Below are 72089 nucleotides of genomic sequence, written 5' to 3' on the forward strand. Positions count from 1 at the left end.
GGGAGGACATTGAAAATAAAGACTGATACGATATATGGGTCGGGGTGCTTAAGGTAAATGGACCACAGTGGGCCTGCCACTGTGATAGGTGACATGGACATTCTCAGTTCACCCTGCTCAGGTTCCTGGGTGATCAGCAGGGCAGTGCCCAAAGTGGGCCTTGTGTTTCATGCCCTTCCCAAGTCTAAGCCACTCAAGCTCTCAGGTCCTCTGCAAGGGCACTGAACACGATGGGTTATATGCTTTGTTTCCTTCCCAGGTTTAAACTGCTCAGGCAACTGTGTGGCAGGCAAGGTACTGGCCATGCATCTTATGTACCTGTCAGGTCCCAGCCACTTGGTTTGCTATAGGGTAAGGGAGTTAGAGAAGTCAAGGTTCAGAAAAGGAATAAGATTGGCACTTTTCAGAAACAGATCACCTTTAATGAGGCAAGAAATGGCAGCAGTCAGATTAATGAGCTGTTGAACTAACCCAAGAAAATAGTATGCCTATATATAGACATATATGTGGAAAGTCACTGTCTTAAAGGAACCTGTTTTTCTCCAAGGTTGTTTGGAGTAGTTATCTCTTAAATGTCTGGGGCAAGGAATTTTGGAGATCAGGCATAGGCTGGACCCATTGGAAGTTGGGTGTAATCAGCCTTAATATCCATTTTTTTTTCTTCAGGTGAGAGAATTCTTTGCTTAGCATAGAATGGTGGGCAGGACCTGGAGGGAAGTTTTAACTCCAGGCTGTTTTCAGCCATGTAAATTTCCTTCATTGTTGGCTTTGCCAGAAGAACAATTTACAAGAATTCCGTGTGTCTCCAGAGGGGTGCTGAACTCATGTTTTGACCCTCCTGGCTTATGAGATCTGAGCATGAACCCAGGAAAACATAGTTAGCATCTGGAAGCCTGCTCAGAGCTTGATGGGAGATGTGATCTCTGGGGCTGATATAAAAGCAGCCACGTGCCTTCTGTCTCTATCTGATGCAAACATTCCTCTCTGCCTCCGTGGAGGAAAGGGCCATAAATGGCAGCCTGATTGCACATCTTTGATATTTTGTAATCTGCAATCTTTTGTTCTGAGTGTCTGTTTCCACTATGTGGCCATAGAGATTTCTCTCAAGAAAGGTCCTTTTATGCATTTTTGTCTCTGGTGTTCCCATGGTTTAAGTTGCTATATCATCTTAGCTCTGTCAGATCATCCTCAGAGCGTTAATGCTGAGTCCTTATCTTAGGTCATATTATAGAGCCCAGGCATCCCTCCCAGGTCCACCTTAGTGATGGTGGACAGGAGTATCTGAGAAGTTTCTCCACTGGTAATTACAATTAGGCACATTTGCTTTTGTTTTTCTTTCCATTTGTTATGTTGCTCTATGCGATCCCTGAGTTCTCCACTGTCACTGATCTGAGAGGGTTTACAATTGTCTGCAAGCTTCTTCTCATTTACAACTTCCTCTCCAAGACCATCCTCAGCCCTAAATACTTTTGTCTTTGTGTCTTTTATTTTCCCCTAGCTCCTTTTGGAAAAAAAAAGAAACATGTTGACTTCTGGGTATCTTGGAAAGTCAACAGTTTTCCCAGATTGTTTTCTGGAAGTTCTTCCATATGCAGCCGATGCTTAGATGATTGCTGGGGAGAGAGTGGTCTTGTCCTCATATTCCTCTGATAATTTGGGACTAACTGCAAGCCTGCAAGACCCATTTTATTAATTAATTGAAATGCTGTTGTTCGTCAGCCACTAAGCCATGTTTGATTCTTTGTATCCCCTTGGACTCTAGCACAAGACGCCTCTCTGGGCCTCACTGTCTCACATAGTTTTCCCGAGACCATGTTCTTTGCATCACTGATGCTCTGCAAATATCTCATCCTCTCTCACCCACTGATCCTCCTGCTTTCAACATTTTCTAAAGATCAGGGTCTTTTCTAATGAGTCAACTCTTTGACTCAGGTGGATAAAGCTTCGGGGTTTTACTTTCAGCATCAGTCCTCCCAATGAGTCTTCAAAGTCGATTTTCTTTACAATTCATTTGTTTGGTATACCTGCAGTTCAAAAGAATCTCACAGGTCTTCCCCAGCAGAGCAGTTCACAATCAGTAATCCCTTGGTGTTCTCACATCTGTACATACCTTTGGAAAGACCGTAAATATAACTCTATGGGCCTCTGTGGGCCAAGTCACGTTCTAGTTTTTAATGACACTTTCTAGCACCTCATGATTAGCATGTGAGATGAGAGCAATTATGCTGTAGTTTGGGCATTCTTTGGCATTACCTTTCCTAGGGATTGGAATGAAAACTGAACTTTTCCAGTCCTGTGGCCACCGCTGAGTTTTTCAGATTTGCTGACATATCAAGTGTAGAACGTTCACAGCAACATCTTCCAGGATTTGAAATAGCTCAACTGGAATTCCATCACCTACACTAACTTTGTGCATAGTGACGTGAGAGACGTCGGTTCCAGCGGCGCAGACGCGAGAGACGCTGGCTCTGGCACAACCGACCACACGCAGAAGCATGGCCAAGAAGAGCTACCCCATGCCCAAGGTCAGGGCGGTGGCTGAGAGCAGCTGTCCCATGCCCAGGAGGTGGTGGCTGCACAGGAAGGCCGAGAGGAGCTACCACAAATTCAAGGTCAGGAGCGGTGACCTTCAGGAGATACCCCTCGTTCAGTGTAAGGTACAGCAGGGTCACTTTGCTGGAGCAGCTGTGAAGAGATATTCCACGACCAAGGTAAGTGAAAACCAAATAAGACTTAGGTATTGGGAGGGGGCATAAGAGGGCAGACACAATGAAAACATAATCACAAAAAACTAGGTGATCTGATCATATGGACCACAGTCCTGTCTATCTCAATGATATTAAGCCACGCCAGGTGGGGCCACCCACGATGGACGGGTCATGGTGGAGAGGTCTCTGACAGAATGTGGTAAACTGGAGAAGGGAATGGCAAACCACTTCAGTATACTTGCCTTGAGAACCCCATGAACAGTATCAAAAGGCAAAATGATAGGATACAGAATGAGGAATTTCCCAGGTAGGTAGGTGCCCAGTATGCTACTGGTGATCAGTGGAGAAATAACTCCTGAAAGAATGAAGCGATAGAGCCAAAGCGAAACAATACCCAGTTGTGGATGTGACTGATGATAGAAGCAAGGTCACATGCTGCAAAGAGCAATATTTCATAGGAACATGGAATGTTAGGTCCATGAATCAAGACAAAGTGGAAGTGGTGAAACAGGAGATCACAAGAGTGAACGTCGACATTCTAATAATCAGTGAACTAAAATGGACTGGAATGGGTGAATTTAACTCAGATGACCACTATACCTACTACGGGGGGCAGGAATCCCTTAGAAGAAATGGAGTAGCCATCATAATCAACAAAAGAGTCAAAAATGCAGTACTTGGATGCAATCTTAAAAACGACAGAATGATTTCTGTTTGTTTCCAAGGCAAACTATTCAATATTACCATAATCCAAGTCTATTCCCCAACCAGTAATGATGAAGAAACCGAAGTTGAACGATTCTATGAAGACCTACAAGATCTTTTAGAACTAACACCCCAAAAAGATGTCCTTTCATATAGGGGACTGGAATGCAAAAGTAGGAAGTCAAGAAACACCTGAAGTAACAGGCAAATTTGGCCTTGGAGCACGGAATGAAGCAGGGCAAAGTCTAATAGAGTTTTGTCTAGAGAACGCACTGGTCAGAGCAAACAAACGCTTCCAACAGCAGAAAAGAAGACTCTACACATGGACATCATCAGATGGTCAAAACCGAAATCAGATTGATTATATTCTTGGCAGCCAAAGATGGAGAATCTCTATTCAGTTAGCAAAAACAAGATCAGGAGCTGACTGTGGCTCAGATCACTAACTCTTTATTGCCAAATTCAGACTTATATGGAAGAAAGTAGGGCAAACCACTAGACCACTCAGATATGATGTAAGTCAAATCCCTTATGATTATACAGTGGAAGTGAGAAATAGATTTAAGGGACTAAATCTGATAGATAGAGTGCCTGGTGAACTCTGGACGGAGGTTCATGACATTGTACGGGAGACAGGGACAAAGATAATCCCTATGGAAAATAAATGCAAAAAAGAAAAATGACTGTCTGAGGAAGCCTTGCAAATAACTGTGAAAAGAAAAGAAGTGAAAGGCAAGGGAGAAAAGGAAAGATATAAGCATCTGAATGCAGATTTCCAAAGAATAGCAAGGAGAGATAAGAAAGCATTCCTCAGCGATCAATGCAAAGAAATAGAGGAAAACAACAAATTAGGAAAAACAAGATATTTTTTCAAGAAAATTAGAGATATTAAGGGAAAATTTCATGCAAAGATGGGCTCAATAAAGGACAGAATTGGTATGGACCTAACAGAAGCAGAAGATATTAAGAAGAGGTGGCAAAAATACACATAAGAACTGTACATAAAAGATCTTCACGATCAATATAATCACGATGGTGTGATCACTCACCTGGAACCAAACATCTTGGAATGTGAAGTCAAGTGGGCGTTAGAGAGCATCTCTACGAACAAAGCTGGTGGAGGTGATGAAATTCCAATTGAGCTACCTCAAACCCTGAAAGATGATGCTGTAAAAGTGTTGCACTCAATATGCCAGCAAATATGGAAAACTCAGCAGTGGCCACAGGACTGGAAAAGGTCAGTTTTCATTCCAATCCCAAAGTAAAGGAATGCCAAAGAATGCTCAAACGACCGCACAATTGAACTCATCTCACACGCTAGTAAAGTCATGCTCAAAATTCTCCAAGCCAGGCTTCAGCAATGTGTGAACCGTGAACTTCCAGATATTCAAACAGGTTTTCGAAAAGGCAGAGGCACGAGAGATCAAATTGCCAACATCTGCTGGATCATGAATAAAGCAAGAGAGTTCCAGAAAAACATCTATTTCTGCTTCATTGACTATGCCAAAGCCTTTAACTTTGTGGATTACAATAAACTGTGGAACATTCTGAAAGAGATGGGAATACCAGATCACCTGACCTGCGTCTTGAGAAACATGTATGCAGGTCAGGAAGCAACAGTCAGAACTGGACATGGAACAGCAGACTCGTTCCAAATAGGAAAAGGAGTACGTCAAGGCTGTATATTATCACCCTGCTTATTTAACTTATATGCAGAGTACATCATGAGGAACGCTGGACTGGAAGAAGCACAAGCTGGAATCAAGATTGCGGGGAGAAATATCAATAACCTCAGATATTCAGATGACACCACCCTTATGGCAGAAAGTGAAGAGGAACTCAAAAGCCTCTTGATGAAAGTGAAAGAGGAGAGTGAAAAGTTTGGCTTGAAACTCAACATTCAGAAAACGAAGATCATGGCATCTGGTCCCATCACTTCATGGGAAATAGACAGAGAAACAGTGGAAATAGTGTCAGACTTTATTTTCTGGGGCTCCAAAATCACTGCAGATGCTGATTGCAGTCGGTAAATTAAAGGACGCTAACTCCTTGAAAGGAAAGTTATGACCAGCCTAGATAGCATATTAAAAACCAGAGACATTATTTTGCCAACCAACGTCCGTCTAGTCAAGGCTATGCATTTTCCCAGTGGTCATGTATAGATGTGAGCGTTGGACTGTGAAGAAAGCTGATCACCGAAGAATTGATGCTTTTGAACTGTGGTGCTGGGGAAGACTCTTGAGAGTCTCTTGGATGGCAGGGAGATCCAACCAGTCCATTCTAAAGGAGATCAATCATGGGTGTTCATTGGAAGGACTGATGCTAAAGCTGAAACTGCAATAATTTGGCCACCTCATGTGACGAGTTGACTCATTTGAAAAGAGTCTGATGCTGGGAGGGATTGGGGGTGGGAGGAGACGGGGACAACAGAGAATGAGATGGCTGAATGGCATCACCGACTCGATTGACATGAGTTTGGGTGAACTCCAGGAGTTGGTGATGGACATGGAAGCCTGTCATGCTGTGGTTCATGGGGTCGCAAAGAGTCGACATGACTGTGCGACTGAACTGGACTGAACTGAAGTGATGCTACCTAAGGCCCACTTGTCTTCACATTCCAGGATATCTGTCTCTAGGTGAGTGATCACACCATTGTGATATTCTGGGTCCTGAAGATCTTTTATGTACAGTTCTTCTGTGTATTCTTGCCACCACTTCTTAATATCTGCTTCTCTTTGGTTCCTAACATTTGTGTCGTTTATTGAACCCAGCTTTGCATAAAATGTTCCCTCATTATCTCTAATTATCCTGCAGATATCTCTAGTCTTTCCCATTCTATTGCTTTCCTCCGTTTCTTTGCACTGATCACTGAGGATCTCTTTCTTATTTCTCCTTGCTCTTCTTTGAAACTCTACATTCAAATGAGTATAAATGTCCTTTTCTCCCATGCTTTTCACTTCCCTTCTTTTCACAGCTATTTGTAAGGCCTCAGTAAGCTATTTTGCTTTTTTCATTTCTTTTTCTTGGGGATAATCTTGATTCCTGTCTCCTGTACAATATCATGAACCTTCATCCATAGTTTATCAGGCACCCACTCTGTCAGATCTAGTCCCTTAAATCTACTTCTCACTTTCAATGTATAGTCATAAACAATTTGCCTTATGTCATACATGAATGGTATAGGGGTTTTCTCCACTTTATTCAATTTCAGTCTGAGTTTTGCAACAAGGAGTTCTTGATCTGTGTCACAGTCAGCTCCTGGTCTTGTTTTGCTGTCTGTATAGAGATTCTCCATCTTTGACTGAAATAATAAAATAAATCTGATTTCAGTGTCGAAAATTTGGTGATGTCTTCTCTCTGTCATTTGTTTGGCCAGATTAATAAAAAATGGCTTAAATTATATTTTGACCAAAGAAAAAATTGGAAAAATTTCCAATCCTAAAGCCATGTAAATGATATTTACCATAGATTTATAACATATTTTCCTCAAGGATCATAATTTCTGTTACTATGTAAGTTTTTAAAACTACGAATGGAAGGGGATTATTTGATACTATTTACATTTTATGATTAAAGGAATCCATTTTTCTTTGTTTTTCTGATTTATTTTGGTTGAAAGAGTTACGAAATATTATCCCCCCTTTGGTTTTAGTTTAAGTTCTATTATAACCATATTTTGAACGAGGTTATGCTCACATTTACTAAGAATCAAAAGAAGAGTTGATCGTAAACATGTCTCTACAGCATCTTCATTAATCCGAAATAAAAAGAAGCATGTTAAAGCAACGGGTAATATGGATAACCATAACTCTGACTTCCATTCTGAAACTAGAGAACCGAATGTATTTTCAGCCTGCAGAAGTTTAAGTGTGCCATTCATACTAAAGCGTTCTGCCATCCATATAGTTGCTGATACAAGTGCCCTAACTTGGAATTATTTCTCTTCTCCATCATCAATATCAGTTAGACCACAGAAGCCTATTGTGATACATTACCCTGCTGTTTCTCTTACTGTTTTTTAATGGAAGGGTAATTGTTTTACTGAATTTTTCTGTATTCTGTCAGAACTCAAAATAAATCAGGCCTAGATATACATATATCCCCTCCCTTTCGAAACACCCTCCCATCTCCCTCTCCATCCCACAATCAAAGTTGAGCATTTTTCACTGGGTTTCACTTAGCAACTGCTCTAAATCAAATGGCTGCAATGTCTACTTGACATACTTTGGCAGCCATGTCTACTTTTATTTTGCAGTACCACATCGTATCTCCATTAGGCCACAGTGATTTTGGACTGAGGGTGGGAATGTCTACCTTTCCAGGTGTGTAGGGTAATGTGTCAGCCCATGACAAACCTTTTCCTTAACTACAACAGGCAGGACATTCATGTTTCCCAGAATTTTGTAACAATTCCGTGTGTCTCCAGAGGGGTGCTGAACTCATGTTTTGACCCTCCTGACCTATGTGAACTGAGCATGAACCAAGGAAGACATGGTTAGCAACTGGCAGCCTGCTCAGAGCTTGGTGGGAGATGCGGTCTCTGGGGCTGATGTAACAGCAGCCTCTTTCCTTCTGCCTCTATCTGATGCAAACATTCCTCTCTGCTTCCATGGAGAACAGGGCCATAAATGGCAGCCTTGTTGCACATCTTTGATATTTTGTAAAAGACTCTTGAGAGTCCCTTGGACTGCAAGGAGATCCAACCAGTTCATTCTAAAGGAAATCAATCTTGGGTGTTCATTGGAAGGACTGATGCTAAAGCTGAAACTCCAATACTTTGGCCACCTCATGCGAAGTGTTGACTCACTGGAAGACTCTGATGTTGGGAGGGATTGGAGGCAGAAGGAGAAGGGGACGTCAAAGAATGAGATGGCTGGATTTCATCACTAACTCTATGGACATGAGTTTGAGTGAAGTCCGGGAGTTGTCTATGGACAGGGAGGCCTGGTGTGCTGTGATTCATGGGGTCGCAAAAAGTCAGACACAACTGAGCCATTGAAATGAACTGAACTGAACTGAACTGAATGTGCAATCTTTGGTTCTGTGAGTGTTTGTTTTCACTATGTGGACATAGAGAATTCTCTCAAGAAAGGTTTTATTTTTGCATTTTTGTCTCTGGTGTTCCCATGGTTTAGGTTGCTACATCACCTTAGACCAATCAGATCATCCTCAGCGCATTAAGGCTGGGTCCTCATCATAGAGCAGATGATATAGTCTGGGCATCCCTCGCAGGTCCACTTCAATGATGGTGAACAGGAGTATCTGAGTTTTTTCTCTGCTGGAAATTACAGTTAGGCACATTTGCTTTTGTTTTTCTTTCCGTTGGTTATGTTGTTCTAAGCGATACAAGAGTCCTCCACTGTCACTGTCCTGAGAGGATTTACAATTGTCTGCAAGCTTCTCCTCATTTACAACTTCCTCTCCAAGATCAGCCTCAGCCCCTAAATAATTTTTCTCTCTTTGTGTCTCTTTTATTTTTTCCTACCTCCTTTTCAAAGGAAAACATGTTTGACTTCTGGGTATCTTGGGCCATTCAACAGTGTTCACAGTTTGTTTGCTGGAAGTTCTTCCATGTGCAGTCGATGATTAGATAAATTTGTTGGGGAGAGAGTGGTCTTGTCCTCCTATTCCTCTGATATATTGGGACCAACTGCCAACCTACAAGACCCATTTTATAAACTGAAATGCTATTGTTCTCCAGCCACTAAGCCATGTTTGATTCTTTGTAACCCCTTGGACTCTAGCACAAGAGGTCTGTTTGTCCCTCACTGTCTCGCGTAGTTTCCCCGAGACCATGTTCTTTGCATCACTGATGCTCTTCAAATGTCTTATCCTCTCTCACCCACTGATCCTCCTGCTTTCAACATTTTCTAAAGATCAGGGTCTTTTCTAATGAGTCAGCTCTTTGGCTCAGGGGACAAAGCTTCGGGGCTTTATTTTCAGCATCAGTCCTTCCAATGAGTCTTCAAAGTTGATTTTCTTTACAATTCATTTGTTTGGTGTTCCTGCAGTTAAAAAGAATCTCACAAGTCTTCCCCAGCAGAGCAGTTCACAATCAGTAATCCCTTGGTGTTCTCAAATCTGTACATACCTTTGGAAAGACCATAGATATGACTCTATGGGCCTCTGTGGGCCAAGTCTCGATTTAGTTTTTAAAGACATTTTCTAGCACCTCACGATTAGCATGTGAGATGAGAGCAATTATGCTGTAGTTTGGGCATTCTTTGGCATTACCTTTCCTAGGGATTGGAATGACAACTGACCTTTTCCAGTCCTGTGGCCACCGCTGAGTTTTTCAGATTTGCTGACATATTGAGTGTAGCATGTTCACACCATCATCTTCCAGGATTTGAAATAGCTCAACTGGAATTCCATCACCTACAGTAGCTTTGCTTATAATGATGCTTCCTAAGGCCCACTTGTGTTCACATTCCAGGATGTCTGTCTCTAGGTGAGTGAACAAACTATCGTGATTTTTCGGGTCCTGAAGATCTTTTATGTACAGTTCTTCTGTGTATTCTTGCCACCTCTTCTTAATATCTTCTGCTTCTCTTTGGTTCCTAACATTTGTGTCCTTTATTGAGCCCACCTTTGCATGATATGTTCCCTCAGTATCTCTAATTATCCTGAAGATATCTCTAGTCTTTCTCATTCTATTGCTTTCCTCCATTTCTTTGCATTGATCACTGAGGAACTCTTTCTTATTTCTCCTTGCTCTTCTTTGAAACTCTACATTCAAATGGGTATAAATTTCCTTTTCTCCTGTGCTTTACACTTCCTCTCTTTCACAGCCATTTGTAAGGCCTCCTCAGACAGCCATTTTGCTTTTATGCATTTCTTTTTCTTGGGGATGATCTTGATTCCTGTCTCCTGTACAATGTCATGAACTTAAACCCATAATTTATCAGGCACCCTCTCTGTCAGATCTAGTCCCTTAAAACTATTTCTCACTTCCACTGTATAGTCATAAATGAATTGCCTTATGTCATACATGAATGGTATAGGGGTTTTCTCCACTTTCTTCAATTTCAGTCTGAGTTTTGCAACAAGGACTTCATGATATGTGCCACAGTCAGCTCCTAGTGTTGTTTTTGCTGTCTGTATAGAGATTCTCCATCTTTGACTGAAAGAATAAAATCAATCTGATTTCAGTGCTGAGCATTTGGTGATGTCTTCTCTCTGCCATTTTTTTGGCCAGATTAATAAAAATGACCTCTATTTTGACCATTAAAAAAAAAAAATAGGGGTGGCAGTTCAAACCCTAAAGCCGCTTAAATGATATTTACCATAGATTTATAACATATTTTACTTGAGGATCATAATTTCTACGACTATAAGTTTGTAAAATTACTAATGGAAGGGAATTGTTTGATACTATTTACATTTTATGATTAAAGGAATACATTTTTCTTTGTCTTTCTGATTTATCTTGGTTGAAAGAGTTACGAAATATCCCCCCTCTTTGGTTTTCGTTTCAGTTCTATCATAATCATATTTTGAACGAGGTTATCCTCACATTTACTAAGAATCAAAAGAACAGTTGATCATAAACATGTCTCTACAGTATCTTCATTAGTCCGAGACAAGAAGAAGAAGCATGTTAAAGCAACAGGTATTATGGATGGTCATAACTCTGACTTCAAACCTGGAACTAGAGAAGAGAATGTATTTTCAGCCTGCAGAAGTTTAAGTGTGCCATTGATACTAAACCTTTCTACCATCCAGATATTTGCTGATACAAGTGCCTCTCCATCATCAATTTTGGTTAGACCACAGGAGCATATTGTGATACATCACCCTGTTGTTTCTCTTATTATTATTTTTTTTCAATGGAAGGGTAATTGTTTTACCGTATTTTACTGTATTCTGTCAGAACTCAAAATAAAACAGTCATCAGTTCAGTTCAGTTCAGTCACTCAGTCGTGACTGACTCTTTGCGACCCCATGAATCATAGCATGCCAGGCCTCCCTGTCCATCACCAACTCCAGGAGTTCACTCAAACTCATGTCCATTGAGTCGGTGATGCCATCCAGCCGTTTAATTCTCTCTCGTCCCCTCTCCTCCCACCCCCAATCCCTCCCAGAATCAGACTCTAGATATATATATATATATCCCCTCCCTTTTGGAACAGCCTCCCATCTCCCTCTCCATCCCACAATCTAGTTGGAGCATTGTTCACGGGGTTTCACCTAGCAGCTGCTCGAAATCAAATGGCTGCAGTGTCTACTTGTCATACTTTGGCAGCTATGTCTACTTCTTTTTTGCAATAGCAGATTGTATCTCCATTATGCAACAGTGATTTTGGACTGAGGTTGGGTACTTCTACCTTTCCAGGTGTGTACGGTCTTGTGGTAGCCCATGACCAACCTTTTCCTTAACTACAACAGGCAGGCCATTCATGTTTCCCAGTACCGGGTATCTCTGATACATTGTTGCCTGTCATTCTAGGTCAATATATCAACCATCTTCATTATTTAAAAATCATCCTAATACAACTGGTGTACCAAATAGGTGTCAGATTATTCATGATACTGAAGATTAAAATTAAAGTTGGGAGATGTCAACAAATTCCTACAGTTCTCTTATTTGAAGAATAAAGTTATATGTTCATTTTCATAGTGTCAATTTCATTTTTAAATAATTAAGAATAAATGAGTATTTCAGTTCCTGGACATTTTGCTCTGCTTTAATATAAAATTTTCTGTTCAAGGAAACATTCAGCATGCATCCTAGGTAGGTTACACCTAATGAATTGTTTGATAAAATAGAAAATGTAAACAAAATGAAAAGGCAAAATGTAAATAAATTGACTGCTGAAATCATCCTGGCAGAACTGACTGGGTGTCTAAGTTAGGATGGTATGGGAGAAGGAACAGACACAAATCAAATTTAGTAACAGCAAATGAGCATATATATCTTAATTCTTTCTCAGTTTTATTATATTATGTCAGTCATTGCAAAGAAAGCTAAGAGGTTAGACAGAAGCTTTTCTTCATTAAAAAATATATATATATATATATATATATATATATGTGTGTGTGTGTGTGTGTGTGTGTGTTTCCCTTGAAAATGTAGATGTAGCCTACTCGATAATCATGATCATTCTCATATCATGACTCGGATACCAATGATAACATGACATAGTCAAAGATTGCACCACAGTCAGCAAAAGATAGGCATTTTACAAGTTGTATTAAAAAGGGTCATTATTGCTCTGTTCTCCGTATGTCATGCCTTTATTTCCTCCCACCAACACACCACCCTATATTTCCTAATGTATATTTTGATGTTGCTTTGTTATTCCTACAAAGATATACTTAAATCCTTGTGGTGAATGCAGCATCTCAGCAGGGTAATCAGTTCTTGGAAGACATGACATTTCTTTCCCTTACTAGCTTCATTATCTATCTGTTTCACAGAATTTCTAGAGCTACAATCAGGCAACATATTTTCAGTCATAATAAGCCATTTTTCACAACTTTTCCTAAACACTTGCTTGGGAATGGAAAGAACCTGTCTTCCTTCCTACCAAGTTAACCACAAATATCCAATTCTTCTATGTGCTGTATCTGTACTCAAGTTGCCTTATGTATCTTTCACATCAGCTAAGACATAGTGCCTGCAAAATGAAGTATTTTAAGTATTTCCTGAATTAGCAATAAAAGGTGCTAAATAAATTAGCAGTCAAAAGCTATATACATTACTTAACAATATCCCATAGCCTCCAACATTTCCATCATTCAGTTCAGTTCACTTCAGTTCACTTCAGGCCCTCAGTCGTGTCTAAGTCTTTGAAGCCCCATGAATCACAGCATGCCAGGCTTCCCTGTCCATCACCAACTCGCAAAGTTCATTCAAACCCACCTCCTTCGAGTAGGTGATGCCATCCAGCCATCTCATTCTCTGCCGTCCCCTTCTCCTCCTGCCACCAATTCCTCCCAATATCAGAGTCTTTTCCAATGAATCAACTCTTCGCATGAGGTGGCCAAAATATTAGAGCTTCAGCATTGACATCAGTCTTTCCAATGAATATCCAGGACTGATCTCCTTTAGAATGGACTGGTTGGTTTTCCTTGCAGTCCAAAGGACTCTCAAGATCTTATCCAAAACCACAGTTAAAAAACATCAATTCTTCAGCTATCAGCTTTCTTCACAGTCTAACTCTCACATCCGTACATGACCCCTGGAAAAAACATAGCCCTGGCTAGATGGACCTTTGTTGGCAAAGTAATGTCTCTGCTCTTTTATATGGTCTCTAGGTTGATCATAACTTTCCTTCCAAGGAGTAATCTTTAAATTTCATGGCCGCAATCAGCATCTGCAGTGATTTTGAAGGCCAAAAATAAAGTCTAACACTGCTTCGACTGTTTCCCCATCTATTTTCCATGACGTGATGGGACCAGATGCCATGATCTTAGTTTTCTGAATGTGGAGCTTCAAGCCAACTTTTTCACTCTCCTCTTTCAATTTCATCGAGAGGATTTTTAGTTCCTCTTCACTTTCTGCCATAAGCGTGGTGTCATCTGCATATTAGAGGTTATTAATATTTCTCCCAGCAATCTTGATTCCAGCCTGTGCTTACTCCAGACCAGCTTTACTTATGATGTACTCTGCATAGAAGTTAAATAGGCAGGGTGACAATATACAACTTTAACACACTCCTTTTCCTATTTGGAACGAGTCCGTTGTACATTGTCCAGTTCTAACAGTTGCCTCCTGACCTGCATACAGGTTCCTCAAGAGGCAGGTCAGGTGGTCTGGTATTCCCATCTCTTTCAGAATATTCCACAGTTTGTTGTGATCCACACAAAGGTTTGGCATAGTCAATGAAGCAGAAATAGATGTTTTTCTGGAACTCTCTTACTTTTTCCATGATCCAGGTGATGTTGGTAATTTGATCTCTGGTGCCTCTGCCTTTTCTAAAACCAGTTTGATCATCTGGAAATTCATGGTTCACGTATTGCTGAAGCCTGGCTTGGAGAATTTTGAGCATATTTTACTAGTGTGTGAGATGAGTGCAATTGAGCAGTCATTTGAATATTCTTTGGCGTGGCCTTTCTTTAGGATTGGAATGAAAAATGACCTTTTCCAGTCCTGTGGCCACTGCTGAGTTTTCCAAATTTGCTGGCATATTGAGTGCAGCACTTTCACAGTATCACCTTTCCGGATTTGAAGTAGCTCAAATGGAATTCTGTCACGTCCACTAGCTTTGTTCGTAGTGATGCTTTCAGCCGACTTGACTTCACATTCCAAGATGTCTGGCTCTAGGTCAGTGATCACACCATCGTGACTATCTTGGTTGTGAAGACCATTTTTTTGTACAGTTCTTCTATGTATTATTGTCACCTCTTCTTAATATCTCCTGCTTCTCTTAGGTCCATACTATTTCTCTCCTTTTTCGAGTCCACCTTGGCATGAAACGTTCCCTTGGTATCTCTAATTTTCTTGAAGAGATCTCTTGTCTTTTCTATTCTGTTGTTTTCCTTTATTTCTTTGCATTGATCGCTGAGGAAGGCTTTCTTATCTCTCCTTGCTATTCTTTGGAACTCTGCATTCAGATGCTACATCTTTCCCTTTCCCCTTTGCTTTTTGCTTTTCTTCTTTTCACATATATTTGTAAGGCCTCCTCAGACAGCCATTTTGCTTTTTTGTATTTCTTTTCCATGGGGATGATCTTGGTCCCTGTCTCCTTTACAATGTCACGAACCTCTGTCCATAGATCATCAGGCACTCTATCTCTCAGATATAGCCCCTTAAATCTATTTCTCACTTCCACTATATAATCATAAGGGATTTGGTTTGGTCATACCTGAATGGTCTTGAGGTTTTCCCTAATTTCTTCATTTTAAGTCTGAATTTGGTAACAAGGAGTTCATGATCTGAGCCACAGTCTGTCCCTGGTCTTATTTTTGCTAACTGTATAGAATTTCTCCATCTTTGGATGCAAAGAATATAATCAATCTGATTTCGGTGTTGACGATCTGGTGATGTCCATGTGTAGAGTCTTGATTGTTGTTGTTGAAAAGGTTGTTTGCTATGACCAGTGCGTTCTCTTGGCAAAACTCTATTAGCCATTGTCCTTCTTCATTCTGTGCTCCAAGGCCAAGTTTGCCTGTTACTCCAGGTGTTTCTTCACTTCCTACTTTTTCATTCCAGTGTTCTATAATGAAAAGGACATCTTTTTAGGGTATTAGTTCTAAAAGGTCCTGTAGGTCTTCAAAGAACGTTTCAACTTCGGCTTCTTCAGCGTTACTGGTTGGTGCATAGGTTTGGATTACTGTAATAGTAAATGGTTTTTATTGGAAATGAACAGAGATCATTCTGTCGTTTTGGAGACTGCATTCATGTACAGGATTTCGGACTCTTTTGTTGACCATAATAGCTCCTGCCTTTCTTCTAAGGGATTCCTACCCACAGTAGTAGGTATAATGGTCTTCTGAATTAAATTCATCCATTCCAGCCCATTTTAGTTCACTGATTCCTAGAATGTCTATATTTACCTTTGCCATCTTCTCTTTGACCACTTCCAATTTACCTTGATTCATAGACCTCACATTCCAGGTTCCTATGCAATGTTGCTCTTTGCAGCTTCGGATCTTGCTTAATCACCAGTAACATACACAACTGGGTACTGTTTTTGCTTTGGCTCCATCCCTTCACTCTTTCTGGAGTTTTTTCTCCAGTGATCAACAGGAGCATACTGGGCACATACCACCCTGGGGAATTCCTCATTCAGTATCCTATTATTTTGTCTTTTCATACTGTTCATGGAGTTCTCAAGACAAGTATACTGAAGTGGTTTGCCACTCCCTTCTCCAGTGGTCCACATTCTGTCAGACCTCTCCACCATTCCCTCCCATCTTGGGTGGCCCCACATGGCATGGCTTAGATTCTTTGAGTTAGACAAGGCTAACCATCATTGACTTTTATTTTTTACTGAGAATTTAGTAAGGTGTTGTGTCTTCATTTTAATGCAATGTATAGGTTTGTCATAGCTTTTACATCCAAAAGCAAGTGACATTATTTTGATGACTGCAATCACTTTTCTTAGTTATTTTCGAGCCAAAGAAAATGAAGCCTGTCACTGTTTCCACATATTTCACTTGAGTTCAGTACAGTCTCAGTCGTGTCCTACTCTTTGCTACCCCATTAATTACACCACGTCAGACCTCCCTGTCCATCACCAACTCCTGGGGTTCACTCAAACTCATGTCCATTGAGTCGGTGATGCCATCCAGCCATCTCATCCTCTGCCATCCCCTTCTCCTCCTGCCCCCAATTCTCCGAGCATCAGAAGCTTTTCCAATGAGTCAGCTCTTCACATCACATGGCCAAAATACTGGAGTTTGAGCCTCAGCCTCAGTCCTTCCAATGAACTCCTAGAACTGATCTCCTATAGAATGAATTTGCTGGATCTCCTTACAGGGACTCTAAATAATCTTCTCCAGAACCAGAGTTCAAATGCATCCGTTCTTCTGCGCTTCTTCTTTATTTTCTGCTGTAAGGGTGATGTCATCTACATATCTGAGGTTATTGATATTTTTCCCAGAAATCTTGATTCCAACCTGTACTTCTTCCAGTCCAGCGTTACTCATGATGTACTCTGCATAGAAGTTAAATAGGCAGGGTGACAATATACAACCTTGATGTACTCCGTTTCCTATTTGGAACCTGTCTGTTGTTCCATGTCCAGTTTTAACTGTTGCTTCCTGTTCTGAATACAGGTTTCTCAAGAGGCAGGGCAGGTGGTCTGGTATTCCCATCTCTTTCAGAATTTTCCAGATTTTATTGTGATCCACACAGTCAAAGGCTTTGGCATAGTCAATGAAGCAGAAATAGATGTTACTCTGAAACTCTCTTGCTTTTTTCATGATTCAGAGGATGTTGGCAATTAGATCTCTGGTTCCTCTGCCTTTTCTAAAACCAGCTTGACCATCTGGAGGTTCACATATTGCTGAAGCCTGGCTTGGAGAATTTTGAGCATGACTTTACTAGCGTGTGGTGTGTGTGCAATTGTGTGGTAGTTTGAGCCTTCTTTGGCATTGCCTTTCTTTGGGATTGGGATGAAGAGTGACATTTTCCAGTCCTGTGGTCATTGCCGAGTTTCTCAAATTTGCTCCAAATTGAGTGCAACTCTTTCACAGCATCATATTTCAGCATTTGAAAAAGCTTAACAGGAATTCCATCATCTCCACTAGCTTTGTTTTTTGTGATGCTTTCTAAGGCCCACTTGGCTTCACATTCCAAGATGACTAGCTCTAGGTCAGTGATCACAGCATCGTCATTATCTTGTTTGTGAAGATGTTTTTTCTACAGTTCTTCTGTGTTTTCTTGCCACCTCTTTAATTTCTTCCGCTTCTCTTAGGTCCATACACCATTTCTGTCCTTTATGGAGCCCATTTTGCATGAAATTTTCCCTTGTTATCTCTAATTTTCTCTCCTCTTTCACACTCTGTTGTTTTCCTCTATTTCTTTGCATTGATCACTGAGAAACATTTTCTTATCTCTCGTTGCTATTCTTTGGAAGTCTGCATTCAGATTCTTATATCTTTTTTCTCCTCAGCTTTTCCCTTCTCTTCTTGTCACAACTATTTGTAAGGCCTCCTCCGACAGCCATTTTGCTTTTTTGCATTTGTTTTCCATGGGGATTGTCTTGGTCCCTGTCTCCTGTACAAGGTCTTGAAACTTCATCCATAGTTCATCAGTCACTCTATCAGATCTAGTCCCTTAAATCTATTTCTCATTTCCACTGTATAATCATAAGGGATTTGATTTAGGTCATATTTGAATGGTTTAGTGATTTTCCCTACTTTCTTCAATTTAAGTCTGAATTTGGTAATAAGGAATTCATGATCTGAAACACACTCAGCTCTGGTCTTGTTTTTGCTAACTTTATAGAATTTCTTCACTTTGGCTGCAAAGAATATAATCAATCTGTTTTTGGTGTTGACCATCTGGTGATGTCCATGTGTAGAGTCTTCTGTTGTTGAAAGAGGTTGTTTGATATGACCAGTGTGATCTCTCTGCAAAATTCTATTAGTCTTTGCCCTGCTGCATTCCGTGCTCCAAGGCCAAATTTGGCTGTAACTCCGGGTGTTTTTTAAATTCCTACATTTGCATTCCAGTCCCCTATAATGCCAAGGACATCATCTTTAAGTGTTAATTCTAAACGGTCTTGTAGGTCTTCATAGAACCATTAAACCTCGGCTTTTTAAGTATTACTGGTTGGGGCATAGGCTTGGATTACTGTTGTCTTGAAATGAACAGAGATCATTCTGTTCGTTTGGAGATTGCATCCAAGTACAGCATTTCAGACTCTTCTGTTGACCATGATAACTACTCCATTTCTTCTATGGGATTCCTGCCCACAGTAGTAGATATAATGGTCATCGGAGTTAAATTTACCCATCCAGTATATTTAGTTCATTGATTCCTAGAATGTCTACGTTCACTCTTGCCATCTCCTATTTGACCACTTCCAATTTGCGTTGATTCATGGACCTCACATTCCAGGTTCCTATGCATTATTGTTCTTTGCAGCATCGGACCTTGCTTCTATCACCAGTCACATCCACAACTTGGTACTGTTTCTGCTTTGGCTCCATCCCTTCATTTTTTCTGAAGTTATTTGTCAACTGATCTCCAGTAGCATATTGGGCACCTAGTGACGCGGGGATTTCTTAATTCAGTATCCAATATTTTGCCTTTTCATACTGTTCTTGGGGTTCTTGAGGAAAGTATACTGAAGTGGTTTGCCATTCCCTTCTCCAGTGGACCACATACTGTCAGACCTCTTCACCATGACCTGCCATTTTTGGGTGGCCCCACACAGCATGGCTTAGTTTCATTGAGTTAGACAAGGCTGTGGTCCGTGTGATCAGATTGACTGTTTTTCTGTGATCACGATTTTAATGTGTTTGCCCTCTGACACCCTCTCACAATACGTATCATTTTATTTGGGTTTCTCTTAAATTGGTTGTGGGGTATCACTTCATTTCTGCTCCAGCAAAGCACAGCCATTGCACCTTAACTTGGATGAGGGGTGTCTCCTCACGGCTGCCCCCTCCTGATTTTGAACGTGGAGAAGATCCTCTCAGCCTTCCTGTGCCCGCACTGCCAGTGCCACTTTGACATGTGATAGCTCCTTTCGGCCGACACTCCTGGCCTCAGGAGTGGGTAACTCATCTCAACCACCGCCGAGAAACACTTTTATTTCAGAAACCAAATAGATTTACCGATGTGATTTATCTACATAAAAATTCATTAGGAATGAGATTTTGCAGGCTTATGGTTTTGGTTGCTATTTATGTAAGGAGACTGTATTTTAAGATTATGCTGAAGTAAACACTGGTTGAACATTATGCTTCATTTGCTAGGAGACCAGTAACTTTGTGATGTAACAGGCACCCGTCCATCGCTAGGAGACCAGTGACTTTTTGAACCACTCTGATGGTCTAGGGAGTTTCTCTCTGTAGGACAGCCAAGCAGCATTTGAATTTGCAGTGTGTAAAATCAAAAAAGTGAGAAACGTGTCTGAATAACGATTTTTCTGAGATGGCACTTATTTCTTCAGAAATTCAAGATGTGCCTCCTAACGATGAATGCCCTGGTTCAGAAACCTCCATGAGACCTTTGTAGGATTATGCACTTGCTGGGGATTCGGTTTTGTGATCTCTTATTGAAGAATATGCTTTTCAGGCTTTGTCTGATGAAGTTCTGATGAAAAGGCCATGTTACACATTTTCTGTCTCTGAAACACGTGAGCTGAATGATTTTCTTTCACTCACTTTTCCACAAAAATTGTATAATATTGTTGCAAGTGTTCAATTTGAATCTATTTGGTGGGATGAGAGTGGCACTTGTATTTTGATCAATGAAGAACTTTTCAGGAAAGATTTCTTGGAAAGAAAGGCACCTTTCAGAATACTTGAAACCAATAAAATGAAAAGTTAAGTTCGACAGCTTAACCTTTATGGGTTCAGTAAAAAGCGACAACTTCTTCAAAGTTCTGCTTCACTATCTGACTTTCTGGAAGAAGAAAACAACATCTCTCTTTCGAGCAAGGTATTCCAAAATTTTCACTTATTAGCAATATGTAAGGTTAAATCATGTGACCTAGAAAGCATGTTACCATATGTAGCTAAAACAGAATTTAAAATTGAGATAGCAAATTGTTGAAAAAGCTTTATCTTTTGAAGTTGAGAACAGGTAGAGGATATAGTATTTGATGTTTAACAAATTTTCCAGTCAACTTGAAACAAGATATGAGTCTTCAAGAAATTTAAAGTGGCATTTACTCTATATATACAAAATATTTTTCGTTTAAAAGCATAATTGTTCTACCATGTTAGTTGTTAAAACTAATCTGGAGGCGTTTTATTTGATGCAATTTAATTGGTATCATTAAAGGAATATTTTTTTTCTTTTTTAAATTTATTTAATTAGAGGCTGATTACTTTACAATATTGTATTGGTTTTGCCATACATTGACATGAATCTGCTCTGGGTGTACATGTGTTCCCCATCTAGAACCCCTTCCAACCTCCCTCCCCATCCCATCACTCTGGTTCATCCCATGACACCAGCCCCGTGCATCCTGTATCATGCATCAAACCTGGACTTGTGATTCGTTGCACATATGATAATATACATGTTTCAATGCCATTCTCCCAAATCATCCCACCCTCGCCCTCTCATACAGAGTGCAAAAGATTGTTCTATACATCTGTGTCTCTCTTGCTTTCTCGTGTACAGGGCTATCGTTATCATCTTTCTAATTTCCATATATATGTGTTAGTATAATATATTGGTGTTTTTCTTTCTGCCTTACTTCATTCTGTAAAATAGGCTTCAGTTTCATCCACATCATTGGAACTGATTCAAATGTATCCTTTTTAATATACACCTTTGTTTATATGCACCATAGCTTTTTTATCCATTCAGCTGCAGATTACATCTAGGTTACCTCCATGTCCTGGCTATTATAAACAATGCTGCGATAAATTTTGGAGTACATGTATTTCTTTCAATTCTGGTTTCCTCTGTGTGTATGCCCAAGAATGTGTATGCTGGGTCGTATGGTAGCTCTATTTCTAGATTTTTAAGGAATCTCCACACTGTTTTCCATAGTGGTTGTGCTGTTTGCTTTCCCACCAACAGTGTAAGAGTGTTCTCTTTTCTCCACACCCTCTCCAGCATTTATTGCTTGTAGATTTTGGATAAAAGCCATTCTGACTGGAGTGAAATAGTACCTCACTGTGGTTTTGATTTGCATTTCTCTGATTATGAGTGATGTCGAGCATCTTTTCATGTGTTTGTTAGCCATCTGTATGAAGGAATAAACTTTTATAGTTTAGCTTTTATGGCAGTTTTACCTTGGCTTATAAAGAAACTAAATAATTGTATGCTTTGACTTTAGTTACAGATCTACTATAATCCAAATTTCAAAAGAGGCTATCCTCAACTTTTAGTAAGAATAAAAAGAAGAGTTGGGATTAACAATGCGTCTGCAATATCTTCATTAGTTCGAGATTGCAAGAAGCATGTTAAGGCAAGTGTCAACATAGATGGTCGTAACTCTGATTTTCTTCCTGAAACTAGTGGAGAGAGTACATTTTCAGCCTCCACCAGTTTAAGTGTGCGTTTCATAGAAAAGCCTCACACCAGCCAGATGGTCGCTAATAAAAGAGATTTAGCTCTGTGTGACTTACAGTCCCCATAATCAATATCAGTTAACCAAACAGAACAGATTTTGGAAGATCAACCTGCTGTTTTAAATCAGTTGAGCATTTTTAAGTGGCACTCATATAGCAGCTACACTCAGGTAAATGGACACGTTGAGGATTTGCCTACTATAACTACATCTGCTTCTCAGAACCACATTGTATCTCCATTACAGAGCAGCTTTTATGAACTGAGGGTGAAGTATTCTAAGTTTCCAGATTAGATATTTTGATATGTCAGCATATGATAGTATTTTTCGTAATCTTCATAAGAGAGGAAACTCATGGCCCTCAGTGCCAACGATCACTTGTAAATCTGCCTCCTCTCTTTCAAGTCAACTCATCAAGAATCATCATTATGTGAAAACCATGCTAATTAAAACGGACCTATCTAATAAATGTCAGATTGTGGAGCCTAATGAAGAACTAAAAAGCCTCTTGTTGAAAGTGAAAGAGGAGAGTGAAACGGTTGTCTTGAAGCTCAACATTCAGAAAGCAAAGGTCATGGCATTTGGTCCCATCACTTCGTGGGAAATAGATGGGAAAACAGTGGAAGCAGTGTCAGACTTATTTTGGGGGGCTCCAAAATCACTGCAGATGCTGATTGCAGACATGATTGAAAGACGCTTGCTCCTTGGAAGGAAGGTTGTGATCGGCCTAGATAACACTGAAAAGCAGAGATATGGCTTTGTCAACCAGGGTCCATCTAGTCAAGGCTATGGTTATTCCCGTGGTCATGTATGGATGTGAGAGCTGGACTGTGAAGAAAGCTGATCACCAAAGAATTGATGCTTTTGAAGTGTGGTGCTGGAGAAGACTCTTGAGAGTCCCTTGGACTGCAAGGAGATCCAACCAGTCCATTCTAAAGGAGATTAGTCCTGGGTGTTCTTTGGAAGGACTAATGCTAAAACTGAAACTCCAGTACTTTGGCCACTTCATGCGATGAGTTGACTCACTGGAAAAGACTCTGATGTTGGGAACGATTGTGGGCAGAAGGAGAAGGGGACAACCAAGAATGAGATAGATGGATGGCATCACCGACTGGATGGACATGAGTTTGAGTGAACTCCGGGAGTTGGTGATGGACAGGAAGACCTGGCGTGCTGTGATTCATGGGGTCACAAAGAGTCGGACACGACTGAGAGACTGACCTGAACTGAATGAACATTGAAATTTTGGGGGGAGATGTCAACAAATACCTACAATTCTTGTATTTGAACAGTAAAGTTATATGTTCATCTTTATAGTTTCATTTTCTTTTTACAAACGATGAAGAGAAAAATGAGGCTTTAATAAAATGTCTGACTATTTTACTGCACTGTTTTATAAACTCTTCAGAACAAGAAAACATTTGTTATGCATCCTAGGTCAATGACACCTGATCCAATATTTGTAAGCAAGAAAACGAGAACAAAGATAAAAGAGGTAATGGATGTAAAGGGATTTCTGAAATCATCCCTGCTGAAATGAATGGGTATGTACATATGGAGTGTATGGGTGAAGGAAGAGATACAAATAAAATTAAAGCAATGGAAATGCACGGCATGTACCTTAGTGCATTCATAGTTACATTATATTCTATTAGATACTGGTATAAGCTTAAAAGAGTAGACAGCTTCAGTATAGAATTTCATTATGTAATTGAAAATATAAAATCTTGATCATCAAAATCATGATCACCACTGTACTGTCACTGTGATACAAAGATAGCATGACATAATAAGTGACTGGCACATGGTCAGCACAAGATATGTATATTACAAGTGATATTGTATAAAGTCATTTTTGCTCTACTGTCCTTAAATGAAAGTGAAAGTGAAGTAGCTCAGTCGTGTCCGACTCTTTGCGACCCCCATGGACTGTAGCCTACCATGCTCCTCTGTTCATGGGATTCTCCAGGCAAGGATACTGGAGTGGGTTGCCATTTCCTTCTGCAGGGATCTTCCCGACCCAGGGATTGACCCCAGGTCTCCCACATTGCAGGCAGACACTTCACTGTCTGAGCCACCAGGGAAGATGCTATCCTTAAGGCACACTTTTATTTGCTGACACCAAGATTCCACCCTATATTTCCTAATGCATGTTTAGATGTTGCTTATCGGTTCCCACAGAGACAGAATAAATTCCTGGTGGTGACTGAAGCACATCAGTGTGATTAACAAATTCTGTGAAGACATGGTATCTTTTTTCCTTAATAATTTCATTATCTTTCTCTTATACTGTGCTTCCGGAGCTACAATCACTCAACCTAATTTCAGTCATGCTAAGCCCCTTCTCACAATTTTGTCTCAACTCATTTTTTGGGTTGGAAGGAACTGTCATTTGCCCTCCTAGCAAGTTGAGCCCAGATATCAGATCCTCAGTGTCTTTTGGGTCTACTCTCTGTATCTTTCATATCAGCTAAAATTAAAGCTTACAACTGATACATTTTAAGTACTTACTAGTTATCAATAAAGAAATGTCATAACCAATCAAATTCTATATACATAACTCAACATATTCCTATAGCCTTCGTTATTACCATAATTGGTCCTTTCCTCCTTACTGATAAATTTTTCCAAGTTGATAAATATTTGTTATATTTGCACGAATGTTAAATGTGGGAATTCATATCATAAAATGACTGCGCTCTCGTGAAGTTTATAAGACCCCATTCTAAGCATGTAGTTTCAGGCCCCAGTGCCCTAACATTCAAGAGTAGTTGTGGAGACATGTATGAAAAAAAAGAAGCATTAATTTTAATAATCTAGAAAAGTCATGGAGTAAGCAGGGATTAATAGCAATGGTTGTTCTCTAATATATTTCACAATGAAATACTCTAAACAAAGTGTCTGCTTGTTGGACTATCCAGATATCATGAACACTACTTAGAAATCTTTGCAATCTCAAATTTGGGGTCATTCCTTTAGATGATGGTGGCAACATCAAGCCAGATCCCTGTTTTAGGATGGTTACCGACATAGGACATCACCAAGTTAAGTTCACCGCTCTCATTCTTGCAACTAATGAACAGTGAAATCCGTGGAATATCTGTGTAAATAAGGGAGTGATCCACAAACACACTTTTTCTTTCAATGAAAAATTACAGTCAATGTAGGTGAGAATGTCATGTTTAGAGAGGTGAGCATTTTGAAGCAATGGTAAGTGTTATTGAAACTGGTGTCCTTAGTTATGATTTCAGCCCAAAGTTCAATGCTCTTGTTTTAGATTTCAGGATTTTTATGAAACTAAAAGACTCTTACTCCTTGGAAGGAAAGTTATGATGAACCTAGATAGCATATAAAAAGCGGAGACATTACTTTGCCAACCAAAGTCTAGCTAGTCAAGGCTATGGTTTTTCCAGTGGTCATGTATGGATGTGAGAGTTGGACTGTGAAGAAAAGCATCAAAGAATTGATGCTTTGGACTGTGGTGTTGGAGAAGACTCTTGAGAGTCCCTTGGATTGCAAGGAGATCCAACCAGTTCATTCTGAAGGAAATCAGTTCTTGCTGTTCATTGGAATAACTGGTGTTAAAGCTGAAACTGCAGTACTTTGGCCACCTCAGGCGAAGAGCTGACTCACTGGAAAAGACTCTGATGCTGGGAGGGATTTGGGGCAAGAGCAGAAGGGGAAGACAGAGAATGAGGTGGCTGAATGGCATCACCGACTCGATGGGCATGAGTTTGGTTGAACTCCGGGAGTTGGTGATGGACAGAGAGGCCTGGCATGTTCGCACATTCATGGGGTCGCAAAGAGTCAGACAAGAATGAGCGACTCAACTGCCTAACTGACTGACGATGTAGTCAAATTTGCTTCCTTTGTATCAGTTCAGTTCAGTTCAGTCGCTCAGTCGTGTCCGACTCTCCACGACCCCATGAATCATGAATTCAATTTTCTTTCCTTTATTGTATTTACTTTATAATTGGTGCCTAAAATTGTAAAACTGAAAACAAAAAATTTAAGTGAGATAAATACAGAAGATTGGAGCAAAAAGTAGAAAAACTGATGGGACAAGGTCAGTGGATGAAATTGGATGCTTAAAATATAAAAAGCAAATGTGTCACTGAAGGGCCTAAAGAGGTCAATATGACTTCAATATTGTTACACTACAACATTATTTTCATTTTATTAAATCACAGAATATTTTTTGATGCAAAATACTCTAAGATCCCATGGAATGTAGAACAAAGTTCTATCGTTTGAAACATTTTGATTTAAAATGTCACTAGAGGGAAATCATTTAACTACAAAATAGCTTCCAACATTAGGCCTAGAAACAGATAACAGAGAACTCTGCATTTCATAGGTGTCCTTCATGAGCCTTGTTTTCTTTTCCTTTCATAATTGTGTTTGGGGCATGTAAGATTGTGACTCTGCTTGTGTGTGTGTGTGTGTATTTGTATCAGATTAAGAATGTGATTGTGAGTGTACGTCTGGGTTCTCTTTTGGACTTTTATGTTAGAGATTTTGGCTGAAGAAACGGCTAATTCATTACCATAAAGAAGTACAAATTAAAATGCCCGTTCATCCACCTCATTAGAACTGGTTCAAATGCATTCATTTTAATGGCTGAGTAATACTCTGTTGTGTATATGTACCAAGGCTTTCTTATCTATTCATCTGCAGATGGACATCTAGCTTGCTTCCATGTCAAGTCTGCTGTAGTATTTCAAAGTACAAGACAAATGGATGAGTCTCAAAAATTGAAAGTATTTCGATAATAACCAAGCTACTTCTCCCTAACATACTTAAAATCTATGGCACTGTCACAATCAGCCCAGCAAAAGTTGAGAGGGGCCTTAGAAGTCTGTGATGTCTGGCAACAACAAAAACATCCACCCAATAATTTGGCAATACCAGAGAAGCTAAGTATATGCGTGGAGTTTCAACCAGGCCTTCCTATAATAGGATACTACTTTGCTATAGGAAGTGGCACACTCACCAATATGAATAACATTCTTAGGGATCAAAGAAACTAATGATGGTAGAAGTGGCCTTACCCCTTCAAAAGGGTATCAGTTAAAGAAGACAATTAAATAGAAGGAAGTGATAACATGGCCCACATACTTCTTAGATAAAATCTTAAATATCCAAACCCTACCACACTGATAAGATGATGATTATACAGGAATTCTGGTTTCAGCTCTGTGTGGCAATCATCATATAATGGTATTGAAATATGTATATTATTATATGTGCAAAGAATCACCAATCCATGTTTGATGCATGATATAAGATGCTCAGGCTGGTGTACTGGGATGAACCAGAGGTATGCAATGGGGAGGGAGGTGGGAGCTGGGTTCAAGATGGGGAACCCATGTACACCCGGGGCAGATTCAGGTCAATGTATGAAAAAATGAATACAATAGTGCAAAGTAATTAGCCTCCAATTAAAATAAATTTAAAAAATATGTATACATGAGAGTCACTGATAGTGCAAATCTGTTAAGGCAAAAGTCTCGAGATCTGATTCAAAGAGGAAGACTGTGTATTCCCTGTCTTCAGTTTTATAGTACTTCACATGCATTCACACAGTTCCACAATTCTTAAATTCATCTGAAGACAAAAAATGTGACATTAAGAGAAGAGGAATGGTCTATTTACAGAGAACGGAAGTGGAAAAATTTAAATAGATAAAGTCTCCTACATACATCCATGCTTCTTAATGTAACCCCATGTAAACCTTCCTAAGGGCAACTAGGATACACAAGTCAAAGATGCTTCTCCCAGGATTACAGAGTTTGGTTGAGAAGATATAAGTTTGCTTAACTCTCACCTCATCCTTAAAATCAAATATCAGCCTTTAACACATCAGAAGATGGGAAGCTCTAGCAGATACTTTTACAGACAATACCTCCTTCTGCCTAAGACCAAGATGTAGATCCAAGTGGCAATTGGAATGAGGTTTCCATCTTAAGATACCACATGACTCCGCAGGAGTTCTTTTCTGGGAAGCTCTCCAAAAACATTGTGAGAAGTACAATGTGAGGGAGGAAAAGAAGGAAACTGACAAGAGCTTTGTTCTTTCTAAATGTCCTGAATATCACTTATCATCCCAGGTACAATGGCAGGCTTAACATGTTATCTAAACTATCTCTCAGCCCTGCCAAGACTAATTTTTTGATGTAGTTCAGTCACTCCGTCTTGTCTGACTCTTTCTGACTACATGTACAGCAAGAACCCTGGGCTCACCTGCCCTTCAAGTCTCCTAGAGCTTTCTGAAATCCTTGACATTTGAGTCAGTGATGCTTTGAGGCCATCTCATCCTATGCCGTTCCCTTTTTCTCCTGTGCCCACTCTTTCCCAGCATCGGTTTCTTCCCAGTGATTTTGCTCTAGGACTCATGTGGCCGATATATTGGCTCTTCATGTTCAGCATTGGTCCTTCTGAGACAGTCAGAGATGGCTTCCTTCACGCTTTTCCAGTTTGAACTCCACGCTCACCACAGAACTCTCACACATCTTCTCCAGGCGTTGTTGCAAAGCATCAATATTATGGCACTCAGTTCTTATGGTTCTGTTCAGTCCTACACTCATTTCTCCTGAAAATCAACTTTGACTAGTCAGGTCTTTTTCAGTAATCTCTCAGCTTTTTAACGTGGTGTCTAGGTTGGTCACAGCTTTTCATCAAAGTGCAAGTTCCTTTAAATTTCATGGCTGCAGTCAATTCAGTAGTGTTATCCGAGGTCAAGAAAGGGAAACCCGTCACTAATTCAATCGAATCCCATCAATATATCTCAAAATGATGGGACCAAATTCCATGAGCTTATTTTTTGGGAGTGTTTGTTTTTTATATTGAGTTTTAATCCAGCTTTTCCATTCTCTCCTTTCACCTTCATCAGAAGGCTCTTTACTTCATGCTTTATTTCAGCCATTTGTGTGTTGTCATCTTCTAAATCAGGTTATTCATTCTTCTCACAGTAATTTTGTTTCCAGCTTCAGATTCTTTCAGCAAATTACTTTCCATGATGCACTCTGCACAGAAGTCAAATGAGCTGGGTGACGATATATAGCCTTGATGTATTTTCTTCCCTATTATGTACCAGTTCATGGTTCCTTTTGCAATTCCCACTGCTGTGTCTTCACCTGCCTGCACTTTCCCAGGAAACAGGTAAGATCGTCCCGTATTCTTCTCTCTTGAAGAATGTTCCACAATTTGTTATGACCCACACAGTCGAAGGGCTTCCCTCGTGGCTCAGATGCTAATCATCCGCCTGCAATGGGGCAGACCCAGTTTTGATCTCTGGGTCTAGAAGATCCCCAGGAAAAGGAAATGGTAGTCTACAGTCCATGGGGTCACATAGAGTCAGACAGCACTGAATGACCTTATTTTGACATGCAGTCTATGCCAGTAAAAGAGACAATAAAGTAAATGTAGATAACTTTATGAAATCCCCTTGCTTCTAAGATCCAAACTCCAATTAAGGTTTACCTTCAGATTAAATGACTAACTTCACCTGCCTGTTTTGCTTTGTTTTGTTTTACACCTTTTTTTTCTCTGTGTCTCCATTTCAAGCTATCATCTACCAGTTGTTACATTCCTGGGCCCTTGCATCTACCTATACAAGAATTAAATTATGCCCAAGCCACTCTCTGACCTTTGACACTCACTTAAAACTGTTGTTTCCAGAGCTGAAATAATGAATCTCTGTTCTGGGAAAATGTCAGGACAGTTTGGCAAATAGCTAGATATTTTCAGGGAGTGAATTTTTGAGCTGAATTACTGTAGCACCTCTTCTCTGGTAAAGAACTATAGTTCCTCAAGCTGATGACAATTCTTATTTAGCAGAAATTTCAGGAAACATAAATGTGCTTATTTGCATGTCCACAATCAATGAAGTACCAATTACGTATGTATGTATGTAACCTATCCCATCAAGCTGATTAATTCATGTCAACTAAAGTTTGTTCCTTCACCGGCATGCTTAAAGGAATTATAGAGCTAGCCTAGAAATAAGAACAGAAGTTTTGATCTCGAAAAAGTAAGAGGACATTGAGTGCAAATATCTTCGTAGAGGCATTACAAATAATCCTTCTATAAAGACAATACTTCCTCCAGAGTATCAAATGAATATTAACAGAAGACCTTGCTCAACAGTGAGGTCTATATGGAAACTAGACATAACTGGGAAGAATGGAGGGAAGATGGGAAGAGGATGAGATGAATAAAACCAAGTCTGTGTTTTGGGGTGTGAGATGGAGAAGCAGGGAATAGATTGAAGATTCAGGCAAGTTATCTCACTAAACTTAAATTAATTTTGACTGAAAGGAAGCAAGGTGAAGAAGCTGATGAAATATAGTTTTCCTAGAGTGAAAATCGAACAGAGAATGTGTGGTGTGGTCCTGCATGCCCCATATGGCAGTGCAGGTCAACTAGTGTAAAAGGGCCTGGACGATCAAACATGGGGTTAGAAAGACAACCTGGGAGGGAAGTGCTTTTGACTGTGGAGATGGAGGTATGCATCTGGGATGACAAATTTTGTAGAAAGGAATGCATTTTGAAAAATCCCAAACTGACAAAAAAGTGGGAACTTAGAACTCAGTCACACAGAGGAGGTGGTGACAGCATTAAATTTCGCCCTCGTGCCACATGCTAAGACTTACTATCAGGCAAGAGAAAAAGACTAGCTAGAACTATCATGCATGCTTCTGCCACCACAGGCTAGAAACCTATTCCTTTAGGGCCATGATTTTATTGCCCATGGTCTCTGGCTTCTCCGAAAAACTGATACCACCAGGGTTTCTAAAGTCCCAGCAGCTGTACCTCTTGCTCCTGTGCTCACCAAGGCAGGCCCAAGTGTTCCACAAGGGTTTTGGGGGTAGCCTTCCCTGGTGACCACACGGAGAGGTTGTTATCAAACTACATCTGAGACTCAGGATCAGGGAAATGAAGGAAAAGGATTGAAAACTTTCCCACTAGCTGAGCAAGCCGCAGATTAAATACATGCAATCAACTCTGCAGATGCTTTCTCTATGGGATAAAAAAGGACAATAGATTTCCAACGAATGAAAATGCCCAGGCTCTTGCAGCTCTCAGAACCAATAGGAGTTATCCCAGTTTAGAGTCTGACCTGTCCTTACTGAAGATCCAGAGTTAAGTTCTGCCCACATTTGGGCGAGTTTTCTAGAGAGGTGGATTTGTGCTGTGGCTCACGTTCAGGACCAGAACCCTTACAGCAGGGACCCGAGGTAAAATTCATTGTACTTATGATGTTCTGCTATGCCAATTGGTCATTCACTCTTTGTCTCACTTAAAAGCATTCTTATTATTCCTGCTTACTTGGTGTTTTAAGATTGTTTATATCCTATATATTTTTTGTATGTCTATATTGTCTAACTTTGTTTCCTGCTTTCTGTGCCTTTTGTTGATGTTGTTTCTTCTCATTTTTGTGTTAATAAATATATAGTTCCATATTAACTGTGATTTTCTCTTGTTCTGTGGGAAAGCTCTTATCATTTTGTCAGAGTTTTTTTTTTTCCTTTATTCTTCAGATGTCACTCAACTCTGGTGTTGATTTATGTCTTACAAGTTATTTATTTAGTTCTATTGTTGATTCTCTGTTCTTCCCTATTGTCATTACTGCTTCTGTTATATTACCTGTGGTTTGATTTTTATTTCTTACCATTTGCCTGTCTTCATTTGTTCCCTCAGTCTAATCTTTTACTATGTGATCTTGGTTCTCTGACCGGAAGTTGGGCCTGATCATCAAGGGCATCAGCATTGTATCATAGACCACCAGAAAATTTCCAGCTCAAATTAATATTAATTAGTGAGAGTCTCTAAGAAGACCTCCATCTGAAACGAAGAACCATTCCACCCAAAAGCCTATACTATCCAGAGCTGCTGGCTCACACCACACAAAATGCAAGACAGAAGCACAACCCAAATCATTCTCAGATGGACTGTCTAAAGTACACTAAACCCATACACACCTGCAAAAGACCCCTCTGACACGGTCCCACCATGAAAGAGAGAGAAACATCATCAGCGGCAAATGTAATTGCCAGTCCTTCCTCCTCCAAGGACACACAAACCACTTGACCAAGCTATCCACTCACGGTACAGACTGGAAGCAAGTACTACCATCCTGCACCCTAGGAAGAAAAGACCAGTTACATAGTAAGATAAACAAACCTGAAAACAGTAAAGTATTTTGCAGGCAATGAAACAAGGTAAAAACACATAAGACATAATTAAAGAGGAAATAGAAATTTTTGCAGAAAAATAATTGAGAGTAACGATATTAAAGATGATCAAACCTCTCAGGAAATAAATGGAGATCATGCAAGAAATATTTAAGAAGGGCATGGAACAACTAAACAACAAGAAATAGATGATAGCACAATAACTGCCATATATCTACTGTAGGCTGTTCCATTCCTTTGGAAAGCAGAAGCCAGAACAACATCGGAAAATAATTATCTTCCAATTTTTAAATGAAGTATTAAAAGAAAACAAACTTTAAATAGCAAGCAGACCTGACAATTCAACTGATACTAAAATAGATTTCACCCAAAACCAGAAGAATGCAGTATCTTCGCAAGGTTAAATGAAATATTTCTGAATAAATCACAAACTGCATCACTAATCAGGACTTGGTAAATTTAAGATAATCAAAATTGTGTCAAACATTTTTCTTTTTAACCACAGTGTTATGATTTATATGTCATTCATAGGTGCGGGAGAAAAACAAAATCAAATAAACATGACATAAATAACAAAATAAAAACTGAAAAGCATGAATACATTGAGGTTCATGTATACACCTCTTCATTACCAAAAAATTAATGAAGAAATCAAGGAGAAAAATATATATGTGTGTGTGTGTGTGTATGTGTGTGTGTGTGTGTATCAGTACAGTTCAGTTTACTCACTCAGCTGTGTCCGAATAATTGCGACCTATGAATCACAGCACACCAGGCCTCCCTGTCCATTACCAGCTCCCAGAGATCACTCAAACCCACCACCATCGAGTCAGTGATGCCATCCAGCCATCGCATTCTCTGCCGTCCCCCTCTCCTCCTGTCCCCAATTCCCAGCATCAGAGTCTTTTCAGTGTGTCAACTCTTTGCATGAGGTGGCCAAAGTATTGGAGTTTCAGCTTTTACACCAGTCCTTCCAATGGACACCCAGGACTTACCACCTTTAGACTGGACTGGTTGGATCTCCTTGCAGTCCAAAGGACTCTCAAGAATCTTCTCCAACACCACAGTTCTAAAGCATCAATTCTTCGGCGATCAGGTTTCCTCACAGTCCAACACTCACATCTGTACATGATCACTGGAAAACCATATTCTTGACTAGATGGACTTTTGTTGGCAAAGTAATGTCTCTGCTTTTTATTATGCTATCTAGGTTGGTCATAACTTTCCTTCCAAGGAGTAAGCGTCTTTTAATTTCATGGCTGCAATCAGCATCTGCAGTGATTTCCGAGCCCCAAAAAATAGTCTGGCACTGTTTCCACATCTGTTTTCCATGAAGTATATATTCATACAAACTAATGACAATGAAAATGTGATTGCATAAAACCCATGAAACAGGGTAAAGGACTAACTAAACTTACAACTAAAGCAATTAGAGAAAGAATAAACAAAATGCCAAAATTAGGTTTTGGAAAAAAAATAAAAACCTAGAGAATAGAACGGGAAAAATAAAAGATGAAAATAATAGCAAAGATCAATAATACTAATAGTGGGCTCTTTGAGAGAATAAAGAAAATACATAAATCATGAGGCAGACTCATCAACAAAAAATGGAGAACACTCAAATCAATACAGTTATACATGAGAAAGGAGACAGTATAACCAAAAGCACAGAAATATCAAAGGATCATGATAGACTACAACAACCAACTTTAAACCAATAAAATGGAGAATTTGAAAGCCACAGACTAATTCTTAGAAACTCAACTAAAAGGAAACAGAAAATATGAACCCAACATTACAACCACTAATATTGACACTGCTATGAAAAATTTGCCAACTGACAACATTAAAGTTCCAGATGATGTCACAGGTGTTTTATGAACCATTAAATTAAATGTTAACATATGCGCTTCTAAAACTTTTCCAAAATACTACAACAGTAGGAAAACCCACAAACTCATCCTACAAGTACAGCATCACCTGATAGCAAAGACAAAGTTTACACCGAAAAGTTAACTAGTATCACATAGACAAACATAGAGGCAAACATCCTCAACAAATTAATCCCAAGAAAAATCCAAAAACACATTAAAAGTATCAAACAGATTTAATATGTGTGGTTTTCCCCAGATATACATACATTCTCTGATAGCTGTGTATCAATCCATGAGATACATCATAACAATTTTCAGGATTAAGACCATATGATCACCTCAGTTCAGTTGAGTTCAGTTCAGTTCAGTCTCTCAGTCTGTCTGACTATTTGCAACCCCATGAATCACAGCATGCCAGGCCTCCCTCTCCATCACCAACTCCCAGAGTTCACTCAACTCATATTCATCGAGTCGGTGATGCCATCCAGCCATCTCATCCTCTGTCATCCCCTTCTCCTACTGCCCCAAATGCCTCCCAGCATCAAAGTCTTTTCCATTCAGTCAACTCTTCGCATGAGATGGCCAAAGTATTGGAGTTTCAGCTTTAGCATCTGTCCTTCCAGTGAACAGCCAGGACTGATCTCCTTTAGAATAGACTGGTTGGATCACCTTGCAGTCCAAGGGACTCTCATGAGTCTTCTCCAACATCACAGTTCAAAAGCATCAAATCCTCAGCCCTCAGCTTTCTTCACAGTCCAACTCTCATATCTGTACATGACCACTGGGAAAACCATAGCCTTGATTAGATGGACCTTGTTGGCACAGTAATGTCTCTACCCTTTTAATATGCTATCTAGTTTGGTAGTAACTTTCATCCCAAGGAGTCAGTTCAGTTCAGTTCAGTCGCTCAGTCGTGTCCGGTTCTTTGCGACCCCATGATTCACAGCACGCCAGGCCTCCCTGTCCATCACCAACTCCCGGAGTTAACTCAAACTCATGTCCATCGAGTTGGTGGTGCCATCCAGCCATCTCATTCTCTTTCGTCCCCTTCTCCTCCTGTACCTAATTCCTCCCATCATCAGAGTATTTTCCAGTAAGTCAACTCGTCACATGAGGTGGCCAAAATATTGGAGTTTCAGCTTTAGCATCTGTCCTTCCAATGAACACCCAGGATTGATCTCCTTTAGAATGGACTGGTTGAGTAAGTGTCCTTTAATTTCATGGCTGCAATCAGCATCCACAGTGATTCTGTAGCCCAAAAAAAATAAAGTCTGACAATGTTTCCACTGTTTCCCCATCAATTTGCCATGCAGTGTTGGGAGCAGTGTCCATGATCTTGGTTTTCTGACTGTTTAGCTTTAAGACAACTTTTTCACTCTCCTATTACACGTTCATCAAGGGGCTTTATAGTTCCTCTTCACTTTCTGACATAAGGGTGGTGTCATATGAGTATCTGAGGTTATTAATACTTCTTCGAGCAATCTTGATTCCCATTTGTACTTCTACAGCCCAACGTCCCACATGATTTATTTTGCATATATGTTAAATAAGCAGGGTGACAATATATAGCCTTGATGTACTCCTTTTCCTATTTAGAACCAGTCTGTTTTTCCATGTCCAGTTCTCACTGCTGCTTCCTGACCTGCATACAGGTTTCTCAAGAGGAAAATCAGGTGGTCTGGGGTTCCCATCTCTTTCAGAATTTTCCACAGTTTATTGTGATCCACACAGTCAAAGACTGTCATAGTCAATAAAGCAGAAATAGATGTTTTTCTGGAACTCTCTTACTTTTTCCATGATCCAGAGGATTTTGGCAATTTGACCTCTGGTTACTCTGTTTTTTCTAAAACCAGCTTGAACATCTGGAAATTCAGGGTTCACGGATGCTGGAGACTGGCTTGGAGAATTTTGAGCATGTCTTTATTAGCGTGTGAGATGAATGCAATTGTGCATTAGTTTGAGCATTCCTTGGCGTTGTTTTTCTTTGAGATTGGAGTGAAAAACTGATCTTTTCCAGTCCTGTGGCCACTGCTGAGTTTTCCAAATTTGCTGGTATATTGAGTGCAGCACTTTCAAAGCACGATCTTTCAGGATTTGAAATAGCTTCACTGGAATGTCATCACCTCCACTAGCTATGTTCATAGCGATGCTTGACTGCAGATTCGAAGAAATCTGCCTCTATGTGATTGATCACACCATCGTGATTATCTTGGTCTTGAAGATAGATTTTGTACAGTTCTTCTGTGTATCCTTGCCACCCCTTTTAATCATCACCTCAATAGGTGCCAAAAAAAAAAAAAAACAACACAACTTTGATAAAACTCAACAAGCATGTGTGATAAACAATCTTTCCAGAAACTGAGCCTAGCAAACATTACCTCAACATAGTAAAGGCATGCAAATCCAAACTACAATGAGGTATAATTTCACACTATTCTGTGTGGTGATCATCATAGAAATAGACAGTAAGGCTCTTCCTTGGTGATCCAGTGTCTAAGACACCATGATTCCAAATCAGGGGTTCCATGTTTGATTACTGGTCAGGGAATTAAACTCCATATGCAGCATTTAAGGCTTAATGTAACTAAATAATGAAGCAAATGTGTGTGTGTATATGTGTACATATATATAATACAATTTTAAAATATAATTAAAATATATAAATAAAATAAAATATATAAAATATGATTAAAATAAAATACAAATTTATAGTATAAATATAATATATCAACATTTATATTATAAATTAACAAATATTATATATATGTATATATATTATATATGTATATTATATATATATACACTCACACACATATAAACCTTAAAGCAATGAATGAAGGAGATGATGTGGAGGAAAGGGAACATTCTCTAGTGTTTTGCAGTTCAGTTCAGTTCAGTTGTTCAGCCGTGTCCTACTCTTTGAGACCCAATGAATCACAGCACGCCACGCTACCCTGTACGTCACCAACTCCCACCGAGATAGAGCAGAGTATGAATGTTCTTTAGAAAAGTATTAATAAAACTACCATATGTCCAAATTCCACTATTTGACATATACACAGATGAAACCACCATTAGGACAAAAAAAGAAAAAGCATGTGTATCCCAGCATCCACTGCAATACCATTTACATTAAATAAGTTATGTAACAATCTAGGTGTCCTCTACTGATGAATGGATAAAGAAGCTGTGGTACATCCTTAGGATGGAAAATTTCTCATCCAGAAAAAGGAAAACCTTGGATTATTTCTTGAGATATGAATGTATCTAGAGCCTATTATATAGAATGAAGTAATTTAGAGAGAAACTCCAATATTGTAGTTTAATGCATATATGTGGAGTCTAGAATCCTGGTTCTGAAGAATCTGTCTGAAAGATGGGAAAAGAAATGCAGAGGTAAAGAACAGATTTGGACACAGAAGGGTAAGTAGAGAGTGGCACGATTTGAGCAAGACACCCTGACATATGTACAATACCAAGTATGAAGTAGTTAGCTGATGAGAAGCTCCTCCTCAGGGCTCTGGTGTGCCCTAGACGAGTGGACTGTGGGGTAACAGAGGAGGCTCAAGAGCAGGTGAGAGGGCTGCTCAAAAGGGAATCTCATGTATATATACTGATAGCCGATTTACATTGTGGTACAGCAGAAAGTAACAAACATTGTAAAGCTATTATTCTCCAATTTCAAATTGTTTCTTAAACTGAAAAATGATAGTCACTCCTTGGCCAATTTGGGGAAATAACAACAAATGCATCACAGTGCATATGTCAAGTAAAATATATACTGGTGCGTTTGTCAAGTAAAATCTGCACCAAGGACTGCTTTAGTATGTATAGACAAACCATAAAGCAAAAACTTCAAATTCAGAGCTAAAATAGCCAGAATCAATTCAGTCTCTAGACATAAGTATTCCTCACTTCATTTGATTGCCATTTTTTTTCTTTTTTGTTATTTAATATTTAAAAAATTTATTCATTTTAATTGGAGGCTAATTACTTTACATATTTTATTGGTTTTGCCATACATTGACATGAATCTGCCCCGGGTGCACATGTGTTCCCCATCTTGAACCCCCTCCCACATCCCTCCCAATGCCATCCCTCTGGTTCATCCCAATACACTAGCCCCGAATATACTACATCATGCATCGAACGTGGACTGGGAATTCATTTCACATATGATAATATATATGTTTAAATGTTATTCTCAGAAATCATTCCACCCTCACCCTCTCCCACAGAGGCGCTGGGTTGGATGCACATCCCTGGTCTGAGCCACTCAGGTTCAGGTACTCAGGTACTCCACAAAGACACAGACTTGTTTGGGCCTTCGTTTTGTGCCCTTCCTCGGTCTAAGCAGCTCAGGTGACCAGGTGTTTGGCCAGCAGGGTCGCTGTGACTTATCGCCTCCCCAGTCCCTGCTGCTTGGTTTTCTGGGCATACAACCAGAGCACCTTCTCAGGCAGATGTCAACTGGCCAGAAACATAAGAAGTCTTGGCCAGCAAAGAAGTCTGCCTGCATTTTGGTATCGGATGACTTTCTGGGGCCGTGATTGCCCCCTACTGGCCCTGCCTGACCTCCCCTGTCTGTCTCTGTGGGGGATGGGCCTTTGCAGCTGGCTAGTTCTGCTCAGTCCTTTTTTCTGTGAGCCAGTCTCGCAAAGTCTTAGGTTAGGGCTTTTTGCCTTTTGGCAGGATAGCTATCCCATAGTCTGCTTTGCTATCTTCAGTTAGCTCTTTCAGATTGCCCTCGAGGAATTCAGGCTGGGTGCTCAATGAAGCCTGCACTTCCCTGCCCAGCCCCAACTTGCTAATGGTGGATGCGGGTGTCTGCGCTGCTTCTCTGCTGGGAGTTACCATTGGGAGAGTAATCTGTGGGTTTTGATTATTTTTCTCATTTTCTTCCCACTTATGTTGCCCTCTGAGGTCAAAACTCGCCATGAACTCACAAGTGAGAATGTTTCCTGGTGTTCGGAACTTTTTAAACTTCTTCCTTTTTTATGCCTCCCTTTCCAGGACAGAGTTCCATCCCTACCTCTTTTGTCTCTCTTTGTATCTTTTATGTTTTTTCCTACCTCCTTTTGAAGCCAATGGGCTGCTTTTCTGGGTGCCTGATGTCCTCAGCCGGCATTCAGTTGTTTCGTGGAATTTACTCAGTGTTCAAATGTTCTTTTGATGAATTTAAGGGAGAGAAAGTGGTCTCCCCATCATTTTCCTCCACCATCTCCTTCCCTACCTCCATTTTTTTATTTCTAAAAGTAAAGAAGGATTATCAGTTGATGTCACCGATTTATAGAAACATGAATTCGTTCATATTTTAGTACCTAATAGTAAGCCTCTGATATTCAGAAGTATCCTAAGTAGGAAATTATAAATGTAGTTTGAAAGCTGAAGTCTGTAAAAGGATCATTTATTTTAAAATCCTGGAATTTGTGCTGCTGCTGCTGCTGCTGCTGCTAAGTCACTTCAGTCGTGTCCGACTCTGTGTGACCCCATAGACAGAAGCCCACCAGGCTCCCCCGTCCCTGGGATTCTCCAGGCAAGAACAATGGAGTGGGTTGCCATTTCCTTTTTCCAATGTGTGAAAGTGAAAAGTGAAAGTGAAGTCGCTCCGTCGTGTCCGACCCTTAGCGACCCCACAGACTGCAGCCTATCCGGCTCCTCCATCCATGGGATTTTCTAGGCAAGAGTACTGGAGTGGTTTGCCGTTGCCTTCTCCGGGAATTTGTGCTACTGACTGGGAAAAATGCACAGCAAAAATTTTGAGAATTGTATTTTCTTCAGCCAGACTTTAATCCTGAGGGGAGAGCAGCATGGGGAACACATGTAAACCCATGGCTTATTCATAGCAATGAATGGCAAAAACCACTACAATACTGTAATTATTTAACTGCTCCAGCTAAAATAAATAAATGTTAAAAATATTGTACAATCATAATGGATGTGATTTGTCTCAAAACATTTTTGATTAAAAGACTTGTCTACTATTAGTATAGAAACTAGGGTTCCTTTATTGTTTATTGCTTGGATGAAATTTTACTTGCACACTAATTCTATTTTTTTATTTTTAATTATTATTTTTTATTGGTGGCTAATTACTTTACAATATTATATTGGTTTTGCAATACATTGACATTAATCCTCCCCAGGTGCACACGTGCTCCCCTTCTTGAACCCCCCTCCCACATCCCTCCTCCCTTTATCCTACTCCTGGGTCATCCATGTGTACCATCCCCAAACATCCTGCATCATTTGTCGAACCTGGACTGGTGATTCGCTTCATATGTGATAATATACATGTTTCAATGCCATTCTCCTAAATCATCCCTCTCCCACAGAGTCCAAAAGACTGTTCTATACACCTGTCTCTCATTTGCTGTCTCATATACAGGGTCATCGTTACCATCTTTCAAAATTGTTTGCGTTAGTGTATTGTATTGTTGTTTTTCTTCCTGGCTTACTTCACTCTGTATAATAGGCTCCAGTTTCATCCACCTCATTAGAAATGGTTCAAATGTATTCTTTTTAATGGCTGAGTAAAACTACATTGTGTATAGGTACCAAAGCTTCCTTATCAATTCATCTGCAGATGGACATATAGGTTGCTTCCATGTTCTTGCTATTATAAACAGTGCTGCAATGAACAATCGAGTATACGTGTTTCTTTCAAATCTGGTTTCTTCAGTGTTTATGCCAGGAGTGCGACTGCTGGTTCGTATGGCAGTTCTATTTCCAGTTTTTTAAAGGAATTTCCACACTGTTCTCCATAGTGGCTGTAGTAGTTTTCATTCCCACCAACAGTGTAACAGGGTTCCCTTTTCTCCAAACCCTCTCCAGCATTTATTGCTTGTAGGCTTTTGGATAGCAGCCATTCTGACTTGTGTGAAATGGTACCTCTTTGTCATCTTGATTTGAATTTCTCTGATTATGCGGGATATTGAGCATTTTTTCATGTGCTTGTTAGCCATCTGTATGTCTTCTTTGGATAAATGTCTGTTTAGATCTTTGGCCCATTTTTTGATTGGGTCGTTTATTTTTCTGGAATTGAGCTGCAGGAGCTGCTTGTATATTTTGGAGAATAATTCTTTGTCAGTTGCTTCAGTGGCTATTATTTTCTCCCATTCTGAAAGCTGTCTTTTCACCTTGTTTATAGTTTCCTTTGCTGTGCAGAAGCTTTTAATTTTCATTTGGTCCCATTTGTTTATTTATTTATTTATTTTTTGGTAATTAATTTATTTTTTATTGGAGGCAAATAATTTTACAATATTATATTGGTTGGTTTTGCCATACATTGACATGAATTCGCCCCGGGTTTACATAAGTTCCCCATTTGTTTATTTTGCTTTTAGTTCCAATATTCTGGGAGGTGGCTCATGGAGGATCCTGCTGTGATTTATGTCAGAGAGTATTTTGCCTATGTTCTCCTCTAGGAGTTTTATAGTTTCTGGTCTTACATTTATATCTTTAATCCATCTTGAGATTGTTTTGGGGTATGATGTTAGGGAGTGTTCTAGTTTCATTCATTTACCAGTTTCCCCAACACCACTTATTAAAGAATTTGTCTTTTCTCCATTTTATATTCTTGCCTCCTTTGTCAAAGTGAAGGTGTCCATAGTTGCATGGATATATCTCTGGACTCCTATTTTGTTTCATTGATCTATATATCTGTCTTTATGCCAGTACCATACTGTCTTGATGATTGTGGCTTTGTAGTAGAGCCTGAAGTTCAGCAGGTTGATTCCCTCAGTTCCATTCTTCTTCAAGATTGCTTTGGCTATTCGGGTTTTTTTTTATTTCCATACAAACTGTGAGATTACTTATTGTAGCTCTGTGAAAAATGCTGTTGGTAGCTTGATACGGATTGCATTGAATGTATGTTACTTTAGGTAGTATACGCATTTTCACAATTATCGGGGACCAGCCTCGATATGGCCCAGGATATCCTCGGGATGAACGGCGTCGGCGTCAGTGAGAGAAAGAGAGAAAACCCAAGCATGGGGTTTGCTCTGTTTAGGTAGGCCGCAGGAACCCTCTTGAATCACTGGAGGCACCTCACAAGGGCACCACCTCGAGTGGGTCTTAGAAGCCCAGGCAGATAAATAAAAGCAGAGGGCCAAGCACTCCAAGGATCTCAACCAGAAAAAGGAGAATAGAGAAAAGGACGGAAAAAAAGAAAGAACGACATGGGGAGACCAAGCTTCAGTGAGCAAGGCCGAAAACTTTATTTTCCAGTGCTGCTTTTATACCCTAAGTTGTGCACATAAAAACTAGAGAAAGGGAGGTATAGAGTCACGCCAAAATCACGCGGGGTCTGCAGTCTTGACTTTTATCAGGATCAGGGCTTATTTTTGTATATCTCATGATACACAAAAGTTTTAGGTGATTTACATCATCTTCTGGCCAGGAGGCCTGCTGACAGTTTATGGCCCTCTCTCCTAACAAAGGTTAGTTAGCTAAGAAAAGTCTTATATTCTTTTATAGTGATTTTCGTAAAGTCAGGTGCTAGACACATGACAAAGTTACATTCCTATAAGGCAAAAGTGTAGTGAGCTACAAGAAAGGAATTTATTAACTTAAGATCTGATGTGGTTAAATCAAAGGCTACTACTTATATTCTCTACATGTGATTAATATATTTCCAAGGATACAATAGATAAACTTTGCAGCAAGCATTGATTCAACAATGAAATCTTTTTTTAGTACTATTTTAATGATTTTTACTTCTTCAACAAATTCCTGTATTTTAGAATATTAGGCTTTCTGTCCTTGCATGGCTGGGAGGCTGTAAACAGTCACATTCATAGTTGTAAAAGCCCGGACAAACTTGTCATGCAAGTTAGAAAGCTATCAGAGGGGCTTGGATTGGAACACTCCTATTAAGCCGAGGAGAACTTTTAACTGCAGCTCTGAATTAATGTTTTCAGAGATAGGTGGTTGGGCGGAAGCCCCCGTAAGTATTAGAGGACTTGATAAGAGTTGTAAGATAGTAATGCAGTCAGACTCCGATTTTCTTTGGGTTAGATGCTCGGGTAAGTCCAGGGGGTTCCTCGAGTCCTGATCAGCCTTTGCCCATCAGGCCTCTTCCCCAATTGACCATTGCCACGGGTAGGATTTCCCTCGCTGGCTCCCGGCACACAATATTTATTCTTCTAATCCATGAACACGGTATATTTCTCCATCTATTAGTGTCCTATTTGATTTCTTTCACCAGTGTCTTATAGTTTTCTATAGAAGTCTTTTGTTCCTTTCCTCCTCCCAGCCCAACCCCTCCCTATCCCAGTTTTAGCACGGCACTGGCCTCAGTCTTGACAGGAAGGGGACGGGCCCAAGATGGCAGCAGCCGACGGCAACCACTCGTTCTACCCCATCACGGTGCTCATAGACAAGCTCCGCAACAAGGATATTCAGCTTTGCCCCAACAGCATCTAGAAGCTTTCCACCATTGCTTTGACCCTTGGGGTCGAAAGGGCCCAGAGTAAACTTCTGCCCTTCCTTACAGACACAGTCTACGATGAGGACGAGGTCCTTTTGGACCTGGCAGAGCAGCTGGGCACATTTACCACTCTGGTGGGTGGCCTCGAGTACATGCACTGCCTGCTGCTGCCCCTGAAGTTGCTGCCCACGGTGGAGGAGAAGGTGGTGCTGGATAAGGCAATGGAATCCCTGCGGGACATCTCGCATGAGCACTCCCCCTCCGACCTTGAGGTCCACTTCGTGCCCCTGGTGAAGTGGCTGGCGGGTGGAGCCTGGTTCACCTCCCACACTTCAGCCTGCCGCCTCTTCTCTGTCTGCTACCCCCATGTGTCCAGTGCCATCAAGGCAGAGCTTCAACAGTACTTCCAGAACCTATGCTCAGATGACACCCCCATGGTGCGGTGACCCACAGCCTCCAAGGTTGGGGAGTTCGCCAAGGTGCTGAAGCTGGACAACATCAAGAGCGAGATCATCCCCATGTTCTTCAACCTGGCCTCTGACGAGCAGGACTCGGTGCGGCTGCTAGCAGTGGAGGCATGCGTGAACATCGCCCAACTCCTGCCACAGGAGGCCCTGGAGGACCTGGTGATGCCCACCCTGTGCCAGGCTGCTGAGAACGAGTCCTGGCGCGTCCGTTATATGGTGGCCGACAAGTTCACAGGGCTCCAGAAAGCAGTGGGGCCTGAAATCACCCAGAAGAACCTGGGTCCTTCCTTCCAGAACCTGATGAAAGACTGTGAGGCTCACTGAGGTGTGGGCTGCCGCCTCCGACAATGTCAAAGAATTCTGTGAAAATCTCTCAGCTGACTGTCGGGAGAATGTGATCACCAGATCTTGCCCTGCATCAAGGATCTGGTGTCTGATGCCAACCAGCACGTCAAGTCAGCCCTGGCCTCCATCATCATGGGCCTCTTTCCGATCCTGGGCAAAGACAGCATGATCAAGCACTTCCTGCACCTCTTCCTGGCTCAGTTGAAGGACGAGTGCCCGGAGGTGCGGATGAACATCATCTCCAACCTGGACTGCATGAACGAGGTGATCGGCATCAGGCAGCTGTTGAAGTCCCTACTCCCTGCCATCGTGGAGCTTGCGGAGGATGCCAAGTGGCGGGTGCGGCTGGCCATCATCGAGTATATCCCTCTACTGGCAGGACAACTGTGGGTGGAGTTCTTTGATGAGAAATTCAACTGCTTGTTCATGGCCTGGCTTGTGGATTATGTCTATGCCATCCGCGAGGCGGCCACCAGAAACCTCAAGAAGCTGGTGGAGAGGTTCGGGAAGGAGTGGGCCCATGCGACTATCATCTCCAAGGTCTTGGCCATGCCTGGGGACCCCAACTACCTACACCGCATGACCACACTCATCTGTATCAATGTGCTGTCTGAGATCTGCGGGCAGGACATCACCACCAAGCACATGCTGCCCACCGTGCTGAACATGGCCGGGGACCCTGTTGCCAACTTCCGCTTCAACGTGGCCAAGTCCCTGTAGAAGATCGGGCCCATCCTGGACAACAGCACGCTGCAGAGCGAGGTCACGCCCGTCCTTGAGAAGCTGACCCAGGGCCAGGACGTGGACGTCAAGTACTTCGCCCAGGAGGCTCTGACTGTTCTGTCTCTCGCCTGATGCTGGAAGAGGACCCACCGCCGGCCTACGGTGTCCACCTTCTCCAGCCAGGCCCCTCCCTGGGGGGACAGTGGGGGTTCTTTAGCTGTCACTCCCCGTGCATGGTCTGACCCCAGGTCCCTCCCCCGGCATGGTTCCTCCCTCAGACCGGGACTCCGACTACTCACATCCACCCCTCACGGGGCTGGGGTCGCACAGGGTGGGATGGAGCAGAGCCCTGGGAGGACGGGGCCGCTCCTGCCAGGTGGGGAGTGGCGCAAGCACCCCGGTCGCCAGCCAGTGCTGCTGCATGGGGGCCCCTCCCCCATCTCCTCTGCCTCCCTCCCTTCCTCCTGGTGGTTTTTTGTGTCAGTTGTGCCGTTTTTATTTTATTCCCTTTCCCCCCTTTTCACAGAGAAATAAATGTCTAGAAATTTAAAAAAAGAAGCCTTTTGTTGCTTTAGGTAGATATATCTCTAAGTATTTTATGATTTTCGTTGCAACAGTGAATGGAATAGTTTCCTTAATTTCTATTTCTATTTTCTCATTATTAATATATAGGAATGCAAGGGATTTCTGTGTGTTGATTTTATATCCTACAACTTTACTGTATTCATTGATTAGCTCTAGTAGTTTTCTGGTAGAGTCTTTAGGGTTTTCTGAGTAGAGGATCATGTCATTTGCAAACAGTGAGGGTTTTACCTCTTTTCCAGTTTGGATTCCTTTTATGTCTTTTTCTGCTCTGATTGTTGTGCCCAAAACTTCCAGAACTATGTTGAACAGTAGTGGTAAGAGTGGCCACCATTGTCTTGTTTCTGACTTTAGGGGAAATGCTTTCAATCTTTCACCGTTGAGGATAATGTTTGCTGTGGGTTTGTCATATTAGCATAGGCTTAATGAAGGACAAGTCTAATGAAGCCTCCCATAGGAATACTGAAAAGCCCACAAGCATGACAAAATTAGAGCCTCTTTAGCTTACTACTCCCATACCAGAAATAATATATAAGAAACTGAGCGATTAGGTACCAAAATACTCACCAAAATACTGGGATATATTTAGTATCATGTAGATTTAAATCCCTAGGAATTAAGAACAGCATTGTAAACCATATGAGGTTTCTTCCTGTCAGTTCAATTCAGTTCAGTTAAGTCGCTCAGTCATGTCATATCACAAGTAAGACCAGTTAATACGCAATTTTTAATATTTTAAAGGTTAAGATGACATATACTGCCTGTTAACTTGTGGTGATTTGTCAGATCATACATTGCCCTTGTTTGAAATGCTTTACACAGGCCTTCACGAATGGGATTTTGCAGAGGGAAGTGGAGAAGGAAATGGCAATCCACTCCAGTGTTCTTGCCTGCAGAATCCAAGGGAAGGGGGAGCCTGGGGGGCTTCCGTCTATGGGGTCACACAGAGGCGGACACGACTGACGTGACTTAGCAGCAGCAGCAGCAGCAGCAGCATTGGGTTTGTCATATATAGCTTCTATTATGTTGAGGTATGTTCCTTCTATTCCTATCTTCTGGAGGGTTTTTATCATAAATCCATGTTGAATTTTCTCAAAGGCTTTTTCTGCATCTATTGAGATATTCATTTTTTTCAGTTTGTTAATGTTCTGTATTACATTGATTGATATACTGATATTGAAGAATCATTGCATTCCTGGGATAAAGCCCACTTGGTCATCATGTATGGTCTTCTTAATGTGTTGTTGGATTCTGATTGTCAGGATTTTGTGAAGGAATTTTGCATCTATGTTCATCAGTGATATTGGGCTGTAGTTTTCTGTTTTTGTGAGATCTTTGACAGGTTTTGTGATTAGGGTGATGGTGGCCTCATAGAATGAGTTTGGAAGTTTCCCTTCCTCAGCAATTTTCTGGAATAGTTTGAGTAGAATAGATGTTACCTTTTCTCTAAATTTTTGGTAGAATTCAGCTGTTATGCTTTCTGGCCCTGGGCTTTTGTTTGCTGGGAGATTTCTGATTACAGCTTCGATTTCCGTGCTTGTGATGGGTCTGTTAAGATTTTGTATGTCTTCCTGGTTCAGTTTTGAAAAGTTGTATTTTTCTAAGAATTTCTCCATTTCTTCCAAGTTGTCAATTTTATAGCCATATAATTTCTGATAGCAGTCTCTTATGATCCTTTATATTTCTGTGTTGTCTATTGTGATCTCTCCTTTTTCTTTTCTGGTTTTATTGATTTGGATTTTCTCCCTTTGTTTCATGATGAGTCTGGATAGTGGTTTGTAAATTTTATTTACCCTCTCAAAGAGCCAGCTTTTGGTTTTGCTGTTTTTTGCTATGGTCTCTTTTATTTCTTTTGCATTTATTTCTGCCTTAATTTTAAGATTTCTTTTCTTCTGCTAAACCTGGGGTTCTTCATTTCTTCCTTTTCTAGTTTCTTTAGATGTAGAGTTAGGTTATTTAGTTGACTATTTTCTTGTTTCTTGAGGTACGCGTATATTTCTATGAACTTTCCCCTTAGCATGGCTTTCACAGTGTTCCATAAGATTTGGTTTGTTATGTTTCCATTTTCATTCATTTCTATGCACATTTTGATTTCTCTTTTGATTTCTTCTATGATTTGTTGGCTATTCAGCAGCGTGTTGTTCAGCTTCCATATGCTGGCATTTTTAATAGTTTTTCTCCTGTAGTTGAGATCAAATCTTTCTGCACTGTGGGCAGGAAAGATGCTTGAAATTTTTCAATTTTTTTTGTATTTTCCAAGTCAAAATTTATGGCCCAGGATGTGATCTATCCTGGAAAAGGTTTTGTGTGCACTTTAGAAAAAGAAGAAATTCTTTGTTTTGCAGTGAAATGCCCTATAGATATCTATTAGGTCTATCTGGTCTATTGTATCATTTAAAGTTTGTGTTTCGTTGTTAATTTTCTGTTTAGTTGATCTATACATAGGTGTGAGTGGGGTATTAAAGTCTTCCACTATTATTGCGCTGTTGTTAATTTAGCCTTTCATACTTGTTAGTAACTGTTTTACATATTGCGGTGCTCCTATGTTGGGTGTATATGTTTATAATTGCTATATCTTCTTCTTGGATTGATCCTTTGATCAATATGTACTTTCCTTCTTTGTCTCTTTTCACATCCTTTGTTTTAAAGTCTATTTTTATCTGATATGAATATTGCTACTCCTGCTTTCTTTTGGTCTCTATTTGCATGGAATATCTTTTTCCAGCACGTCACTTTCAGTTTGTATGTGTCCCTTGTTTTGAGATGGGTTTCTTGCAGACAACATGATAAAGGTCTTGTTTTTGTATCTATTCAGCCACTCTTTGTCTTCTGGTTGGGACATTCAACCCATTTACATTTAAGGTAAATATTGATAGGTATGATCCCGTTGCCATTTTCTTTACTGTTTTGGGTTCAAGTTTATGTACACTTTCTGTGTTTCCTGTCAAGAGAAGATCCTTTAGCATTTTTTGGAGAGCTGGTTTGGTGATGCTGAATTCTCTCAGCTTTTGCTTGTTTGTAAGGCTTTTGATTTTTCCTTCATATTTGAATGAAATCCATGCTGGGTACAATCATCTGGGCTGTAGGTTATTTTCTTTCATCACTTTAAGTATGTCGTGTCATTGCCTCCGGCCTGAAAAGTTTCTGGTGAAAGATCACTTGTTATCTTTCTGGGAATCTCCATGTGTTTTATTTGTTGGTTTTCCCTTGCTCCTTTTAATATTTGTTCTTTGTGTTTGATTATTGTTAGTTTGATTCATGTTTGTCTTGGAGAATTTGGCCTTGGGTTTATCCTGTTAGGGACTCTCTGTGTTTCTTGGACTTGATTATTTCCTTCCCCATTTTAGGGAAGTTTTCAACTTTTATCTCCTCAAGTATTCTCTCATGGTCTTTCTTTTTGTCTTTTCTTCTGGGACTTCTATGATTCGAATGTTGGGGCATTTAACATTGTCCCAGAGGTCTCAGAGATTGTCCTCATTTCATTGAATTCATTTTTCTTTTTTCCTCTCTGTTTCATTTATGTCTACAATTCTATCTTCTAACTCGCTTATCCTATCTTCTGTCTCCATTATTCTACTATTGGTTCCCTCTAGAGTGTTTCTGATTTCATCTATTGCATTATTCATTGTATGGTCACTCTTTCTTATTTCCCCTAGATCCTTATTAAATGTTTTTTGCATCTTCTCGATCATTGTCTCCAGGTTATTTTTCTGTAACTCCAGTTTGTTTTCAAGATTTTGAATCATTTTCATTATCAATATTCATAATTATTTATCAGGTAGATTCCCTAAAACTTACTCTTTTTTTTTTTTTGGCTGGGCCTTTGTTCTTTTCCTTTACTTGCTAAGCATTTCTCTACCTCTTCATCTTGCTTATATTGCTCTGTTTGTAGTGGCCTTTCGGTCTTCTGGCACTTTGTGGAATTTTCTTTATTGTGTAGTTTTATTGCTGTGTGTGACCTTGGATGTGTGGCTTTTTAAGGTTCCCTAGTTAGCGAAGCTGCTGTCGGTGTTCTGGTGGGTGGAGCTGGATTTCTTCTTTCTGGAGTGCAATGAAGTGTCCAGTAATGAGTTTTCAGATATCAGTGGGTTTGGAGTGACTTTGGGAAGCCTATATATTGAAACTCAGTGCTGTTCTTCTGTGTTGCTGGAGAATTTGTGTGGAAAGTCTTTCTCTGAAACTTGTTGACCCTTTGGTATTGCCTGGTTTCAGTGTAGGTATGGAAGCATTTGATGAGCTCCTATCAATTAATGTTCCCTGGAACAGCAGTTCTCTGGTGTTCTCAGGATTTGGACTTAAGCCTCTGGCTCTGGTTTTCAGTCTTATTTTTGCAGTAGGCTCAAGACTTCTCCATCTGTCTCTTCCAACGCAGTTCCTTCTGTTTAAGCTTCTTCTGTTTGCTTGTCTCTTCATGTTAATTCCCTTCCTGACACAAGGCGGCAGTGGTAGACATTTTTTTCAGGCACACCTGTTCAGTCGTGCTGTGGGGAGGGAGACAAATACCAGTGGCATCTGTGGGGAGTGCTTGCAATGTCTCAGCCACACTGGGTTTACCCCCGCTCACGGCATGTGTACTGTCCCAGTCTACACCGCACAGGCTCTAGATTGCTCTGCTTGGAACAATCGGAGGCTGTCGCTGGGTTGGATGTACATCCACGGTCTAAGCCGCTCAGCTTCTGATTCTCGGGTACTCCACAGATGTGTAGACTCAGCTAGGCCTGTATTTTTTCCCTTTCTGGTCTGAGCAGCTCAGGTGAGCAGGTGTTTGGCCAGCAGAGTCACTGCGACTTATTGCCTCCCCAATCCCTGCTCCTCAGTTTTCTGGACGTACCACCAGCAGATCTTCTCAGGCAGATATTGACCGGCCAGAACCCAAGAAGTCTTGGTTAGCAACAAGGCCTGCTTGAAGTTTGGTATCAGATGCCTCTCTGGTGCCACGATCGCCTGCTTCCTGCTCTGGCTGTCCTCCCCTGCTCTCTCGGCTGGGGATGGTGGATGGGCTGACCACAGCTGGCTAGCACTGCTCAGTCCTTTGTTCTCTGAGTGGGCCTGGAGGTGTCTTAGCTTGGGGTTTTTCCCCATTTCACGAGGTAACTATCACACAGTCTATTTATCTATCTTAAGTTAGCTCCCTCAGATTGCCCTCAGGGCATTCAAGCCCGGTCCTTACTCTAAGGGATGCAGCCCGAACCTCCCTGCCCAGTCCCAGCTTGCTGGGGGGGGGGGGTGTGGGCGGCTACACTGCTTCTCCCATGGAGCTACTACTGGGCACATAGTCTGTAGGTTTTAATTATTTATTTATTGTTTCTCCTGGTTATGTTGCCCTCTCAGGTTCCAAGGGTTCCCACAGATTCACCAGTGAGTGTTTCCAGTGTCTGGAAACTTCTCTCTTTTTTTAAGCCTCCCTGTCCGGGACAAACCTCCATCCCTCCCTCTTTTCTCTCACTTTTTATCTTTTATGTTATTTCCTACCTCCTTTTGAAGACAATGTCTTGCTTTTATGGGTGCCTGATGTCCTCTGCCGACCTTCAGAATTTGTTTTGTGGGATTTACTCAGCACTCAAATATTCTTTTGATAAATTTGTGGGGGAGAAAGTTGTCTCCCGTGCTATTCCTCCTCCATCTTCCTGTCTCTTCCTTCACACTAATACTTAAAATTTATTCAATTCAAAGATTTGTTTCTTTTAGAGCCTACAGTTCCCATATTTTCTTCAAAAATGCATTACACCATCTTCTATTAACCACCTTAGTTGATATTTGTTACTACTTTCATTAAATATATGTTAGAGTGATTTGAAGACATTGAGACATTGAGTGTCGTTGCTCAGTCAACAAGTTGTCTTCAAATCTTTTGTGACACATGTGCAACAGGTCTCTCTATCGTTCACTATCTCCCAGAGTTTGTTCAAATACATGCCCATTGTATTTCAGATATGGTCCTACCATATCATCCTCTATTACTCCCTTCTTTTCCTGTCATCAATCTTTAAAAGCATCATGGACATTTACAGTGAATTGACACTTTGAATCAGCTGGCCAAAACTGAAGTTTCAACTTCATCATTAGTCCTTCGATTGAATACGTAGGGTTGGTTTCCTTTAGGATCAATTGGCTTAATCTCCTTGCAATCCAAGGGACCCTTAAGAGTCTTTATTTTTTGGAGATTCAAAATCACTACAGATGGTGATTGCAGCCATCAAATTAAAAGATGCTTTCTCCTTGGAAGGAAAGTTATAACCAACCTAGATAGCATATTAAAAAGGAGGGACATTCGTTTGTCAACCAAGGTCCATCTAGTCAAGGCTATGGTTTATACAGTGGTCATGTATGAATGGGTGCGTTGGACTGTAAGAAAAACTGAGGGCCAATAAATTGATGCTTTTGAACTGTGGTTTTGGAGAAGACTCTTGAGAGCCCCTTGGACTTCTAGGAGATCCAACCAGTCCATCCTAAAGGAGATGAGCCCTGGGTATGCGTTGGAATGTAACACGGTAAAGCTGAAACTCCAATAGTTTGGACACCTGATGCGAAGAGCTGACTCATTGGAAAAGACCCTGATGCTGGGTAAAATTGAGGGCAGGAGGAGAAGGGGATGGTAGAGGATGAGATACTTGGATGGCATTTCTGATCAATGGACATGAGTTGGGGTGGTCTCTGGGAGTTGGTGTTGGAAAGGGAGGCGTGCCATGTTGATGGGGTCACAAAGAGTTGGACATGACTGAGCTACTGAACTGAACTGAAGTGTCTTCGGTAACAGCACAGTTGAAAGCCATCGAATCTCCTTCTCTTAGTCTTCTTTATATTCCAGCTCCAACATCTTCACATGACTACTGGATAAACAGCAGGGACTTGTGAAGTGGAGGCCTTTGTTACCAAGGTGACTGTCTCTTCTAAATACAATGTCTAGGTTTGCAATAGAGTTTTCTCCAAGAAGAAATTGTCTTTTACCTGATGACAGCCCTTCACCAAAGTTGAAAGAATGTGGTCCACTAGAAAAGGGAAAGGCAAACCACTTCAGTATTCTTGCCTTGAAAACCACATGAAGACCATGAAAACAAAAAGATAGGACATTGGAAGATGAACCCTTGGTAGGTTCACGATATGCTTCTAGAGATCCGTGGAGAAATAACTCCAGAAATAATAAAGCAATTGAGCCAAAGCAAAATCAACAACCAGTTGTGAATGGGATGGTGATGGAATCAGGGTTTGATGCTGTAAAGAGCAATATAGCATAGGAACCTGGCATGTTAAGTCCTTGAATTAAGACAAATTGGAAGTGGCCACACAGGAGATGGCAAGAGTGAGCATTGACATTCTAGGAATCAGTGAACTAAGGTGGACTGGAATGGGAGAATTTAACTTACATGACCATTATATCTGTAACTGTGGGCAAGAATCCATTTGAAGTGGAGTAGCCCCTCCAGTGTTCTTGCCTGGAGAATCCCAGGGATGGGGGAGCCTAGTGGGCTTCCGTCTATGGGGTCACACAGAGTCGGACACGACTGAAGTGACTTAGCAGCAGCAGCAGCCATCATATGCAACAAAAGAGTCCAAAATGCAGTACTTGGGTACAATCTCAAAAATGACAAAATGATCTCTGTTCTTTTCCAAGGCAAATGATTCAATAAACGGTAATCAAAAACTTTTCTCTGATCAGTAACGTTGAAGAAGCTGAAGTTGAAAGTTCTGTAAAGACCTACAAGACCTTCTAAAACTAACATTCAAAAAAGATGTCCTTTTCATTATAGGGGACTGGAAGGCAGAAGTAGGAAGTCAAGAAGCACCTAGAGTACCAGGCAAATTGACCTTGGAGTACAAAATGAAGCAGGGCAAAGTCTAATAGTGTTCTGCCAAGAGATCGCACTGATCATGCAAACACCCTCTTCCAGCAACACAAGAGAAGACTCTACACATGGACATCACCAGATGGTAGACACTGAAATCAGATTGATTATACTCTTTGTAGCCAAATTAGAGAAGCTCTATACAGTCAGCAAAAACAGGACTGGAAGCTGACTGTGGCTCAGATCATCAGCTCCTTATTGTCAAATTCAGACAGAAGTTGACGAAAGTGGAGGAAACCACTAGACCATTCAGATATGACCTAAATCAAATCGCTTATGACTATACACTGGAAGTGCAAAATACATGTAAGGGACTAGATTCGATTGACAGAGTGCCTGATGATCTATGAATGGAGGTACCTTCCATTGTACAGGAAATGGGGATCATGACCATCCCCAGGTAAAGAAAGGTGAAAAATGATTGGCTGACTGAGGAGGCCTTACAAATAGCTTTGAAAAAAAGGGAAACAAAAACTAAAGGAGAAAATGAAAGATATATCTATTTGAATGCAGATTTCTAAAGAAAAGTAAGGAGAGAAAGGAAAGCCTTCCTCAGGGATCAGTGCAAAAAAAAAAAAAAAAAAAAAAAAGAATGGAAACAATAGAATGGAAAATATTAGAGATCTCTTCAAGAACATTGGCGATCCCAAGAGAACATCTCATGCAATGATGGGCTCAATAAAGCACAGAAACGGTAGGGATCTAACCGAAGCAGAAACTATTAAGAAGAGGTCGTAAGAATACACAGAAGAACTGTAGAAAAAAGATCTTCACAACGCAGATAATCACGATGGTGTGGTCACTCACCTAGAGCAAAACATGTTGGAATATGAAGTCAAGGGGGCCTTAGTCAACTAAGCTAGTGTAGGTGTTGGAATTTCAGTTGAGCTTTTTCAAATCCTGAAAGATGATGTTTTAGAAGTGCTGCACTCAATATGCCAGCTAAATTGGAAAATTCCACAGTTGCCACAGGACTCGAAAAGGGCAATATTCTTTTCAATCCCAAAGAAAGGCAATGCCATAGAATGTGCAAACTGCGGCACAATTGCACCCATCTCATATGCTAGTAAAATAATGCTTTTTATTCTCCAAGCCAAGCTTCAGCGATACGTGAACTATGAAATTCCAGATGTTCAAGCTGGTTTTAAAAACGGCAGAGGAACTGGAGATCAAATTGCCAACATCCGATGGATCATTGAGAAAGGATGTTCAGTTCATTTCAGTCCCTCAGTCATGTCCGACTCTTTGCGACCCCATGATTCACAGCATGCCAGGCCTCCCTGTCCATCACCAACTCCCGGAGTTCACTCAAACTCATGGCTATCGAGTCGATGATGCAATCCAGCCATGTCTTTCTCTGTCATCCCCATCTTCTCCCACCCCCAATCCCTCCCAGCATCAGACTCTTTTCAAGTGAAACAACTCGTCGCATGAGGTGGCCAAAGTATTGCAGTTTCAGCTTTAGCATCAGTCCTTCCAGTGAACAGCCAGTATTGATCTATTTTGGAATGGACTGGTTGGATCTCTTTGCAGTCCAAGGGACTCTCAAGAGTCTTCTCCAGTACCACAGTTCAAAAGCATCAATTCTTCGGCGATCAGCTTTCTTCACAGTCCAACACTCTCATCCATACATGACCAGGGGAAAACTCTAGCCTTGACTAGATGGACCTTGGTTGGCAAAGTAATGTCTCTGCTTTTTAATATGCTATCTAGGTTGGTCATAACTTTCCTTCCAAGGAGTAAGCGTCTTCTAATTTCCTGCCTGCAATCAGCATCTGCAGTGATTTTGGAGCCTCCCAAAAATACAGTCTGACACTGTTTCCACTGTTTCCCCATCTATTTCCCATGAAGTGTTGGGACCAGAAGCCATGATCTTAGTTTTCTGAATTTTAGCTTAAAGCCAAGTTTTCCACTCTCCTCTTTCACTTTCATCAGAGCCTTTTTAGTTACACTTTGATTTCTGTCATAAGAATGATGTCATCTGCATATCTGAGGTTATTGATATTTCTCGAGGCAATCTTGATTCCAGCCTCTGCTTCTTCCAGCCAACGATCCTCATGATGTACTCTGCAAAGAAGTTAAATAAAAAGGGTGATATTATACAACTTTGACGTACTCCTTTTCCTATTTGGAACCTGTCTGTCGTTCCATGTCCAGTTTTAACTGTTGCTACCTGATCTGCACACAGGTTTCTCAAGAGGCAGGGCAGATGGTATGAAAGGTCCCACCTCTTTCAGAATTTTCCAGATTTTATTGTGATCCACACAGTCAAAGGATTTGCCATAGTCAATGAAGCAGAAATAGATGTTTCTCTACAACTCTCTTACTTTTTCCATGATCCAGAGGATGTTGGCAATTTGATCTCTGGTTACTCTGCCTTTCCTAAAACCAGCTTGAACATCTGGAAGTTCACGGTTCACGTATTGCTGAAGTCTGGCTTGGAGAATTTTGAGCATGACTTTACTAGTGTGTGAGATGATTGAAGTTGTGCGGTCGTTTAAATCATTCTTTGGTATTGCCTTTCATTGGGATTGGAATGAAGACTGACATTTACCAGTCCTGTGGCCACTGATAAGTTTTCCAAATTTGCTGGCATATTGAGTGCAGCTCTTTCACAGCATCATCTTTCAGGATTTGAAATAGATCAACTGGAATTCTGTCACGTCCACTATCTTTGTTCGTAGTGATGCTTTCTAAGGCCCACTTGACTTCATATTCACTTGACTTCACTTTCCAAGATGTCTGGCTCTAGGTCTTTGATCACACCATCACGATTATCTTGGTTGTGAAGATCTGTTTTGTACAGTTCTTCTGTGTTTTCTTGCCACCTTTTCTTAATATATGCTGCTTCTCTTAGGTCCATATCATTTCTGTCCTTTATCGAGGTCATCTTTTCATAAAATGTTCCCTTGGTATCTCTAATTTTCTTGAAGAGATTTCTTGTCTTTCCCATTCTGTTGTTTTCCTCTATTTCTTTGCATTGATCGCTGAGCAAGGCTTTCTTATCTCTCCTTGATATTCTTTGGAATTCTGCGTTCAGATGCTTATATATATTTTTTTTTCTCCTTTGTTTTTCGCTTCTTTTCTTTTCACAGCTATTTGTAAGGCCCCCCAGACAGCCATTTTCCTTTTTTTTCATTTCTTTTCCGTGGGGATGGTCTTGGTCCCTGTCTCCTGTACAATGTCATGAACTTTCGTCAATAGTTCATCAGGCATTCTATCTATCAGATATAATCCCTTAAATCTATTTCTCATTTCCACAGTATAATCATAAGGGATTTGATTTAGGTCATATCTGAAAGGTTTAGTGGTTTTCCCTACTTTCTTAAATTTAAGTCTGGATTTGGCAATAATGAGTTTATGATCTGGGTCACAGTCAGCTCTCGTCTTGTTTTTGCTAACTTTATAGAATTTCTCCATCTTTGGCTGCAAAGAATACAATCAATCTGATTTTGGTGTTGACCATCTGGTGATGTCCATATGTGGAGTCTTCTCTTCTGTTCCTGAAAGGGGTTGTTTGGTATGACCAGTGTGTTCTCTCTGCAAAATTCTACCAGTCTTTGCCCTGCTGCATTCCATGCTCCAAAGACAAATTTGGCTGTTACTCCAGGTGATTTTTGAATTCCTACATTTGCATTCCAGTCCCCTATAATGAAAAGGACATCATCTTTAGGTGTTAATTCTAAATGGTCTTGTAGGTCATCATAGAACCATTCACTCTCTGCTTTTTAAGTGTTACTGGTTGGGGCATAGGCTTGGATTACTGTAATATTGAATGGTTTGTCTTGGAAATGAACAGGGATCATTCTGATCGTTTGGCGATTGCATCCAAGTACAACATTTCGGACTCTTTTGTTCTCCATGATAGCTACTCCATTTCTTCTAAGGGATTCCTGCACACAGCGGTATATATAATGGTCATCTGAGTTAAATTCACCCATTCTAGTCCATTTGAATTCACTGATTCCTAGAAGGTCTATGTTCACTCTTGTCATCTCCTGTTTGACCACTTCCGGTTTGTCTTGTCATGGACCTAACATTCCAGGTTCGTATGCAATATTGCTCTTTGCAGCATCGGACCTTGCTTCCATCTCCAGTCCCATCCACAACTGGGTACTGGTTTTGCTTTGGCTCCATCCCTTCATTTTTGCCTGAAGTTATTTCACCACTGATCTCCAGTATCTTATTGGGTACCTACCCACCTGGGGAGCTCCTCATTCAGTATCCTATTTTTTTGTCTTTTAATACTGTTCTTGGGGTTCTCGATGCAAGTATACTGAAGTGGTTTGCCATTCCCTTTTCCAGTAGACCACATTCTGTCAGACCTCTCCAACATGACCCGCCCATCCTGGGTGGCCCCACACAGCATTGCTTAGTTTCACTGAGTTAGAGAAGGCTGTGGTCCATGTGAAGAGCTCTACTAGTTTTCTATCATCACGATTTCAGTGTGTCTGCCCTCTGATACCCTCTCTCAATACCTACCATCATATTTGGGTTTCTGTTACCTTGGTTGTGGGGTATCTCTTCACGGTTGCTCCAGCAAAGCGTAGCCACTGCACCTTACCTTGGATGAGGGGTATCTTCTCACAGGTAACCCTCCTGATCTTGAATGTGGAGTAGTTCCTCTCAGCCCTCCTATGCCCATGCAGCCAGGGCCACTTGGACGTAGGGTAGCTCTTTTCGCCCGCTGGCCATGGTCTCAGGCCTGGCAGCTCCTCTCGGCCACAACACTGGCCTCGGGCGTGGGGTAGCTCCTCTTGGCCGCCGCCGAGAGTCACTTTTATATCAGAAACCAAATAGATTTACTGATATGATTTATCCGTATAAAAATTCTTTAGGAATGAGGTTTTGCAGGCTTATGGTTTTGGTTGCTATTTAGGTAAGCAGCCTGTATTTTAAGTTGATGCTGAAGTAAAAGCTTGTTGAAAATTACCCTTCAATTTCTAGGAGACCAGTGACGTTGTGATGTCACAGCTACCCTTCACTTGCTAGGAGACCTGTGAATTTGTGATGTCACATCTACCCTTCCACTGCTAGGAGAACAGAACCTTTTGGAACCACTGTGATGGTCTAGGGAGTTTCCCCTTAGGCCAGCCAAGGAGCATTTGAATTTGCTTTGTGTAAAATCAGAAAAATGAGAAAAGTATCTGAAGAAAGATTTTTCTGAGATGGCACATATTTCTTCAGAAGTTCAAGATGTGACTCAAAATGATGAATCCACTGGTTTAGAAACCTCCATCAGATCTTTGTATGGTTATACACTTGCTGGGGATTCGGTTTTGCGATCTCTTATTGAAGAATATGCTTTTCAGGCTTTGTCTGCTTGGAAAGAAAGGCACCTTTCAGAATAATTGAAATCAATAATATGAAAAGTTTAGTTCGATAGCTGAACCTTTATGGGTTTAGTAAAAAGGGACAACCTGTTCAAAGATCTGCTTCACTATCTGACTTTCTGGAATAAGAAAACAGCATCTCTCTTTTGAGCAAGTTATCCCAAAATTTTCACTTATTAGCAATATGTAAGATTAAATCATGTGACCTAGAAAGCATGTTACCATATGTAGTTAAAACGGAATTCAAATTTGAGATAGCAATTTGTTGAAAAAGCTTTATTTTTTGAAGCTGAGAACAGCTGGAGGATATAATATTTGATGTTTAACAAATGGTTTTTCCCGTGGTCATGTAATGATATGATAGTTGGACTGTGAAGAAAGCTGATCACCGAAGAATCAATACTTTTGAACTGTGGTGTTGGAGAAGATTCTTGAGAGTCCCTTATACTGCCAGAAGACCCAACCAGTCCATTCTAAAGGAAATCAATCCTGGATGTTCATTGGAGGGACTGATACTAAACCAGAAACTGCAATATTTTGGCCACCTCATGCGACGAGTTGACTCACTGGAAAAGACTCTGATGCTGGGAAAGGTTGGGGTCGGGAGGAGAAGGGGACGACGGAGAATGAGATTGCTGGATGGCATCACCGACTCTGTGGACATGAGTTTGAGTGTACTCCGGGAGTTGGAGATGGACAGGGAGGCCTGGGGTGCTCTGGTTCATGTGGTCGCGGAGAGTCGGACACGACTGAGCGGCTGAACTGAACTGAACTGAACTAAATAAACTTTCCAATAAACTTGAAACAAGATACGAGTCTTGAAGCTACTTATGGTATTTACTATATATATACAACATATTTTTAGTTGAGGAGCACATTTGTTTCTAACATGTTAGCTGTTAAAACTACTCTGGAGGCGTTTGGTTTGATGGAATTTAATTGGTCTCATTCAAGGAATTATTTTTTTTTTCTAATTTTATTTATTGTAATTGGAGGCTAATTACTTTATATTATTGTATTGGTTTTGCCATACATATACATGAATATGCCCCAGGTGTACATGTGTCCCCATCTTGAATCCCCTTCCACCTCCCTCCCCATCCCATTTCTCTGGTTCATCCCAGTACACCAGCCCCACACATGCTGTATCTTGCATCGAACCTGAACTTGTGATTTGTTGCACATATGATAATATACATGTTTCAATGCCATTCTCCCAAATCATCCCACCCTAGCCCTCTCCCACAGAGTCCAAAAGACTGTTCTATACATCTGTGTCTCTCTTGCTGTCTCATTTACAGGATTATCATTATCACCATTCAAATTCCATATATATGTGTTAGTATACTCTATTGGTCCTTTTCTATCTGCCTTAATTCACTTTGTATAATAGGCTCCAGTTTCATCCACCTGATTGGAACTGATTCAAATGAATTTTTAATGGCTGAGTAATACTCCATTGTATTTATGCACCATAGCTTACTTATCCATTCGTCTGCAGACGGACATATAGGTTACCTCCATGTCCTGGCTGCGATAAATATTGGAGTACATGTGTCTCTTTCAATTCTGGTTTCTTCGGTGTGTATGCCCAAGAGTGTGATTGCTGGGTCGTATGGCAGGTCTATTTTCAGTTTTTGAAGGAATCTCCACACTGTTATCCATAGTGGTTGTGCTGTTTGCATTCCCACCAACAGTGTAAGAGGGCTCCCTTTTCTCCACACCCTCTCCAGCAATTATTGCTTGTAGACTTTGGAATATAAGCCATTATGAATGGCGCAAAATGGTACCTCATTTTGGTTTTGATTTGCATTTCTCTGATTATGAGTGATGTTAAGCATCTTTTCGTCTGTTTGTTAGCCATCTGTATGAAGGAATAAACTTTATAGTTTAGCTTTTAAGGCAGTTTTACCTTGGTTTATAAAGAAACTAAATAATTGTATCCTTTGACTTTAGTTACAGATCTACTATAATTCAAATTTCAAAAGAGGCTATCCTCAACTTTAGTAAGAATAGAAAGAAGATTTGGGATTAACAATGTGTCTGCAATATCTTCATTATTTCGAGATTGCAAGAAGAAGCATGTTAAAGCAAGTGTCAACGTAGATGATTTTAACTCTGATTTTCTTCCTGAAACTAGTGGAGAGAGTACATTTTCAGCCACCACTTTAAGTGTGCCTTTCATACAAAAGCCTCACATCAGCCAGACAGTCGCTAATACAAGAGCTCTAGCTCTGTGTGGCTTACCTTCCCCATCATCAATATCAGTTAGCCAAACAGAACAGATTTTGGGAGATCAACCTGCTGTTTTAAATCAGTTGAGCATGTTTAAGTGGCACTCACATAGCAGCTACACTCAGGTAAATGGCCACGTTGAGGACTTGCCTACTTCAATTACATCGACTTCTCAGAACCACATCGTATCTCCATTTCAGGGCAGTTATTCTAGGCTGATGGTGGAGTCTTCTAAGCTTCCAGATAGATACAGTGATATGTCAGCCCATGACAGTCCTTTCCGTGACCTTCAAAAGAGAGGCAACTCATGGCTCTCAGTGCCAAAGATCACTTATATATCTGCCTCCTCTCTTTGAGGTCAACTCATCAAGAATCATCGTTATGTGAAAACGATGCTAATTAAAACGGACCTATCAAATAAATGCCAGATTATGGAGCCTAATGAAGATTGAAATTTTTGTTGGGAGATGTCAACAAATACCTACAATTCTTGTATTTGAACAATAAACTTACATGTTCATCTTCATAGTTTCATTTTCTTTGTTCAAACAATGAATAGAAAAGTGAGGTTTTAGTTTAATGTCTGGCTGTTTTACTGCACTGTTTTATAAACTCTTCAGAAAAAGAAAATATTCATTATGCATCCTAGATCAATGACACCTGATCTAATATTTGTAAGCAAGAAAACAAGAACAAAAGGAAAAGAGGTAACGGATGTAACGTGATTTCTGCAATCACCCCTGATGAAATGAACGGGGGTCTACATTAGGAGTATGTGGCCGAAGGAAGAGATACAAATAAAAAAAAAAAAATTCAAAATGCATAGTATGTACCTTAGTGCATTCACAGTTACGTTATATTCTATTAGATACTGGTAGAGTCTTAAAAGGGTAGACAGAAGGTTATCTTCAGTATAGAAATTCATTATGTACTTGAAAATATAAAATCATGATGATCAAAATCATGATCACCACTGTACTGTCATTGTGACACCAAAGATAAGATGACATAATCAGTGACTGGCCCATGGTCAGTACAAGATATGTATTTTACAAGTGATAATGTATAGGGACATTTTTGTTCTGCTGTCCTTAATTGAAAGCAACAGTGAAGTAGCTCAGTAGTGTCGGACGCTTTGAGACCCCTGTGCACTGCAGCCTACCATGCTCCTCCATCCATGGGATTCTCCAGGCAAGGATACTGGAGTGGGTTGCCATTTCCTTCTGCAGGGGTCTTCCCGACCCAGGGATTGAACCCAGGTCTCCCACATTTTAGGCAGACTCTTTACTATCTGAGCCACCAGGGAAGATGCTGTCCTTAAGGCACGCCTTTATTTGCTGACACCATGATTCCACCCTATATTTCCTAATGCATGTTTAGATGTTGCTTATCAGTTCCCACAGAGACAGAATAAATTCCTGGTGGTGATGGTAGCACATCAGTATGATTAACAAGTTCTGTGAAGACATGGTATCTTTTTTCCTTAATAATTTCATTGTCTTTCTCTTATACTGTGCTTCCGGAGCTACAATCTCTCAACCTAAATTCAGCCATGCTAAGCCCCTTCTCACAATTTTGTCTCAACTTTTTCTTGGGGTTGGAAGGAACTGCCGTTTGCCCTCCTACCAAGTTGAGCCCAGATTTCAGGACTTCCGTGGGTTTTGGGCCTACTCTCTTTATGTATCTTTCACATCAGCTAAAATTAGAGCCTGCAAATGATACATTTTAAGTACTTACTAAGTTATCAATAAAGAAATGCCATAACCAATCAAATGCTATATACATTACTCAACATATTCCTATAACCTTCAGTATTATCATAATTGACCTTTCCTCTTTAGTGATAACTTTTTCCAAGTTGATAAATATTTATTATATTTACACGAATGTTAAATGTGGGAATTTAAATTATAATAAGACTGCTGCTCTCATGAAATTTACAGTCTATAAGAACCCATTCTAAGCATGTAGTTTCAGGCCCCAGTGCCCTAAAATTCAATAGTAGTTGTGGAGACACGTATATTAAAAAAAGAATCATTAATTTTAATAATCTAGAAAAGTCATGGAGTAAGCAGGGATCAATATCAATGGTTGATCCCAAGTATATTTCACAACGAAAAACTCTGAACAAAGTGTCTGCTTGTTGGACTATCCAGATATCATGAACACTACCTAGAAATCTTTGAAATCTCAAATTTGGGGTCATTCCTTTAGATGATGGTGGCAACATCAAGTCAGATCCCTTTTATGGGGTGGTTACCCACATAGGACAACACCAAATTCAGTTGACCGCTTTAATTCTTGCAGCTAATGAACAGTGAAATCTGTGGAATATCTGTGTAGATAATGGAGTGGTCCACAAACATACTTTTCCTTTCACTGAAAAATTACATTCAATGTAGGTGAGAATGCCATGTTTAGAGAGGTGAGCATTTTGAAGCCATGCTAAATGTTATTGAAATTGGTGTCCATAGTTATGATTTCAAGCCCAAAGTTCAATGCTCCTGTTTTAGATTTCAGGTTTTTAATGAAACTAAAAGGCACTTACTCCTTGGAAGGAAAGTTATGATGAACCTAGATAGCATATAAAAAGCAGAGACATTACTTTGCCAACCAAGGTCTGGCTAGTCAAGGCTATGGTTTTTCCAGTGGTCGTGTATGGATGTGAGAGTAGGACTGTGAAGAAAGCTGATCGCCGAAGAATTATGCTTTTGAACTGTGGTGTGGAGAAGACTCTTGAGAGTCCCTTGGACTGCAAGGAGATCCAAACAGTTCATTCTAAGGGAGATCAGTTCTGAGTGTTCATTGGAATGATTGGTGCTGAAGCTGAAACTCCAATACTTTGGCCACCTCATGCGAAGAGTTGACTCATTGGAAAAGACTCTGATGCTGGGAGGGTTTGGGGCAGGAGGAGAAGGGGGAGACAGAGAATGAGATGGCTGGATAGCATTACCGACTTGATGGAAATGAGTTTGGGTGAACTCCACATTTTGGTGATGGACAGGGAGGCCTGGTATGCTGTGATTCATGGGGTCGTAAAGTGTCAGAAAAGAGTGAATGACTGAACTGACTAACTGACTGACGATGTTGTCAAATTTGCATCCTTTGAGTAATATCACCTTAAAGGTGATTCCATTTGCTATTTCATTGCCATGTACTGATTATTCGTTGTCAGTCCCTTTTACCTTCTTTTCATGTTCTGCTTTGACTGGCAGGTCCTTCTCAAAAAGAACAGGAATAATCCACTTAGTACTCTGTAATAACTTGGAAAAGACATGGAGAAGGACTTTCAATATATCATGTTGAAAAGCTACTGTTTTTGTTCCCTCCTGAAACAAAAACAGTACTAACCTGTACTAACTGTATTAACCTGTACTTCAATTGTCCTATCAAGGGAAACCTGGTTACATGGTCCATTACGTTTGTTATCAAATCCCATATGGCTTTAAAATATCACTACCTGTCATTCTCTAAAGCTTATAGAGAAAATAGCTCAATAGCTTAGGGAAGCATTGTACATGAATTCAATTTTCTTTCCTTTATGTATTTACTTTATAATTGGTGCCAAAAATTGTAAAACTGAAAACAAAAAAAAAAATAAGTGAGGTAAATATAGAAGATTGGGGCAAAAAGTAGAAAAATTGATGGGAGAAGGTCAGGGGATGAAATTGGATGCTTAAAATATAGCAGGCAAATGTGTCACTGAAGGGTCTAAAGAGGTCAATATGACTTCAATATTGTTACGCTGCAACTTTATTTTCATTAAATCACACAATAGTTTTTCATGCAAAATATTCTAAGATCCCATGGGATGTAGATCAATGTTCTATCTTTTGAAACATTCTGATTTAAAATGTCACTAGAGTGAAATCATTTAACTACAAAATGACTTCCAACATTAGGCCTAGAAACAGATAACAGAGAACTCTGTGCATTTCATAGGTGTCCTTCAGTGAGTCCTTCGGTTTTCTTTTCCTTTCATAATTGTGTTTTGGGTATGTAAGATTGTGACTCTCTTTGTGTGTGTGTGTATGTGTGTGTGTGTGTTTATCAGATTAAGAATGTGATTGTGAGTGTATGTCTGGGTTCTCTTTTGGACTTTTATGTTAGAGATTTTGGCTGAAGAAATGGCTAATTCAATAGTATAAAGAGGCACAAACTAAAATGCCCAATCAAAAGTCTGCTTTAGTATTTCAAAGTACAAGACAAAAGGATGAATCTCAGAGATTGAAAGCATTTCGATAATAACGAAGCTACTCCACCCTAAGATACTTAAAATCTATGGCACTGTCACAATCAGCACAGCAAAAGTTGAGAGGGGACTTAGTAGTCTGTGATGTCTGACAATAACAAAAACACCCACCTACTAATTTGGCAATACCAGAGAAGGTAAGTAGATGTGTGGAGTTTCAACCAGGCCTTCGTATAATAGGATACTATCTTCCTATAGGAGGTGGCACACTCACCAATATGAATAGCATTCTTAGGGATCAAAGAAACTAATGATGAAATCTGTAATTCGGTTCTCACATGGTAGAAGTGGCCTTCCTCCTTCACAAGGGTATCAGTTAAAATAAACAATTAAATAGAAGGAAGTGATAACATGGTCCACATACTTCGTAGATAAAATCTTCAATATCTAAGCCCTATCACACTGATAAGATGATGACTATACAGGAATTCTGGTTTCAGCTCTGTGAGGCAATCATCATATAATGGCACTGAAACATATATATGATAATATGTGCAATGAATCTCCAGTCCAGGTTCAATGCATGATACAGGATGCTCAGGGCTGTTGTATTGGGATAAACCAGAGGAATTGGATGGGGAGGGAGGTGGGATTGGGGTTCAAGATTGGGAACACATGTGCACCCGGGGCAGATTCATGTCAATGTATGCCAAAACCAATACAATAATGCAAAGTAATTAGCCTCCAATTAAAATAAATGAATAAATAAAAAGAATGTATGAATGTTTGAGATGCACTGATAGTGCAAATCGATTAAGGCAATAGTCTTGAGACCTGATTCAAAGAGGAAAACTGTGTACTCCCTGTCTTCAGTTTCATGGGACTTCACATGCATTCACACAGTTCCACAATTCTCAACCCTCATCTGAAGACAAAACCTGTGACATTAAAAGAGGAATGGTCTATGTACAGAGAAGGCAAGTAGCAAAGTTTAAGTGAATCCAGTCTCCTACCTACATCCTTGTTTACTAATGTAACCCCTTGTAAGCTTTCCTAAGGGTAACTAGAATACACAACCCAGAGATGCTTCTCCCAGGATTACAGAGTTTGATTGAGAAGATAAAAGTTTGCTTAACTCTCACCTCATCCTTAAGATCAAACATCAGCCTGTTAACACATCAGAAGATGGGCAGTTCTAGCAGACACTTACAGACAATACCTGCTACTGCTTAAGACCAAGTTTGTAGATCCAAGTGGCGGATGCGTTAAGGTTTCTGTCTCAGGATACCACACGACTCCGAAGGAGTTCTCCTTTTCTGGGAAGCTCTCCAAAAACATTGTGAGAAGTACAATGTGAGGGAGGAAAAGAAGGAAACTGACAAGAGCATTGTTCTTTCTAATTGTCCTGAATATCACTTATCATCTCAGGTACAATGACAGGCTTAACATGCTATCTGAACTATCTCCCAGCACTGCCAAGACTAATTTTTTGATGTAGTTCAGTCATTCAGTCTTGTCTGACTCTTTCTGACTACATGTACAGCTAGAACCTGGGGATCGCCTGCCCTTCAAATCTCCCAGAGCTTTCTCAAATCCATGATCTTTGAGTCAGTGATGCTTTGCGGCCATCTCGCCCTCTGCCGTTCCCTTCTTCTCCTGTGCCCAATCTTTCCCAGCACGGTTTCGTCCCAGTGATTTTGCTCTAGGACTCATGTGGCCGATATATTGGCTCTTCATGTTCAGCATCGGTCCTTCTCAGACGCTCAGAGATGGTTTCCTTCATGCTTTTCCAGTTTGAAATCCACGCTCACCACGGAACTCTCACACATCTTCTCCAGGCGTTGTTGCAAAGCATCAATATTATGGCACTCGGTTCTTGTGGTTCTGCTCATTCCTCCACTCGTTCCTCCTGAAAATCAATGTTGACTAGTCAGGTCTTTTTCAGTAAGCTTTCAGCTTTTTAACATGGTGTCTAGATTGGTCACAGCTTTTCATCAAAGTACAAGTTCCTTTAAATTTCATGGCTGCAGTCAATTCGGCAGTGATATCGGGGATCAGGAAAGAGAAAGCTGTCACTAATCCAATTGTATCCCATCGATATATCTCAAAATGATGGGACCAAATTCCATGAGCTTATTTTTGTGTGTGTGTTTGTCTTTATATTGTGTTTCAATCCAGCTTTTTCACTCTCCCCTTTCACCTTCATCAGAAGGATCTTTACCGATTTTTGTGCTGTCATCTTATAACTGAGGTTAATTATTCTTCTCACAGTAATTTTGTTTCCAACTTCAGATTCTTTCAGCAAATTACTTTCCATGATGGACTCTGCACAGATGTCAAATGAGCTGGGTGACAATATATAGCCTTGATGTATTTCCTTCCATATTATGAACCAGTTCATTGTTCCTTGTCCAATTCCAACTGCTGTGTCTTCACCTGCATGCACATTTCCCAGGAAACCGGTAAGGTGGTCCCATATTCTTATCTCTTTAAGAAAGTCCCACAATTTGTTGTGACCGACACAGTTGAAGAGCTTCCCTCGTGGCTCAGATGCTAAAGAATATGCCTGCAATGGCGCAGACCCAGTTTTGATCAGTCCATGGTGTCACAAAGAGTCAGAAACAACTGAAAGACCTCATTTTCACAAGCAGTCTATGTAACAGAGACAATAAAGTAGATGTAAATAATTTATGAAATCTCCTTGCTGTTTCTATGATCCAAAATCCAATTCAGGTTTACATTAAGATTAAATGACTAACTACACCTCCCTGTTTTGCTTTGTTTTGTTCTGCCCTTTTATTCTCTGGTTCTCTCTCTTTCAAGCTGTCATCTACCAATTGTTACATTCCTGGGCCCTTGCCATCTTCCCATACAAGAATTAAATTATGGCCATGCCACTCTCTGACCTTCGACACCCAGTTAAAACAGTTAAGTTTCCAGAGCTGAAATAAGGAATCTGTGTTCTGGGAAAATGTCAGCAGTTTGACAAATAGCTAGATATTTTCAGGGACTGACTTTTGAGCCCAATTCCTGTACCACCTCTCATCCTGGAAAGAACTATAGTTCCTTAAGCAGAGTTGCAATTCCTCACTATCAGACATTTCAGGAAAAGTAAATCTATTTATTTGCATGTTCAAAATCTATGATGTACCAATTGCATGTATATGTATATGTATATAACTTCCCATCAAACTGATTAATTCATGTCAACTAAAGTTTGTTGTTTCACCGGCATGCATAAAGGAATTACAGAGCTAGCCTAGAAATATCATCAGAATTTCTGATTTCACAGAAAATAAGAGGACATTGAGTGCCACTCTCTCCATGGAGGCATCACAAATAATTCTTCTATAAAGGAAACACTTCCTCCAGAGCATCAAATGGATATTAGCAGAAGACCTTGCTCAACAGTGAGGTCTATATGGAAACTAGACATAACTGGAAGAATAGAGGGAAGATGGGAGGAGGACGAGAGGAATAGAAGCAAGCCTGTGTCTTGGGGTGGGAGATACAGAAGCAGGGAGTAGATTGAGGATCCAGGTAAGTCACCTGACTAAACTTAATTTAATTTTGACTGAAAGGAAGCAAGGTGATGAAGCTGATTAAATATAGATTGCCTAGAGTGAAAATCGAACAGAGAATGTGTGGTGTCGTCCTGCATGCCCCATATGGCAGTGCAGGTCAACTAGTGTAAAAAGGCCTGGATGCTCAAACATGGGGTTAGAAAGACAACCTGGGAGGGAAGTGCTTTTGACTGTGGAGATGGACGTATGCATCTGGGATGACAAATTGTGTAGAAAGGAATGCATTTTGAAAAATCCCAAACTGACAAAAAAGTGAGAACTTAGGGCTCAGTCACACAGAAGAGATGGTGACAGCATTAAATTTCGCCCTCGTGCCACATGCTAAGACTTACTATCAGGCAAGAGAAAAAGACTAGCTAGAACTATCATGCATGCTTCTGCCACCACAGGCTCGAAACCTATCCCTTTAGGGCCATGATTTTATTGCCCATGTTCGCTGGCTTCTCCGAAAAACTGATACCACCAGGGTTTCTAAAGTCCCAGCAGCTGTACCTCTTGCTCCTGTGCTCACCAAGGCAGGCCCAAGTGTTCTACAAGGGTCTTGGGGGTAGCCTTCTCTGGTGACCACACGGAGAGGTTGTTATCAAACTATATCTGACACTCAGGATCAGGGAAATGAAGAAAAAGGATTGAAAAATTTCCCACCAGCTGAGCAAGCCGCAGATTAAATACATGCAATCAACTCTGCAGATGCTTTCTCTATGGGATAAAAAAGGACAATAGATTTCCAACGAATGAAAATGCCCAGGCTCTTGCGGCTCTCAGAACCAATAGGAGTTATCCCAGTTTAGAATCTGACCTGTCCTTACTGAAGATCCAGAGTTAAGTTCTGCCCACATTTGGGCGAGTTTTCTAGAGAGGTGGATTTGTGCTGTGGCTCATGTTCAGGACCAGAACCCTGACAGCAGGGACCCGAGGTAAAATTCATTGTACTTATGATGTTCTGCTATGCCAATTGGTCGTTCACTCTTTGTCTCACTTGAAACCATTCTTATTCCTCCTGCTTACTTGGTGTTTTAAGATTGTTTATATCCTATATATTTTTTGTATGTCTATATTGTCTACCTTTGTTTCCTGCTTTCTGTACCTTTTGTTGATGTTGTTTCTTGTCATTTTGGTTTTAATAAATATATATTTCCATATTAACTGTGATTTTCTCTTGTTCTGTGGAAAAGCCTTATCGTTTTTGCCAGAGTTTTAGCCTTTATTCTTCATGTGTCACTCTGCTCTGGTGTTTTTTTATGTCTTACAAGTTATTTGTTAGGTTCTCTTGTTGATTCTGTGTTCTTCCCTATGGTCATTCCTGCTTCTGTTATTTCACTTGTGGTTTGACTTTGATTTCTTACCATTCGTCTGACTTCCTTTGTTCCTTCTGTCTAAGATTTTACTATGTGATCTTGGTTCTCTGACCGAAAGTTGGGCCTGATCACCTAGGGCTTCAGCACTGTATCATAGACCACCAGAGAATTCCTCGCTCCAATGAATATTAATTGGTCAGATTCTCTGTGAAGCCCTCAATCTAAAATGAAAAACCATTCCACCAAAAAGCCTACACTATCCAGAGCTGCTGCCTCACACCACACGAAATGCAAGACAGAAACACAAGCCAAATCATCCCCAGATGGACTGTCTAAAGTCCACTAAACCCATACACACCTGCAAAAGACCCCTCTGACACGGTTCTACCATGAGAGAGAGAAGCATCACCTGTTGCTACAAGAATGTAGTTGCCAGTCGCTCCTCCTCCAAAGACACACAAGCCACTGGACCAAACTTATACACTCACGATACAGACTGGAAGCAAGTACTACCATCCTGCAAACCCGGGCAGAAAAGATTAGTTACATAGTAAGCTAAGCAAATCTGAACACAGTAAAGCATTTTGCAGGCAAAGAAACAAGGTAAAACCACATAAGACATAATTAAAGAGGAAATAGAAATTGTCGCAGAAAAATAATTGAGAGTAACGTTAGTAAAGATGATCAAACCTCTCTGAAAATAAATGGAGATCATGCAAGAAACATTTCAAAAGGGCATGGAAAACTAAACAACCGCAAGAAATGGATGATAGCACAATAACTGCCATATGTGTACTGTAGGCTGCTCCATGCCTTTGAACAGCATAGCCAGAACGACATTGGAAAACAATTATCTTCCAAGTTTTAAATGAAGTGATAAAAGAAACCAAACTTTAAATAACAAGCAAACCTGACAATTCAATTGATACTGAAGTAGATTTCACCCAAAACCAGAAGAATGCAGTTTCTTCGCAAGGTCAAATGAAATATTTCTGAAAAAATCACAAACTGGATTACTAATCAGGACTTAATAAATTTAAGATAATCAAAATTGTATCACACCTTATCATTTTTTTTTTTTTTACCACAGTGTTATTATTTACATGTCATTCACGGGTGGGGGAGAAAAAACAAACAAACAAAAAACAAATAAACGCATAAATAACAAAGAAAAAACTGAAAAGCATGAATATATTGAGGCTCATGTACACACCACTTCATGGTTAAGAAATCAATGAAAAAATCAGAGAGAGAGAAAAAAGCAATGTGTGTGTGTGTGTGTGTGTATCAGTTCAACTCAGTCCATCAGTCGTGTAGGATTCATTACGACCTCATGAATCAGAGCACCTCAGGCCTCCCTGACCATCACCAACTCACAGAGTTCACTCAAAATCACATACATAGAGTCTATGATGCCATCCAGCCATCTATTTCCCTGCCTTGTCCTTCTCCTTCTGTCCCCAATCTCCAGCATCAGAGTCTTTTTCAATGAGTCAACTCGTCGCATGAGTTGGCCAAATTATTGGAGTTTCAGCTTTAGCATCAGTCTTTCCAATGAACACCCAGGACTGATCTCCTTTAGAATGGACTGGTTGGATCTCCATGCATCCAAGGGATTCTCAAGAGTCTTCTCCAAAACCACGATTCAATAGCATCAATTCTTCGGTGATCAGCTTTCTTCCCAGTCCAACTCTCACATCTGTACATAACCACTGGAAAAATCATAGGTTCACAAGACGGGCCTTTGTCGGCAAAGTAACGTCTCTGCTTTTTCTTATGCTATTTAGGTTGGTCATAGCTTTCCTTCCAAGGAGTAAGCGTCTTTTAATTTCATGGCTGAAATCAGCATCTGCAGTGATTTTGGATCCCAAAATCATAAAGTCTGACACTGTTTCCACTGTTTCCCCATCTATTTCCCAT

At 40.5% G+C, this 72089-nt stretch overlaps 3 pseudogenes; all 3 read left to right on the forward strand.

Annotated features, from left to right (window-relative positions):
• Positions 1 to 19968: 19968 nt before the first annotated feature.
• Positions 19969 to 27140, forward strand: LOC148773112 (heat shock transcription factor, Y-linked-like; annotated as a pseudogene).
• A 16323-nt stretch (positions 27141 to 43463) lies between these two features.
• On the forward strand, positions 43464 to 45233 carry LOC148773113 (serine/threonine-protein phosphatase 2A 65 kDa regulatory subunit A beta isoform pseudogene; annotated as a pseudogene).
• A 13462-nt stretch (positions 45234 to 58695) lies between these two features.
• Positions 58696 to 61547, forward strand: LOC148773114 (heat shock transcription factor, Y-linked-like; annotated as a pseudogene).
• Positions 61548 to 72089: the final 10542 nt, after the last annotated feature.

Source organism: Moschus berezovskii, chromosome Y (assembly GCF_049115385.1).
Source record: "Moschus berezovskii isolate FMDL1 chromosome Y, NW_MosBer_1.0, whole genome shotgun sequence".
Taxonomy (NCBI): domain Eukaryota; kingdom Metazoa; phylum Chordata; class Mammalia; order Artiodactyla; family Moschidae; genus Moschus; species Moschus berezovskii.